The sequence below is a fragment of the Anabrus simplex genome, chromosome 4 (genome assembly GCF_040414725.1).
Source record: "Anabrus simplex isolate iqAnaSimp1 chromosome 4, ASM4041472v1, whole genome shotgun sequence".
Lineage (NCBI taxonomy): Eukaryota > Metazoa > Arthropoda > Insecta > Orthoptera > Tettigoniidae > Anabrus > Anabrus simplex.
The window spans coordinates 183,049,293-183,121,381 of NC_090268.1; the positions used below are offsets into that span (position 1 = coordinate 183,049,293).

Genomic DNA, 72,089 nt, shown 5'->3' on the forward strand with positions numbered 1-72,089 from the left:
CTGTTAGATGTTATTTCATCTTCAATCAAAATAATAAATGAGATGCTCTCATGGTCGAACAATTCTACCCAGCACCGGACTACCTTCGCCAGCGCTCGGCCCCCTAGGACATACTCGACGATGATGCGGCCTCCTCCAGTGACTCAGGCTCTACCTCGGTCCTTATCCGAGATCCAGAATCCCCTCGGGATGACGATGCCCGTAGCATCTCTGGATATGACTCTGAACAGAACGAAGAAGAAGACGATTTGGCGTATGACGCCAGTTTTGTTCGACCACTCCCACGAGTGGTCGACACAACGGACCCTTTGCACCCAGTGGTGCTCGACCCCTGGCCGCGACCCGAGTTTTACAACTCGGTAGCGGTGCCCTTGGCTCACCCCGTACCTTACAACGATACGCCACTGGGGAGGTATGCGACGGAGATCCTGCAGCATGGAGTGAACCTGCCACGTCCCAGGGGTAGCCCAGCAGTGATTCGAGCCACTAGAGCATCACCACTAATGGATCAGGTGGTTAATGACTTGGTACAGCATCGCCTATTAGTTCCAGACCAGCCATCAGCAGCTTTTCCGCTATTTCTAGTGCCTAAAGAGAACGGGAGTGCTCGTATGATATTCGATCTCAGTCAGTGGACACCGTACATCACGAAACCTCGTTTTAGTCTACGAGCTCCGGCTGAAGCCCATGCACGCCATCCCGCCGACAGCAGAGGCATTGAAAATTGATTTACGAAGTGGCTTCTACCAATTACCTATCCGACCGTCCACTAGACATAATTACGGCGTCAGGTACCGCGGCAAGTCGTACGTGTGGACCCGCCTCCCGATGGGGCATGCCCTGGCCCCATCGGTGATGCAGCGGTGGGGAGAAGCAGTAGCACAAGTGTTATACACCGAATTCGCTGTAAACATGATCGTTTACTTGGATGACTGGCTGATCTGGTCCCTGCATTGGACTCCGGACTTAGTGGAGCAAGTGCTACTATACTTACGTGTGATATTAGGTATCACAATCAATGAGGAGAAATCCGTGTTGACCCCGGTGACCATTCTTACCTACTTGGGTGTAACCATCTCTATTCCGGACCAGGAAGTCAGTTTGCATCATGCCACCCAGAAGCGGATCCAGGATTTGATTCCTCGCATACAAGCTACAGATGAGTATGGCCGCCAACAAAATTGCCGGCTACTTGGCGTGGCTCTGCCACGTCATGCATTGGCCCTTTTTCCTATGTAAACACGCTTTGTCGGGTAAGCCCTTTTGGATACGGACTCTTTTGACACCAGACTTCGTCGCAACACCCCGATCTACTGCAGTACATCCGCCTGACATCATTGTGTACTCCGACGCCACCCCGCAATCCACTGCGGCGGTGGCGCCGGCCTTCCAGCAAGGCTGGGCGCAGGCGTTCCAGACACCGGTACCCATCCACGTCTCCGTGACGGCCGCAGCGGTGATGGCAGCTACCTGGGCGATGCAGGACCTTCAGGTGGATGCCAAGCACCTCTTCCTCTTGACATGAAACATATGCACATAATCCCTGCCGCTATTTCCAGCGATATTCCTGACACTGTTTCTCACTACACTTGTGCGTACTACGACGGCTATATCATTCGCATCTACGACAGTCTGAATACAAGGACTTTATCTCCGGCAGAGGCTCAGTACATAAGAAACCTTTTCCCCAGCATAGAAGTTGTATTTGAAGATGTACAGCTGATAATGATGCTTATTGTTTGAAGGGTCCTAACATATAGGTCATCGGCCCCTCTTGGTACGAAATGATACGAAATGATATGACAAACTAAAAGCCCCAAAACATCCTCTGACCACAATTCAAAACGTCAGAACGAAGAATGAATGAATGGATGACTATTAATTTAAAACGATCAGTGGTACCGACCCACAGTGCCTCACATGCACAGAAGCTGGAGTAGAACAACAGTATTCTATTACTGACCGACGGACTGCTTCTATAGCACAATACTGAATCGGTAAGATGTTCAGCAACAGCGCAATAATACTGATTGTGGATTCTTTGCAATAGCTTTCGCTGCGTCACTTGCACATGAAAGGAATCCGTGTGAAGAACGATACAACTGTTTAAGGTTCGCCGACCATCTCCGGTACATATTGAACACTCAGCACATATCCCCTCTCCCTGTGGTTTCACAGTATGTTGCTTCGGCCTGTCAATGTCTAACTAAGGAATTCCCTACAACCAATAACAATGAGATCTAAGTGTATTAAAAAAGTGCGGCTGCCCAAAATCCAGAAAAAGAGGTCCACCAAAGGAGTAACACTCAACTTCTCAAGAGCAGCAGGCGTTATAGTCAGAGAAACCCTGAAGTTCATACGGAGGCTGTCCCCCCATATTCCCAACTACATTCTGAAGTCAAGATGCAGTGAAACGTTTCGAACGAAGTCAACCTGAGAAGAAGCGTTCCCGTCACCTTCTTGCTAATTTAAGAAAACATGGTTTGATCGCCGTCCTCAATGGAGAAGAGTTAAGTGCAATTCCACCCTGCCGTCTGAAAACAAGTTCACTTTTACGGCCTATTTGTTTCAAATGCCCAAGTTGCCGGTCTCCACTCTTTGAACAAGAGAGTATGTAGTGGACAAGGTGCCTATAATATTTTTGACCTTCCTCCTATCGATCTGAAACATATCAACACCACGACTTAAGATCTCGGCCTCGTGTGTATAACGAAGCATTTGCTTTCAGTGCTCTCGTTATTCCAGGTGGATGGCAACATCCTAAACATGGAATAAGATTTGTAGACGTATTAGGCAAGCTATACCATTGTGTGTATGACCTTTTACATAGTGGCCCTTACAATAATCCGTCCTCCTTTTACACTGACGACAAAGAAGCTCCAAACAACCGGGCTGAACAACAAAACCTTAACCCTATAATAGTGAACATATCATTAGATTTCTTGCGCACAAACAATTCTTACATTCATCTCATCGAACAGCTGCACGACGAATCATCCGAAAACGCTCATTTAGTATTTGATGATGCTAGTTGTTTAAAGGGGCCTAACATAGGTCATCGGCCCCTAATGGAACGAGATAAAGGACATGAGGGATGATGTTAAAATTCTGAAAACATATCCACTGACTAAGAGTTTAAAAAATGGTGGAGAAAAATGAGGGTGAGATTAAAACAATCAGTGGATCTAATACGCAATGCCTTATTTTCTCATAAAATAAGAGAATATCCAGGTAAACTAAAGAATAAGACAATTCGTGGTAGTACATAATTTACGTGAGACGTTAAAATAACACATTAAAATACGCAACACAACCTAAATTAAGTCAATGGGATAAAAGCGCAAGTGACACAAAACACTAGGACAAAGGACACCATCATACACGATAAAACAGTCCACTATCTCTCATAAAGCGGACGACGAAGTCTGCTGAATGCTCGGCATCACGCAAGATAAGGGAGATAGTAATCGGAAGGTTAAGACTACGGCGCAGATCGACCAGATCCACACACTCCGTAAGGATGTGCACCACGGTAAGATGGTCGCCGCAGGTATACACCGGAGGGGGTTCTCTTTTCAAAAGATGCGAGTGAGTCAAGATACCGTGGCCGATCCGAAGACGACATAATATCACGGTTTCCCTCCGCGAAGCCCGAAGGGAAGTCCTCCATACCTTCGTTGTTCCTTTTATCGCTCTCAGCTTATAGGGAAGTGGAATGGCTTGCCACTCCATCTCCCAATGAGACATAACCAGATGTCTCAGCTGAGAGCGAATATCACTTGCTGGAATCTTGAAAGGCAACGGGGGCAGTGTAACTGCCTCCTTGGCAGCCCGATCTGCTAACTCGTTTCCCTCTATGCCCATGTGGCTGGGGAGCCACACAAACGTAATTCTGGTGCCGGCATCCGAACACCCGGCCAGCAGGTCTTGGATCCGCTGTACCAGAGGGTGCCGAGTGAAACGGGTATCTATAGACTGGAGTGAACTCAAGGAGTCAGTACACAGAAGAAAGTGTCTGCGCTCATTGTACAGTGCGTACCGCAGAGCTCTACAGATAGCATAGAGCTCTGCTGTGTACACACTACTGATGGAGGAGAAAGGTACATGAAAGTTCAATATCTGAAAGCAATGGCGTTGGTAAACCGATGGGCAGTCCGACTTACGTAGGTCAGGTAAGGGGAGTCTGGACCACCTAAGCCTCTGCGCCAGCTCCAGCGCGCACCTCCTGCGAGGGCCACTAACTGGCCGGGTATAGGGATGTGGGGGAAGTGGGGGGGGGGGAGAGGGCGAGGCGCGTGTGGAATGTTAACTACACATACCCGGAGGTCTTTATGTAAGAGGCAATTATTTCTTGAAAGGTTACTGGTGTGGGCCAGGTGCAGTGACTATGTGGCAACTGGATTTGCTTTAAAAGGTAATTTGCCCGTCGTCCTGGTGCTGCATCACCGTTGCGTTTTGGTCTGGCTCGGATTCCTCTTAGTATGTCTGGATCCGTTCGAGTTGCTGTTAGAAGTTTGCTTGTTGGAGAGAGAGGTTGTTGACAAGTGTCTTGAGCTCTTGAATTGCTTGCAATGTTGTCAAGTCCGTGCTTGCCGTGGCCATTCGGGGTGTGTGGCCCGCCTCCAAGGGTTCTCTGTCTGCTGAGGTGTCTCGACTCCTGGCACGAGTCTTGGGTGCTGGTGTCCGTTGCTGAGGAAAAGAATCGGTGATCTGAGGTTGCCTGGACATACCAGTCTTGGAGGTCTGTTGAGTCGCCGGCGGGGCGTCCTCGCGGATCAGTCGGTGAATACGTCTTTTAGTTGCCTCTTCCCTCCCTGGCTGCTGACTGTCCCGTTAACCAATGAATTGGCCTCCAGTTTGAGGGAACGATTAGCTCCGCAGTAAACGTGCATCGATCGGAGGTGATGGAGTTTACGCGGTCACAGCTAAGCTCCCCCTGGGTCACTAATGTGCACCTTAGAGCCCAGAAACTTCCACTAAACCCGGCTTCCCAGTAGCAGGATTACAGGAGTGCGCCACCACTCCAGGATGTTAGTTTACGTAACAGAAGCAACTTGTTCAATACTGAAGCCCCCCTCCTCCTCCGCTAGTGTTGGTGAGGGGTAAAAATAAGGAGGGGTCAGTGCAGCTGTTACTAGGCAAGATATGTTTTGCAGCTTGTTTAAGGTTATTTCCATCACGAAAGGTGAACAGGATGTTTATGGCAGGTTGTAATTTTGAGTAAATGAACCAGGGACGACTCCAGCCAACTGGTGAGGAGTGAAGGTGGTGGCAGGGAGTATTTAAGGTGCAGAGCACGATATGCTACCTATCATCTAGTTCGAGGAGAACTTCTCTTCTATTATTACTACTACTACTACTACTATTCTTTCCTCTTCAGTAAGTGAGTAAGTTTATTTAGTTTGTTAACTGTAAAAGAAATACCAATTTCAACATAATGGATATGGTAATGAAATTAAATACGATAGGGAAGCCACCACAGTTTCATAACAGAAAACTAAGCGAGTTGCAAATTAACCATCCATTTAAGGTTGAAGAGCTGAGAGCAGTGGAAACACGTTTCGGAAGGAAAATAATAGCCGATATTGAGGGAGAAGGTGAGGAGACCGGGAGTGTTTTCCTACCAGCGCGATTTGCGAAAGTTTCTGCTGAAGAATTAGAAATAAATTTATTTAAAAATAACCTGATAATGAAGTATACAGGCACGGAGACGGGCAGGTCATCAAGTGTGCTACCTACAGTACAATGCCGATAGTTACGCACTTATTTTAACTAAGTATGCACGTCTTATCGTTCTTATATGCAACTTTTTACTTTATTTGTATAATTGCTTTGTTAATTGAAAATAGTATGTGCTGCTTCATTTCAGGTCCGTGTTGCTATGATGAAGTGGATGACAGTGGAGATTAAGGCTCGATCCGAAAATCAAGCATATCCAATCGTACAGAACCAACGATTCAAACTACACCGAGAGGAGGAAGTCGTCGCAAGTGCACAGCCTAATCAAGATGAAGCGGGACAACTGAGCGCAGAACAACAAGAACTGTCTGGTAATTGTATTGAACTATGGAACAGAGGGTGTGCACTCTTTAATTTTACAGTATATGTGACGAACATGAGTAAAGCATATGAAAGCCAGCAGGAGGCGACAGCTACTGCAGTGCGATTTCTCCCGACCGAATTTTCAAGCAATTAATATTTTTTACTATTTGTTGGGTATAACACATTCGAAGAAATTTATAAGATTGAATTTTCGTTTTCTTCACAAGAATCGAACAAAATTTCCTATTACCGGAATACATTGTTAGGGAAGCTTCAGGACGAGTTTCCAAGCGGAGCTGTTCACTCTTCACTAGATGTAGTAGGGAGTGAGCTAGCTCGATGGTTATACTGTGTAATGACGGATTGTACATTCTTGATAAGTCGTTGCTACAGCAACTGTTGGACTTGTCTTGAGAACGCAGAACAATTTAGCACCAGAACGTAATTTGTGGCCACATTTTTTAGTCATAGTGTTTCCTTCGAGCAAACGTAGAAAATTAGACATTAATTTACGGACGGATGAAGATGGGGGAAGAATGCAAGCTCATTTTGATACAGCGTTTGAACGCATTCGTGAGTTTATGAGGGAGGCAAACGGACCAATAGTAATTTCATGTAAGTTCGATCCTAGCGAGGAGCGAGAAGCAGCAGCTCAGACCGAGCCGATGGAAAAACTTAATGAGCTAGAGGAATTGCGTAATCGGATGTTAGAAATGTATTTACACGCTCGCACTGTTAATGGGCTAACTTTTCCAGATAGAAGATCTGTCGGCTTTCCAGTGTAAGCAAATTGAGGAACCTTTTCGTCGCGGAGTGTACACACTAGCGGTGGTAAATGTTAAAAATGATTTCTTCCTTCGGAAGAGTTCCTAGATAAATCGTACGTCTGATTTAATAAATATGTGAAGAAAGCACTTAACACACAAGCATTACAAGTCAATACCGTTTTCTGCACACATGTTCTTCACGAAAAAATCACTAACAATTATTTTCATTCAAGGAATGCCGAAATTACTGAAATTACTAATTTAAGAGATTGGTACAATGAGCATGTAACTAAACCGATTCTGAAAAAAATTGACAGAGTTCGAGGCTACTGATTCGAGCTGGTCTCCGCTACGAATTCGTGAATTGCGGATAAACATTATTACAAATGTTGGTTTTCACGTGGGCAAGTCCCCGCGTAGTCTAACGTAGCCTTCAGCATTAGATTATGATGATGCTTGTTGTTTAAAGGGGCCTAACATCGAGCTCATCGGCCCCTACTGATACGGAATGAAATGACAACAAAAAGTTTAAAAAATCCACTGTACAAAATAAAAAGAATTCATGAAAACAGAATGGATGGACATAAACTCAAAAAAACAAAAACAAATAAGAAACAACCAAACAAAAAAAAGTGGATCCGACTCAAAAAAAAGTCATAAATAACACTATTACTAACCAAGGGACCACGAATAAAGCACAGCCCTGAATCGAGGGTGCTTGATGTCTAAAGGGGTACAAAAACCAGGTCTACGGCCCCCCAGAATGGTACATGTCGCGAGTAAAGTAGAACCATGGTATTTGCCATGTTGAGGTACTAATCAAAAGTAGCGAAGACTCACGGTGTTCCACACAAGATGGTAGTACTCAAAAGTATTGTACTTCGTATAGGTAACGCAACCTAGGGTGTTTCTCACACAACGGCGCCACTCATAGCCACCGTAAACCAATGAGTTTCCTCAGCTACGTATACTAAACACAGGGACTCGCACTATCCCGTGGTGTTCCTCACAGAGTGGGTACTAATCACAGGTAACGCAAACCCACGGTGTCGCTCATAGTGGTACAACTCACAGGCTACGCCCAGACCCGCGGTATTGCTCACATGGTTACGACGCACGGGTACTGGAAACCACCAGGCCAGGCTTTTTCCTGCAACTAATCACAAACCTATTTCGTACCAATTTAGTGATACTACTCGCAAGTACATGCAACCCATGTTGTTCCCCGCATGATGGTACGAATCAAGAGTAGTTTCACGCTCATAATTCAATCATTCCTTGGTCGCCCCTTTTAGTCGCCTCTTAGGACAGGCATGGGATACTGCAGGTGTATTCTACATATGTGCAGGGGGTAGTGTGTTTGGTCCGCGAGAGGTATTTTATTTCCCTGAAGTCCGCCGGCAAGCCGGTTAGGACCCCCCTATCCGCCACCTGGGACGCGCCACGTGGGAGTATCATCTCACCCCCTGCTACGCCAGCGTAGTAGGTTCGTGGTCAGCAATTAGAGACAAGAAATCATTTATTAATCTGCAGAACACACGGGATGCTTGCTTTGCATGGAGTGTAGTTGCGGGCGTAGTTCCAGCTAAACATCATGTGGATCGTTTTTCTTCTTATCCAGATTATAATTTAATTCTAAATTTAAAATACATACCAATCCCGATGGAAATAAGATATGAGAATATTCGTAAGATTAAAACGAAATCTCCGTGAATGTATTCGGAGCGCAGTACGATGAGAACAACTGAGTGTGCACAGGATAGAAAGAAGCCAATAAAGACTTTACTCTTATACCATTGTACGTTTCACATAAAACGTGTGACAAGAAAGTAGATCTACTACTGCATCAGATTGGCGACATTGAGAAGTATCACTTCTGTTTAATTAAGTATCTTGCACGTCTTGCACGACAGCGTAGTAGGTTCGTGGTCGCGCAAGTAAAACCGGCCCATGATGCTCTCCGCGTGGTGGTACTAATCACAAGTAGTTTCATCGTTCCAAGACAATCATCCCTTGGTCGCCCCTTTCGACAGGCAGGGGATACCGCGGGTGTATTCTACATGTGCCTCCCCCACCCACAGGGGGTGTGTATTGATGATGATGATGCTTGTTGTTTTAAGGGACCTAACATGGAAGGTCATCGGCCCCTAATGGAACGAAATGAATGACATGAGACATGAAGTTAAAATTTAAAACGTATCCACTGACTAGAGTTAAAAAAGTGGTGATGAAGAAAAATGAGGGTGAGATTAAAACAATCAGTGGATCTAATACGCAATGCCTTATGTTCTCTTAAAAGAAGAGGAAGTACAGGAAATCGAAGGAATAAGGCATTGCCCAGTAGTACAGATATTAACACATAATTTACGTTAGAGGTTAAAATAACACATTAAAATGCGCAACACAAACTAAAATGAAGTCAATGAGATAAAAGCGCAACTGACATAAACAACACTAGGACAAAGGACATCATCACACACGATAAAACAGACCGCTATCCCTCATAAAGCGGATGACGAGGTCTGCTGACTGCTCGTCATCGCGCAAGATAAGGGAGATTGTACTCGGAAGGTTAAGACTACGGCGCAGATCGACCAGGTCCACACACTCCGTAAGGATGTGTACCACGGTAAGATGGTTGCCGCAGGTATACACCAGAGGGGGTTCTCCTTTCAGTAGATGGGAGTGCGTCAAGATACCGTGGCCGATCCGAAGACGACATAATACCACGGCTTCCCTCCGCGAAGCCCGAAGGGAAGTCCTCCATACCTTCGTTGTTCCTTTTATCGCTCTCAGCTTATTGGGAAGTGGGATGACCTGCCACTCCATCTCCCAATGAGACATAACCAGATGCCTCAGCTGAGAGCGAATATCACTTGCTGGAACCTTGAAAGGCAACGGGGGCAGTGTAACTGCCTCCTTGGCAGACTGATCTGCTAACTCGTTTCCCTCTATGCCCATGTGGCTGGGGAGCCACACAAACGTAATTCTGGTGCCGGCATCCGAACAACCGGCCAGCAGGTCCTGGATCCGCTGCACCAGAGGGTGCCGAGGGAAACAGGTATCAATAGACTGGAGCGAGCTCAAGGAGTCAGTACACACGAGAAAGTGTCGGCGTTCATTGTACAGTGCGTACCGCAGAGCTCCACAGATAGCATAAAGCTCCGCTGTGTACACACTACAGGTTTCCGGGAGAGCAAAAAGAAACCGATCATTTCCGACAACGAACGCACAGCCCACTTTCGTATCTGTCCTTGAACCATCCGTGTAAACGACGACTGAACCTGGATAGCGGCCAACAACGGACAGGTAGAACCTCCGATAAATCGAAGGGTCCGTGTCTCCTTTCGGACCAGTGTGTAAATCCAGGATGATTTCAGGTCGTCGTACAACCCACGGAGGTACCCCACTTGGTTGTCTGACAAGGCAAGGAATCGAAGGTACGTCAAACAATTCATAACTGCTATCCAAGCGTATCCCAACCGGCCGCGTCGCACGAGGATGAGCAGCGTACAACAAACGGTTGCCATTGTTGAACACGCAGGGATAGCTCGGATGAAGTGGCATCTGTCGCAAATTTGCAGCATACAAAACAAACATTTGCTGGCGCCTCAGGTCTAAAGGCGGCACACCAGACTCAGCGAGCAGGCTAGCGATGGGGCTAGTACGAAAAGCTCCCGTCGCCAACCTAACCCCGCTGTGGTGGATACTGTTCAGCTTCGCAAGAACGCTTGGTCTTGCGGAGCCACATGCTGCACTGCCGTAGTCTAACCGGGATAAAATGTGTGCCCGATAGAATCGCAGGAGCACCACGCGGTCAGCTCCCCAATTAGTGCTGCTAAGAAACTTCAAGAGGTTAAGCCTCTTGGTGCATTGCACTTTTAGCTCCCGCACGTGACATGAAGCATAAAAGCAACGAAAAACGAGCAAAAAAAATAGTGGATTCAACTCAAATAAAGGATCATACATAATTTATTACTGTTCAAGGGACCACTCATTAAGCAGAATCCTGAATCGAGGATGCTTGATGTCTAAAGGGGTGCAAAATCCACGTCTAAGGCCCCACAGAATGATACATGTCGCGAGTAAAGTATCATAGTATTTGTCATGTTGGGGTACTAATCAAAAGTAGCGAAGTCTCACAATGTTCCACACAAGATGGTACTAATCACAAGTATTGTACTTCGTACAGGTAACGCAGACCTATGGTGTTTCTCACAAAATGGCGCCACTCATAGCCAACGCAAACCGACGAGTTTCCTCACCTAGGTGTACTAGTCACGGGTACCGGTCCCACGGGCCCCATGGTGTTCCTCGCATTGTGGGTACTAATCACAGGCAACGTGGGTACTAATCACAGGCAACGCAGATCCACGGTGTCGCTCATATAGTGGTACAACTCACTGGCAACGCCCATACCCGTGGTGTTTCTCACAATGGTACTAATCACGGGTACTGGAAACCCACATGGGAACCACTCTCTGCTGCTACTAATCACAAACCTATTGTGGACCAAATATAGTGGTACTGCTCGTAAGTAAAGGCGACCCATGGTGTTCCCCGCGTGATGGTACTAATCAATAGTAGTTTCATGGTTCTAATATCAGCATCCCTTGGTCGCCCCTTTTAGTCGCCTCTTACGACAGGCAGGGGATACCGCGGGTGTATTCTACATGTGCGTCCCCCACCCGCAAGGGGTAGTGTGTGTGGTCCGCGAGAAGTGTTTTATTTCCCTCAAATCCGCCGGCAAGCCGGTTAGGACCTCCCTATCCGCCACCTGGGACGCGCCACGTGGGAGTATCACCGCTCCCCCTGCTACGCCTGCGTAGTAGGTTCGTGGAAAATTTCGAAATGGGCTATAGTTTTTAACCACTCACGACTGGGATGTGAGAGGCCCCCTTTTGAAATAACCGAGATCCAGCAACAGGTCTCTTCTCGCACGACATTTTTGTCTCTTTCCTCGTATTTACTGTATATCGGATCACGTATACTGTATTATTTCACGAGCTTCGAAATATATTCAGAAATATAAGTTATTAGCACATAATAATGTTATTGGATTTTACGTCCCACTAACTATGTTTTTGAGCACCTTCACCACCGGATTGAGACAGGATCGAACCTGCCAAGTTGGGCTAAGAAGGCCAGCGATCTACCATTTGAGTTGCTACTCAGCCCGGCTATTAGCACATAACAATAATTATAGAAAATATGATTTTCATTCAGTCATTTATATCTGCCACCTTTTTACCGTACGAGCTGTACTAATGGAGATATTCAAGAGTTTATTATAAAGTGTTTCAATAACCAAGCAATGCTGACGAGGAAGTATTGTTATGCCATCACAGAAGCAAACTAACTGGCTATGATGGTTGTTGTCGTTATTGTCTTTATAATATTCGAAATAATAGTAATATTATTTGTGTTACGTCTCACTAACAACATTTACGGTTTTCTGAGATTCGAGGTGCCGTAATTTTGTCCCACGGGAGTTCTTTTACGTGCCGACAATTTACAGTCCCCGGCCTAATTTACAGAATCAGTAAGATTTTCTTTGATGATGATGATGCTTGTTGTTTTAAGGGGCCTAACATCGAGGTCATCGGCCCCTGATGGTACGAAATGAGACGAAATGCAATGACAAAATAAAAATACAAAATCCTCCACTGACCAGAATTCAAAACGTGAGGACGAACAATGAACGGATGGATATGAAGTTAAAACAATCAGTGGAGCCGACCCGCAATGTTTCAGTCTCAGGAACTGACGGAGAACAATGGTACTACTGACGAAGGGACTACTTCTAGAGGTCAATACTGAATTGATGATGCTTGCAAGCTAAAGGGGTCATCGGCCTCTCATAATGGTACTTATCGCTTGGAAAGAAGAACCATGGTAGTTGACATGGTGCGGTACTAAGCAACAGTATCGTAGACTCGCGGTATTCCACACATTATGGTACTACTCACAGGTAATACAGACCTATGGTGTTTCACACATAGCGGCGCCATTTATGGGCAACGCAAACCTATGGTTTTCATCACATACGTGTACTGACCACAGGGACCCGTACTATCCCGTGGTGTTCCTTATGTAGTGGGTAGTAATCATAGGCAAGCCAGAACCCTTGTGTCGCTCATATAGTGCTACTAATCACAGGTACCGTAAAAGCCTGACCGCGTGGTACTCCTGATTGCTACCAATCACAAACCTATTTGGTACCTAACATAGTGGTACTACGCGCAAGTAATAACGACCCGTGGTGTTCCCCGCGTGGTGGTACTAATCACAAGTAGTTTCATGGTTCGAATCCAATCATCCCTTGGGCGCCCCTTTTAGTCGCCTCTCACGACAGGCAGGGGATACCGTGGGTGTATTATTCGTCTGCCTCCCCCACCCACAGGGGGTGTGTGTTTGGTCCGCGAGAGGTATTTTATTTCCCTCAAGTCCGCCGGCAAGCCGGTTAGGACCCCCCTATCCGCCACCTGGGACGCGCCACGTGGGAGTATCACCTCTTCCCCTACTACGCCTGCGTAGCAGGTTCTTGGAAGATTTTCTTTAAGTCATGGAATCTGAAGCGATTTAAAAGTGGTTTGAAGGCTTGGTGCATGCAAGAAAAGAAGCTACATTCAATAGTTAGATATTTACAGTTGGTACAATTGCATTAGCGTTACTCAATTGTTACTACAGCGTTGGATGTGCAACTGTCCACTGCTGGGTAGCATTTGGCGCCAAACTGGTTTATTGCAACTAGCGGTTTTTCATTGTTTGTTTGACACTATAATTCAAAGGTAAGCCATAATACTATTTGTATTTCATTAATTCACTTAGAAATGAAGTATTGTTTGGAAATGAAGGAGTTCTTTTAATTTTTTGCAGGTTAGGATGTCTGGTGACATAACACCTCGGCAAAGGGCACAGATAAAGGTCCTAACTGAGACAGGAATGTATTTTCAGCGTGAAATTAGCAATAAGGTAGATGTGTCTCAGCCTACAGTGAACCGTATCAATAAAAAACTAGCTTTTGGTGAAGATCTGAGTGTAAAAAGGAAAGGCCATTGTGGCAGAAAACCTCTTTTTTATAGAGTGGTGAACGATGCCTTACTAAAATTTGTAAACAAAACCGTTATTCAACAGTAAAAATGTTAAAAACTGAACTGGAAGCAAATGGAGTCCAACACGCCGAAAGCTGAAAGATTTAGACCTCAAAGCGCACAGACCTTGCAAAAAACTAAGGCTCACGCCTGTTATGATGGCTAAGCGATTAAAGTGGGCCAAGGAACACAAATATCATATTAACTATTGGAAGTCGGTAAGTGCTCATCTACAATGTTTATGGTGGTTATTAGAGAGATTTTGGAGGTTATGTAAGGAACTGATGTTATCCTATATTAAATTTCAGGTTTGCTTCAGTGATAAGTCAACCTTTGAAATTCTTGCGCAGAAGTCCCAGTTTGTTCGTCGTAGATCAGGCGAAAAATATCACCGAGATTGTGTTTCCCGGACGGTGAAGCATCCTGATAAAGTAATGGTCTGGTCAGTAATAAGTGGTGAAGGAAAAGGACGTTTCCATATAGTGGAAGGTACCATGCGTCAGGACCAGTACAAGGAAATTCTGCGTACAGAACTACTGCCTCAGATACAGGAATGGTTTCCCAATGGGAAAAAGATGACTTACGCAAGATGGAGCACCCTGCCACACAGCTAAGTCGGTCATAGACTTTCTGCGCCATCACAGCATACCGTTATTGCCATGGCCGGGAAATTCCCCCGACATGAACCCAATTGAAAATGTGTGGGAGTTGGTAAAGCGAGAGATGGCAAAAGAAACTATAAATACAAAAAGGAGACTCATAGGATAGCTCAATGAGGGTGGTAGCACAAAATTTTGAAATCGCACAGGCATAAGGAGATTTGCTATAATTTCTAAGGAATTTCCTAACTAGTCATGCAAATTTGTTTTAAAGGGTTAATAAACAAATGTTCACTCATTTACTAGAATAAATGTAATAATAATCTATTGCAATTAGCAATTAAATAAAATTTTGTGAAAAAATTGTGTTGATTCTATTAATTTGACCGGGGACTGTATAGCACCACACACGTTTCCATAACATGTTGACTGCATTTTAATCAGTACAGTGGTTCTACTTCAGATACAACACGACACTGTTCACGTAGTGAACCACTATAAAATTGTGTATCCCTGATCCAATATACAGTAAATACGTAGAAAGAGACAAAAATGTCAGTCGGTCACTTGGTTTCTTGGCTTACGCTGCGTGAACCACCAACGATAGACGCCAGGTGTAAGCGTACGAAATGTAGAGCATAGAATCCTTTACAAAAAAAGCCCGGGATGGCACATACCTATTTCCAACCGGCTGCCCTCTAGAAGCGACATTATGCTACAGACCGCGGTAAAAAATGTAACTCCTTAAAATTAAATATATATTTCGATATTATCCTCGAGTTCCTCATCAAAATAAATTGTTTGGCCTCCTCAATTATTTTATAAGGATTACAATAACCTTGTAAGGACATTATTTGAATGAATGGTTCAGAAGTTATGACCATTTTAGACTGTAGTGGTAATACGTGTCAGCAGGACGGGCGACCGCTGTCTCATATCACATGACGCACGCAGAAGGCGGAAACGGAAACAAGTGAGCGCGATGCGGGAAGAGACCCCTCTGGCTGAAAATAGTCCGGGGTCTAACTCTGTCGGAGCGAGTTCTAGGTGCCAAGTCGCCGGATAGTGGAGCCCTTTTAGGTGCCGTTGATGCTGCGGCTGTGTCACTGTGGAGAGTGTTCTCAGGGCTGATGGAATGATCCTGGGTGACATTTTGTCCAGGTAATGGTGTGTTATCAGCCAGGAGGAAGGCAGGTTTTATGCGATTAATGCTGACGTGGACAGGCTTGCCTCTTATCTGCACACTCAGGGTCCTATCACTCCGATCGAACACTCAACGTGGACCAGTGTATGGCGGCTGTAGCGTACCGCTTAGGTACACATGAATACAAGTGTTCTAGTCCCTGAAGATGAACGTGGAATGTTGATCATGCCGTGACGCTGGCAAAGGATGTAGTCGACTCATCTGTTGGCGGAGTCTGACTACGAAACTTGAAGTGTCCTCAAGGCGGTTGTCTGTCGTGGCACAAAGCATTTCTCTTAGAAGTCTAAATGGTTCTCCGTAGACTAGCTCTGCCGAGGAAGCGCCACGATCTTCTTTATGCACACTTCGGATACCAAGTGTACCGGGCGGTACACCCCTACGCCGCACCTTTAAATCACGCGCCAATAAATCCTCCTCTACAGGAGAAACTCTGAACTTAAAACTGGACCTAATTAAACCTTTCCTCTGAAGATGTCACTGTGCGAATTTCGACGTGTTTTTGTTTACTATTTAAAGAAGTTTGGACATTCTCTCATAGATGCCTCTGCAAAAAACTATGATCATGCACCCTGGTGCGAAGTGAAGGAACTTTATATGAAGAAATTTTGTATTCGCAAGTTTGTTCTTTTCTAAATTTAATGCATTCATTTTTGGGTTGGCAATATTTATCCTGTCTTTCCGCCTGTTTTGATTTTAACCAGTCAAGAATTTCTGTAATTAATTTTCTACCAATCACAGGGGTCTTCTTCGATTTTGGTGTGCAACTCTAAGCGACCCAATAAAATCAAGTGGGTGTGGTTGTTTTATTCATGAAAGGTCTCGAACTTTCCCCGAGGGTATAAAAACTGCTGATTTACACGTCTCCTGGCCACTTCATCAACATCTAACTTATGCCCGGTTTCTGGAACGTGAGATATCGAACCTATAGCGGTATCGAATGGTTAACTTGTGTTTTGGCGTTGCACGAACGTAAGATACATCTATCGGTTCGACAAATCGCTTGCTAACTTAGAGGGCCCTGAGCAGGAGATATCTATTTGTTAACTTGTTGGGCGCGTGCGCAGTACTTCAGTATAAGCAGTTAACATTGCGTTTGTTAAAATTTTCTATGGCTTTCTCATCTTCTTCCGTCGGCCTAATGTTCTAATGAACTATACAGTAGTGAAAATGAATTCAAAGAAAGACTGAGGCTAAACAAATATACTGTCGTAGGTATGGTAGAGGTTACAGGCGACAATTTGCGTCCTGTGACAAATAATTTTCCATTGTCCCCTGTTGATCAATTATTAATTACGATAACCTTTAAGATTCAGTAATACTGCGTCTTGTCATATTTGTATCTGTGACTGCATTCGTGTCCATAAAAGCACTGGTACCAGTAACTGAGTATAACAGATAATTACACATTTATCGTAGTAGGCCTACTGCAGGCTTTCTTGCATTGGCAGTGAGCATATACTTTTATCGTGGGATTGTTTTTAATTAACGATATTACATGACAAGGAACTAACAGGTTATATAATTATGATAATTACGCGATGTATGTCGTTATACTTTGATCAAACAATGTTCATATTTTGTAATAACAGGGAAGAGATACGGTATACTTATAAGGCTCAGTGCAAACTGCATTGTGCGTGATATGTGCCATTCGTGTGCATATTTCATTAGAAATCCTCAAACAATATAAAATTCTTCTGACAGCCCTTAAACACCACGAAACTGACACCCACTTCTGCAAGAACTAGTCGAATATCAATTTCTTCCTGCATGGCAAAGAGGGGATAATAGGAGCTGCACAGAAAGCTCAAATGCGATGCATTACTTGTGCGCATGCGCCTGACAATCTAGGGAACACACCTAATGCACAAAAACAAAGCAGTACGAGGGGTGGCATCTAGTGTGTATTTATGAAACTTGATCAACCAGCCAATAGTTGACAAGTCGATAAGTTAGCTGGTGTTCCGCTGTGCAACGCAGCGAAGATGTATCGAGTCGACAGCTGTAACAAAGCCATAGTTATCGGAAAGATATCTCATCTTTCCAGAAACCGGGCATTAGTGTATCGACGTGTAGCAGGAGGCGGGAAGCGCCTCTTTCATCAGGCAGCAGCTCTTCCGCAAGGTAATGGCCCTTTAACATCTATTTTCTTGCTAGCTCAGCAGTTTAACCCGCTGGAAAGGTCCGAAACTTTTACCACGTAACCTACTTTTCTGTCACGTAATTTTTGCCGGCTTATGTAAATATCTTTAACTATAAATCGGGGATAGAGAGTGCCTTACCCTCTCGAGCTCCCATTCATTTTGATTTGAGGTGACTACGTTTTGGTAACTGATTTTCTTCTCTTCCTTAGTGTTCAAATTTCTTCCTTATACGGGACACCTCCATAGTTTGGGAACAGCCCCTGTTTCATCGGCCTAGAAGTTTCATGTAGGAGTGCAAGTACACGCCTCCATTCAACTTGGTGTTGCGGGCCAATTATTTAACCTGTTATTTTCTGCTATGGCCCAGTAGGTTGGGTACGAGATAACCCTGTTTCATTTGTTGTAAGTTGTGCCTTGACGGCGATTTATTGTAAAGTCTGAGATTGCCTTAAATAGGTTTGAGAAACTGAGAGCGCGTCTGCTCTTTTTTGGTGTTGTAAGAAGTCCTCTGGGAGGCTTGAGGTTGAAAGTTGGGAGCAAGTGCTCCATGTGGTAGGGGTTTTCTGCCCCTTTGATCAAATTGTGCTGTTGTAAAACTAGAGGCGTGTAGCCCGAGAGAGTGTAAGTTCTGGGATCTTGGATCTTTCTAGTCTTGTTTATAAATTGTTATTACCAAAGTAAATGTTGTTAAGATTTTGTCTTGATTGTTAAAATTCAAAAATATGATCTTTATTTGAAATTTTAAAGTTAACTTTGATTCTGTAGTTAGACCCATTCATCCCGGCACCTTCTTGCACCTCTGGTATTCCACCAAACCACGCCAACACCAAGTAAGAAAATTGGTAAAGCTTGCAGCCAAGATATATACCATGAAAGCACATGATGGGTGCCTTGAATTGACGGTGGAAACTTTCAACCATTCCACTGCCCCAAGGATACCAGCTGGTTGTTCGGTAGCGTGAGGTTTCGGTGAGAATCCCCAGGTTTCGGAACAACAGATTCAAACTGTCTGCCTTGGTCAGCCGTGATACGGTGTGGTGATCCAAAGCGATGTGATGCATTCCAGTGGTCAGACTTCTGGCCAGTGGGTGAATCGATCCACTGCTGTCAGACAGTATCGGTAATTTCCAGCAGGAGGGAGTGGGCCGATGATATCCAGATGGACGTGCTGGAAGCGAGCAGACGCTGGGGTAAAGTTGCCAACTGGAGCGTTGTTATGGCGCGTGACCTTCGAGCGTTGACATGGCTGGCAAGCTCGTGCCCATGTACGGCTGTCTTTGCGTGTGGGGCCATACAAAGCGTTCTGATGCTAAACGGGCAGTTGCTTTGGCACCAGGATGACTTAGACCGTGAAGAGAGCCAAACCTTTGTCTGCGAAAAGGTGCAGTGATAAATGGTCTGCGTCGACGCGTTGAAGTGTCACAGAACTAAGTGGTGCTGGTTCCCGGTCTCCGGACTTGCTGATTCGCGATTCAACAGATAAAGGAGTTCTACATCCCTTTCCTGTGATCGTGCCAAAGCGCTGAATTCCAAGGTGTTACTGGCAATTCCGTTGATGGGAGTTAGTGCATCTGAGACAGCGTTGGAGGAGCCTTCAATGTGCTGAATGTCCCTTGTGAACTGAGCGATGAACGATTAACTGATTCAGCTACACGGGTGGGAGTTTGTCGCGACGTTGCTGGAAGGCGTAAGTCAGGGACTTGGGGTCTGTATAGATTGTGAACTGCTGGGCTTCCAAAATGTGTCTGAAGTGCTGCACTGCTTCATAAACTGCAAGCAACTCTCGTTAGTAGGCTGGCCATTCGGTTTGCTTCGGAGACAGTTTCTTAGAGAAGGCTAGAGGCTGCCAGGCATCGTCCACGTATTGCTGGAGGCAAGCTCCAATAGCGCTGTTGGATGCATCTGTGAACAATCCCAATGGTGCTTGCAGATCGCGATGCTCTACGAGGGTAGCTTGACCGAGGCTTTCCTTACAGGCGGCATAGATGCGTTCCATTTCTGCTGTCCAGGGTACCCGTTGAGATGGTGGTGGTGATTGTTTTAAGAGGAAGTACAACTAGGCAACCATCCTCTATATAACACTTGTCAGAGGGAAAAATAGAAGGGATCCGACATTTCGAAAAATGAAGATATCGGTCTAAGAAAAACAAGGGCCACGAAGGGCGTGAAAATGAAGGACTCCCTAGCCCTCTCAAACCTAATAGCGTCGGGGTCGGAAAAGAACAAGAGTTGACCCAGGGAGGTCGGATAGGATAGATGAAAGTGAGGAGCCTGGCACAAGTAATTGGAAGCAATGCCAGGACTCAGCTAAGGGCCCCGTGGTCGCCAACCCAGCTCCGAAGTTCAGAGCCCCTGGGGCTACCAGTTGAGAGCCGTGTAAACTGGATACAGCTACGCGGAGTGGAGACCGGTACTGCGATGCTGAGGGAAGGAATCGACGATAGAAATTGGATCATTCCCAGGAAACGTCTGAGATCACGTGCAGTTTTCGGGAGAGGAAAATTCTGCAGCGGTGTGATGCGTTCCGGCAGTGGTCGTGTCCCTGCAGAGGAGACTTCGTATCAGGTGACTTTCGGAGATGCTACGACACTCTGGGTAGCATTGATGAGGATGCCATACTCAGAGAGGTGGTGGAAGAGAGTTCGCAAGTGGCGCCCGTGTTCTTCAGGACTGTTAAAGAAGACCGAGATGTCGCCGACGTACACAAACGTGAAATCCAAACGTGATAGTACTTCGTCTATGAATCTTTGAAAGGTTTGGCCAGCACTGCGTAGTCCGAAGGTTATGAAAGGAAACTCAAACAGTCCGAAGAGCGTTATAATTGCGGTCCTTGGAATGTCACTTGGGTTCACGGAAATCTGGGTGTAGGCTTTCACTAGGTCGATCACGGAGAAAATTGTGCATCCGCGGAGCTGATGGCTGAACTCATGCAGATGCCGAGGTGGATACTTGTCAGGGACGGTCCGTGAGTTTAAGACACGATAATCTCCGCCGCCAGCCTTCGTTCCTCTTCGGTACCAAATAGATCGGTGACGACCAAGGACCCTCAGAGCGTCCTGCTGTACCTTCCAGAAGCATGGCATCAAACTCCTTAGCAATCCGGGGCGAGACGACGAGCTCGGTAGGAAACAGGTGGTCCTGGTGTAGTGCGGATGAAATGTACCGTAGAATGGCGTATTTCTCGCGAGGCTCCAGATGGACGAGTGATATCAGGAAATTCCTTTAAAATTTCATGAAACGTAGTCGGTACATTGAGAGATTCACATTGGGTTGTAGAGACTTAGCAGATGGGAAGTTTACTGATAAGCCTGTGATGCCATCCACCAACCGTTTGTTACGACAGTCTGGCAGAAGATAATAGGCGAGGAAGTCTGATCCTAAGATGGGAAGGGCGACGTCGGCAAAAACAAATAGTCCCGTATGTGTGGATTGTGGAATTATTGGCAGCTGGGAGTTCATAACTGATCTGATGGCCACGCCCCTTCAGGAATTTATGCGGAAAACAACACAAATCCGACCCAGTATCGATCAAAAATTGATGTTTACTGCTCTTGTCTGTGATAAAGAGGCGGTTTCCATCTGTTGGGCAACCATTTACCGCCGTCGCTGGTGCCGTTGGAGTTTGACGGGAAGCTACAAGGTAATTCTTCCTTTTCGCGGAAGCGGCGATGGTACCAGCAGATATCTTGTGCACCGGCTGTCGGAGAAGACCTGCGGCTCTTGCTAAGACAGCTTGGGCGATTCCGGGAACGAGAGCGTGCGCAGAAGGAAGTTTGCAGTGCTGCCATCTGGTGTGAAAGTTCATCTATCCTCTTCGCGAGCTGGCTCACCTCACTAACTGGCGGTGTACTCACGGCGTGAACAGTGGCGGGAAGTAACACGCGTGAAACTTCAAGAATTTTGTCGGCCAAGACGGCAACCTTATCTAGCGGCATCTCACTCTGTTTGTAAAATGGCCTCTACTTGTGACGGCAGGCGCTATATCCATAACTGTCCTACGAGGTTATCTTGTACTTGTGTGCTGCCCGCGAGAGACCTAAGGTGTCGTAAGAATTGGGATGGCTTTCGGTTACCGAGCTCCTCCTCTATGAGCAGTTGACGAACGCGTTGCTCTTCCGATAGGGAAAGACGCCGAATGAGTTCGGTACGCAGATACGCGTATGCATTTTGCGCCGGAGGGTTGGTAATAAAATATTCAACTTCCGCGCCATAGCGACTACCCAGCTGTGGACAGTGTCTAGTGGCCATAAAAAGAGATTCTCCTCTTGCGTATGGTGTCCGTTATATTCTCCATGTGTAGATACAGTTCGTTGTGTTGTCTTCTGTACTCTCCTTGTTCTCTGACCAGGCCCAAGATCTTTCATAAAAACTACCTCTCTTTAGCTTCCAGGCAGTTTGATGCATATAGCGCCTCCGGTCGAATAACGGTACAGTACTGCCCGAGTCCAGCCTTGAAGGACACTGATCATTTATTGTAGATGTCTGGTTAGATAGCAAATAACTTCCGTTTAGTTTATCTTTGACATTAAAGCTTTCTTTTCACGAATGTTGGACTCGAACCACTCACCCAAGTATTTAAATTTCTTTGCCTTCTTTATTTTTCCTTCGTTCACCTTAAGTTCTCTGGGTGATGACTCACTGTTCGTTATGAACTGTGTTTTCTCAAACAAAATCGGAAAGCCTCCCTTTGCTGCTTGCATCTGTAATGGACTTATTTGTGTGGCCGCATAAGGAGAATTAAAGAGAACTGCAAGGTCATCTCGAAAGGCTAAACAGTTGATTGCCAGGTCCTTGTTCTTACAACCTCGTCTCACCCCATTCTTTAACACCGTCCTTACACATTTCTTTACGCCACTCGCAAATCATTTTCTAGAGAACACAGCTGAATAGCAGAGGTGACAGCCCATCTCCCTGCAATACCCCTGTCCGTATTTCAAAGGACTCGGAAAACTATACCCTGAAATTCACTTTGGAAAATGTGTCCAACCGGGTTTTCTGAATGATTGTTCTTGTCTTATCAATTTAGAACATAGATCAGGGTACTTCAATCCAGAGAGTCGTGTGTCTTCTTGGAGTCAACAAAGGTCACTCCGAAATTCTTACTTCTCAGTTTCATGCACGAATTGATTTTAGATTCATGATTTACTCAACACAATTTTTCGCTTTCCTAAAACTTCCTTATGCTTTTGCTGGCAGGACCTAGTGTTTACAATGCACTATGCCTTGGCTAGAGCAATTTTGTTACTTTCATAGATCTGTCTCCGTCTTATCCTTGGCTATGACAATTTAAAAATGACTCAGGTATGAGCGATGGTAGTAATGCCAATCCTTATGCAGCTACTCCCTGCTATGAATGGTGTGAAAATGATGCTGATAGGGTCGGTTGGTGTATGCATTTCAGCGGGCTTGGCAGACTGATATGTAATAGCAACACTGGCTCGGTGAGGAAAGCAACGAGAAACTACCTCACTCCTCATTTCCCAAGGTGGTGGTGGTGATTGTTTTAACAGGAAGTACAACTAGGCAACCATCCTCTATATAACACTAATCAGAGAGAAAAATGGGAGGGGGCCGATACTTCGAAAAATGAAGCTATCGGCCAAAGGAAGACAAGGGCCTCGAAGGGCGTGAAAATGAAAGACTCCCTAGCCCTCGCAAACCTAATAGCGTCGGGGTCGGAAAAGAACAAGAGCTGACCAAGGGATGTCGGATAGAATAGATAAAAGTGAGGAGCATGGCACAAGTAAGTGGAAGAATGCCAGGACTCAGCTAAGGGCCCCGTGGTCGCCAACCCACGCTTCAAACTTCAGAGCCCCTGGGCCCCTTTCAGTCGCCTCTTACGACAGGCAGGGGATACGTGGGTGTTATTTTACCGCCCCCACCGACAGGGGGATCATTTCCCTAGTATGCCTCTTCAGTGATGCCTAGGCCATCTGTGACAGCTGATGGCAGAGCTGTTCAGGATCCCAACAGCGGAATCGCTGACGGACTGAACACACATACATACAAACCCTCCTTGGTATTCTCTCAGTCGCTATTCCACCTGTGCTTCAGCTCTCGTTTAAGAGCTTTCTCGAGAATCTTGTATGTTTTCGAGAGGAGAGATATGCAACGATAGTTGTTTAAGTTCGCTTTGAATCAGGGCCGACGTTCAGTCACTTGGCAGTTTCTCTCTTTCCAACTCCCCTGGATAATATCCATAAGCTTCTCAACTGCTTGATCACCTGCATACTTCCAAAGCTCAACTATTGAAACCTCACCTGGTGCTTTATTATTCTGAAATGATTGAATGATCCGCCTAATATTTTCTCTGGTTGGAAGACTTGAGTCTAGATTAACGGACATATTTTCGTGAAAGGAAAATTTTGATGTTGAGAGCCTCACAGTTACAAAGGAACTCAAAAGTATATTGCCAGGACCTTATAGTTGTCTGTCACTATAAGCAACTTTCCAATGGGAATTCCTAAAGTGATGACTGGGTGGTGTGTATTTACCGAGATTTTGCAGAAGTCGGCGAGTGTTGTTCTTTGTGAAATCTAGGTCTATCTGTGCCAAATTTTTTGTGGAAAATGCTCGTTTTACCCTGCATCAAGTTTAGTCAGCCTGCTTTCTTGCGACCAGGAACACTTCTGTTTCCTTTGTTCCTCCGCTTGCTCCATCGCAGCCAAGCAAGTCACCTTTCGTTTATGGTATCATTGCATTCACTAGTCCAACAAACGATGCTTCCACGAGTTCGTCAGCAGGGTGGTTTCTTTTGACGTTTCAACTACGGCTTCTTTGAGTTGTTCCCAATTCTGTGGCTCAAGTGATTCAAGTTTCTGACTGAATTCTCTTCGAGTCCTTAATTCTTCCACATCAAACCTGTTCTGTCTTCCCCAAAATCTCTTGGTGGATTTTGGAATAAGCTTTATTTTTATCTTTTGAGATAAAGTGGTCAGTCAAGATTCGGGCTTCTAAACATCTGGGGTGTGGGCGCCGTACTATTACATTGCAAGGTAACTTTTTAAAACCAACATCATTTCTTCGCTCCAGCAAGCTGGGTGCGGTTGTGAATGAGCCTTCTCCAGTTTGTTCTATCCATCCACAGATGCTGCTCATATATGCGGGTCCAGTTCACATCTCTAATTTCAAGGTCCTTCATTATCGGTTTTTCCCGAACATCACGAGGTCTTCCCCTTGATCTTTTCCCGGAACATTGAGGACAAAGTATGTTCCAGGGGTCCTGTGAGGCTTCATCCTTTTCATGTGACCATACCATTCAGTTCTAGTCTCCAGGAAGCTTCTTTTCAATCAAAGCTGTTGTCGGATGTCCACATTCCTTATTTCATCCATTTTGGTTTTTTGTAGACAAGAACGGAGGAACTTCATTTCCGTTGCCTGAAAACTACTCTTTGTTGGTCCAGTAAGTGTTGCTGCTTCCGGACCATACGTCAATATAGGTAGTAGACATATTTTGTACAAGCTGATCTTGGAAACTAACGGACGTACAGCGTGATAGAATTTGGAAGCTTTCTGTATTCTGTTACTAATCCCTTGATGTATGACACTGTCTGATGGCGGAACACTGCATAATACAGGAAGATGTCTACAATATCCATCGCCTCATCTTCAATTACTAGATGAACAGTTGGAGAGTTTGTACTCATCACAAAGCCAAATGTCTTCATTTTGCTGATTATGAGGCCAAAGGTTGTAAAAGCTTCATGCCAGAGATCTAGTCTAGTTTGTACTTCCCCTTCTGTCTCATCCCATACCATTAATTCATCAGCAAAATCCAGGGTATTAGTTAATGGATCCTTTCTCTTACCCACTTTTAAAACTTCATCCATTATGATTATGAAGAGAAGTGGTGAAAGACAACTTCCTTGCTGGACTCCACTCTTCGTTTCAAACCAACCTGACCTACCATCCTGGACCTGGAAACAACACTTGGTTTAATCATATAATCGTACTTGTGCAATGTCATTGAGCACTTTCTTATGTCTGAAACTTTCCAATATATGCCAGCATGGTACATGGTCATGTTTTCTCGATGTCCAGAAAAAAAGTTTTAAGTGTTTTACCTTTCTCCCAATACTTCTCACAGATCATTCTGGTGGCAAAAATGAGGCCTATGGTTGATCTATGAAGTCTAAATCCATGCTGTCCCTCCTGAAGTGTAGGTTCAACATATTTTCTAATCCTGCTCTCAAGATTTTGAGGCCATGTGACAGCAAGCAGTTATACCTGTGTACTTGGTACATTTCTTACTATCACCTTTTTTCAACAATGGGATGACAACACCTTGCTTCTAGTCACTGGGTATTACATTCTCTTTCCAGATTCTATTTAGTAATCTGTACATCCACTATTGCCCTACCTCTCCTAGTGCTTTGATCATCTCAACACTCAATTCATCTGATTCAGTTGATGTGTTCTCAGCTTAGATAATGCCGTCTCTACTTCCCACCATGTCAGACTAGTGGTATTTGTGCTGCCAAAATCATAAGGTTCGTCATCTAATGGAGTGACATGTTCATAACAGTTCAGCAAAGTTTCAAAGTGCCTTTGGAACTCCTGTAATATTTTGGTCTTATTCCTAGTCACCTCACCATTAGGAAGTTCTTCACATTTGATAATTCATTTTGAGTTGTTCTATTCTTAATAATACTGTATAACAGTTTCTTATTTCCACGCTGCATTATTGTGGTAGCCAGATCTTCCTTGCATTTCTGCTTTTCAGCTACAACCAACTGTTTGACCAGTAATTTTTTCTTTCTGTAAAGTGACAGCTTCTCTATTTCATGTTGATCTCCCCCACGTTCTTGCCTGATATGAGTAATCTTCTTGCACGGTTTATCATTGATAGCCTCCTTTTTAATATTATCATTCCACCAGGCAGTTTCTTTAGGTTTTCTTATTTGACTCTGTCGTCCACACTTTTTCTGCTGTACCAACCACAACCTTCTTTAGAGTATCCCATTCTTTAACTACCAATTTCAGTTCTTCTCTCGGCAGCAACATGCAGACACCTTCCCTGAATTCTTCCTTTACACTTGGCTCGGTTAGTCGAAAAGTTTTTATTTTTGGGACTCTTTTGTTAGAGATTATAAGAGGTCTTCTATCTGCAACAACTGCAACCAACAGTCTATGGTCTCCGCCAAGGTCTTCACTTGGAATGACCATAACATCATTGACATTTTTCAATACATTTTGATCTATCAAAATATAATTATTACTGTACCTATTTTATCATCCCAGCAATATCAGGTTGTTTCACAAGCATAGATCTAGCATATATATATATGTTTCCCATTCCATGAGGGAAAAGTATGGATTCATATCCTGTTCGTTGTGAGCCATCTCGTGAATTAAAATCACCCGTTACAATTAGATTGTCATACTCAGTGTGTTCCACCAAATTTTTAAGGTGGCCTTTTCCTCTTGAGCACTCTACCTGTGGAGCAAAGACTTGGATCACATTTTACGTTTCCCTCCTAAGTTCACAGATAACTTAATTATCCTTTCACTAACAAACTGAACTTCACTACAAGCATCTATGCAACTATGCATTAAAAAACCACCTCCATTCTTAGACTCTACTTCATTTCCAGACCAGTAGAGACTATAGTCCAATCTGATATTCATTTTCCCAGTTTTCTTCCACTTTGTTTCACTCAGGCCCATGATCAGAAGTTTCCTCCTTTCCATGAGGTCGACCAGCTCTTAAGTTTTGTTTGTCAATGTCAGGATATTTAATGTTCCCACTCTCATACTTTGTCTTCGTTTGGTTTGGGTAGCTGGTGTAACATCAAGCTGTGTACCATCATTCGCACCAAACTGATGTTGTCGTAAATCCTACATACGAGGCTCGTATCATTCTTGCAAGAGACTTCTTCAGTAATCCCTCTATTGACCTGCTGAGCCTAACACAGACGGAGATTTTCTTTCAGTGTTTTCTCCCTTAGCCTTTGGTGTCCAGTCACCTCAATCTACAAGGCAGCAGGTTGTACTCATATAAATCTCTGAATACAGGGCTGCCTCTTCCACCATCTCCACCGCAACAAAGTCCACCTTCTCCGCTGTAGAAGTCGTTGAAGTCTTCACTCGTAACCCTGAGCTGGGACCCTTACCAGATGTTACACACCGGGTCAATGTGCTCTGGGACTCACATAGGCAGGGGCGCCACTCCCTGGGTAGGACTGCCTCCGAAAAGGGTCCCTACCTGCTACCTAATTTTAAAACTGTAGCGAGCGTAATATTATGTTGTTCGATTTCTTGCACTTTGTGTTGGAGATGAACATAATATATTACAGCTCTATCATGACTGTGTGGATGCCATTTAACATGAAGTTGCATATACTAAGGCTAGATAGTACTAAGTCACTGATTAGCGGAAGAATGAATATCCACTGTTTAGTGCAAGAATATCATCTGTTAAAAGGCATGAGAACTCGTGAAAGGATCTTCCGTCATAAAGTTGATTTTTATTGTTTGTTCTGCACGTGGCTTGAACCTGACTGTGAAGGCAACAGTGAATGGTTGTACTTTTCAAGACAATCAGATAGCAAAGAAACTCAACATGTCTCAGTTTCTCTAGCATGTAGGCACAAGATTAGTTCCGTCTGCAGGCAATGAATTTGAAGCTAGCACTTGAGTTCAAACATAGCTTAGATCACTTGAAAACATTTTCCGAACCAAGTTACTTTCTGACGGTTAAAACAAGGCACAGAGAAGATGTATTGTTTGTAGAGACATAGAAAAATCCCGCACGACAAGGCCAGGAGGAAAGACACTTCACACGAGTGTAGTGGCCGTAATGTTGAACTTCGTCCCAAAATTTTCTTTGAAAATTTACCATACTGTAGTGCATTACGAGAAGTGACATGTTTAGTTTTAACTTCAAAGTGGTGTATTATATCAAATAAATGATTGAGATTTATTTCAACAGTGTAGTGCAAGCTTAATTGATTTTACAATTTTTAATGTTTCTTCCTTCTTGAGAAAAATATGTAATTTTTTCTCTTTTTTTTTTTACAAAATACCTTGTTTTATCATACCTGAAATATATTAAACTTGTACTGTAAGGATTCGGAAAACGAACAGACTTTTCAATTTATTTGTAAGTCAAATCATATTCATTTTGTGCCATTCTGAACGTAGCCATAAATTCTGCAAATCAGCCTGCTCATGGCTGAGGAGCAACGTTTAAGGCATCAGCAGGGACTTTTATACTCTGGATTTCTCTCGGAAATATACGAGAAATTTCAACGGGGTCAATATGGAATTCGCCGAGATGGGGATGTCAATGTTTTCTGTTTCTTAGGAAGGTGTTTGAAAGCAGTTGACTTCATAACTAGGTTGAATGCCTTGCACAGCACTTCCAGCCTTTCTTCACTGTGATTCGTCATCCTGCGGGCTGGGTAGTCTCCAACAATACTCCTGAACACCTTTTCTTTCCCGAGCGTAGCATTGAAGTCTCCGAGAAGGATGTTTATGTGTTCTTTGAGGATCTTGGATGGAGTATCTTCAAGCTCTTCCCAGAAAATTTATATTCCTTGTGGGTCCGTCCTGTTAACTTCATTAATTGATGCATGGACGTTCACCATGGTGTAGATTTTATTTGTGCTTCGAAAAGAAAGGATCGAGATCCGACTGTTGGGGGATGTGAAGTTGGTGACAGACTCTAAAAACTTCTTACTAACCACAAATCCTGTACCTAGGTGGGGGATAGACTTTATAATGTTTCCCGACTTTACCATTGACGATCCTATACCCTTGGGATTCAAGGGCTTCTTCATCTACAAACCTTGTTTCTTGAATTTCTGTGATCAGTATTTGATGATCTTGCAGGGTGTCAATCAACCTCCAAGCATGCCTGTGCAGGTTCCCCAAAATCCGATGACCTGCAAGAGATGCGCGTGACGACGGTGGATTGGTTACCATCTGGGGTAGTTGCTTCTGCTGATTTTTCCTCCATGCTTTTCACAGATGAAAAACTGTAGATGGGAGCCAGCTATATTTCAACCGATCAAGGTAATGCCAAGGTTGTAAGCCTTGGAACACCCAGCAATGATAGGCTCGCCGACCCAATTTCCTGCTGGGATTGGTTACCCAACATTCCACTGGGTTGCTTGGCTTAACAGGGGCACCATTTGTAGGTTACATGTCAGAGTTGGAGTACAGTTAGTAATGGTAACTGTTTAGGAGGAATTACATCTTGCGGACCATCCTCTTAACATTAATCACAAACTAGAAAGGTTTGATGCATTGAAGAGTGATATCAGCAAAAGAAAGGGCCCCAAATGCCAAGATAATGACACACTATGTATCACAAACGTAATGTCTTCATGGTCAGAAGAAAATAAGGGTTTAAAACAAAGAGCACCAGGCAGGAAAAATGAAAAGTGAGAAGCCATGCAATTGGCAGTAACGTCACTCAAGTAGTGGCCTGTGGTCACTGATGCTCCATCATTAAAGTCCCTCAGCATGCCCTTTCAGTCTGATACTGTGGAGGTATTCCACCACCCCCAAACCACAGTTGGGAGTATTAAAGTTATACAGTAACAACCATGAATGTAACAACAGAAAGTGTTCTTCAGTGGGATTAATGTGAAACAAATGTCCTGTTTTGCACATCATTCAGCCTTTACGTTAGTCACTGCCACCTTACTCCAACTCAACCGCACAATTAAAACAGTGTCATTGACAATCTGTTCAAAATAAACCAATTGTTTATGCACTAATTTCACCTTTTCTGGAGAAATACCAAACGCCTGCATAAAAATAACACAGCAAGCCTCAACAACAGTAATTGTATACACATGAGACTTTCCTCCATTTTGAACATATGTCTTTTGTTAGTAGAATACTATTTCACTATAGACGTAGTAAACCAAGTATTAGCATCATGGAGTAGTTCAAATTATTTGTCTAATTTCTTCAACACAGTAGCTGGGCGATTTTTGTGGACAGCTTTAAAACATCCTTAGCACTGAAGTAATCTTCATTCCTGTTTCTCCTGAACTTAATGATATCCATAATTTCTCTTGGATGCTTTCTTCTATGTACCTTCCTTGATGATTGTGGTTTTGAAATGGGCAGATCTTCAACTGATGACGTCTCACAATCCTGCAACAAAAGGCAAACAATTTCAAATTATTGCAAATAAACCATATTAGTGCCACAAAGGTTGGAGTTATAAAGACTAGATTAACTAAAGTTGGACTGATTAGGTTAGGCTGGAATATAAATTAACAAGAGCCTGTAGTAACATACTCATGTAAATCTGGTGCAAGTTAGGAATGTCACATAAATACAAATGAAGTTTCATTTGTAATATATGTATGTCTATGCTAGACTAATGAGCCATCCATTAATACAACTCAAACCAAAGAAGATTTAGCACACCTGGAGAGGTGGTAGCGATTACTGTAATAAGAGAGACAATAAGGCAACCATCGTCCTATCAGAAGGAATCTATGAAGTCTGACACTTTGAGGAATAAAGGTATTGGCAAAAGAAACAGAAGGGTCACAAACGGTATGAAAATTAAGACTCCCTAGGCCTGGCAAATTCAATACCGGAGTTAAAAAACCAAAAGATCCGTCCAAGGAAATTTAGATGGGAATGGTAAAATACCGAGCCTGGCACAAATGGAATTAATGCCATACCAGGAACTTCAAATGCAGTTTAATAACATGGAGATATAGAACTACAATAGGTGTTCATGAACCTTATTAAGGGATCTAGAGGCATGACAATCGTATTTTACTGCTTTAACCAGTTTTCAATGTTATATACTTGTTCCGGGGTTTATCATGGATCGCAGAGGTGAAAGACGGTGCCAGGGTGAATGGGTCTAACTACAATGTCAAGAATGAATATAAAACTAAACTCAAGGTTATATTATCCAGAATTCAAATCTTAATTTTTACAGGTACAAACGTTAAACAAGACTGGTAAAAAAATCCAAGATTAAGAACCTTAACATCTTGGGCTTTCAGCCCGTAACGTTACATTACCTGAACTACAAGCTCAAATTTACAAAGATCACAAATTTACTCAACGACAGAAATCCCACTAATTCATGGAGCACTTGCTCCCAAAATTACAACATTTAGTCTTCAAGAGGCATTCAGAAATCTTACTTTGAAAAAGAGCTAACAGTCTCTGTTTCATCTGGCCTATTCAAGGCAATATCAGAAAATTACAATCATTCGCCATCAAGGCACAACTTACAAATGTGAAACAGGGGTATCTTGTACCCAACCTATTGGTCCTTTGCGGAGAAGAACAGGTTAAGCAAATGGCCCGAAACACAAATTGAAAGGAGGCGTGTACTTGCACTCCTAGGTATGAGCTCTTAAAACATAAAGGGCACTAGGCCGATGAAACAGGGGCTATTCCCAAACTACTGAGGTGACTCATATAGGGACTGATTGATGTCTTAGGGAAAGGAAGAAAAACAGTTACAAAACGTCGTCACCTCAAACCAAAATAAATGGGAACTCGAGGGGGTCCTTTACTACCTATAGCCGATTTACAGTTAAAGTTTTTATGAAGTTGTTATATTAGCCAGCAGAAAGTTACATTTTTAGAAAAGGTTACATGGTTAACGATTTCGGACCTTTCCCTCAGGTAAAACTGCGGAGCTAGCAAGAAATAAAGATGTTATGTGGCCATTACCTTGTCGATGTACTGCTGCCTGATGAAAGGGGCAGCCCGCCTCCTGCTTTGACACACACACACTTAGTAAGCTGACGATCAATTGGCCAAGAGAGGTGAAAATCCGTAGTCTATACACCCTCGGGATAGTTCGAGACCATTCAAGATTAAACTTGCCACACCCTCATTTTTACTGGTTAATTTAAAAGATACACTCAAAATTGAAGAAGAAGAAGAAGACTGTGATTGGTAGAAAATTAATTACAGAAATTATTGATTGGTTGGATTCAAAACTGGCAGAAAAGATAAACATTGCCAACCCAAAAATAAATGAACATCAATTAGAAAAAACTTATGAATACAAAACTTGAGGGGTTCTTTTAGGCACTAGATTTAAATGCATGGCGTTGGGGTGTAGCTCCCGGTACAATATGCTTTTTTAATTACATTCTTAGATTAAGCAATGTTCAATGATTTGTACATGTTATTTTATCTCATGTTCTCAAGCAGCTCAGGATGATCTATTTTTAGACTGAAACCGGCCCTGCAGATGGTGTATTTTTAAATGTAAATACATTGTACTGTTAACAAGTAGTATTGATTAGGTGTAATTATTCCCATTTTTTTTGCTCACAGAACAGATGTCACTCTCTTTGCCTCACGGTATTGTGCCCCACTCTGCATGAAAATCCACTCATTTGAGCCGTACCTCTCCTCCGTTTGAGGGAGCAGTCTTCCATATAGCACCCTTAAATACGGGTCATACCGGGCGAGTTGGCCGTGCGCTTCACAGCGCACAGCTGTGAACTCGTATCCGGGAGATAGTGGGTTCCAATCCCACTGTCGGCAGCCCTGAAGTTGGTTTCCTGTGGTTTCCCATTTTGACACCAGGCAAATGCTGGGACAGTACCTTCATTTGGCCACGGCCGCTTCCTTCCCATTCCAAGGCCTTTCCTGTCCCATCGTTGCCATTAGACCTATGTGTGTTGGTGTGATGTAAATCAAATAAAAATATTAACAAATACTGGTCATGCCTCACTGTATCCTCCACCAAGTACAACTTTCCAATTGCATGCAATTTAATGCACTCTAAGCCATGATAGAAGCAGGATGTTTCATCATTTGATGGTTTTTCCTTGTTTTTTATCCTCCAGCTCAGAAAATTGGCAGGTTTGATCCTGGTTCAGTCCAGTGGTATCTGAAGGTGCTCGGATACTTCGGCCTCATATCTGTAGATATACTGGCACACAAAAGAACTCCTGCAGGACGGAATGCTGGCACCTCAGCGTCTCCGAAAACCATAGAAATAGTTAGAGGGACATAATTCCAATATTATTATTCTTATTATTATAATTATTACTGCTACTGGATTCCGTGGTTTACAGGGCTGTAAGAAGGTGCTGAGGTGAATGAGTGGAGAGTGAAAGGATCAGAGCAAAGTTAAAACACTGAATTTTAAAATTTTATTCCTTTCCCTTTCTTATTTTCAAATTTGGTATTCAGAATATTTGGATGAACAACAATATAAGATGAGCTCATCAGCTCCCACAATAACAATGACAGATTCAAAAATTTACAAGCTATAAGCAAAATAGCTCTGAAGGTACACTATTTTACAAGAGCATATTAGCTCCACTCACATTATATAGTAGTTTGAGCGTCACACTTTAATACAATCCAGTCTCTTAGAGGCACCAGTTTCTTACACAACCATACTTGACAAACTTCAAATAACATGTTTACTGCCATTTCTGCTTGACAGTCCGTTATACACTCATCTATAAATAATAAGAAGTTAAACAGGGGCAATTAGCTTCCATTTTCAATGGCCTTAGTTTATAAAATAAAGGGTTTGAGATGGTCGGCCATGAACAAAAGCGAAACACGTGCACTACTTTTAAAATACACTTAACACGTTGAGTGCCAAGTGACCCCATTTGAGTACGTGAGAGTAGTCAAGTTTTTGAACTTCCCGTCCCCATATGAGATCGTACGTTCGTTCAAAATCAAGAACTGTGTGCAGTAAGTGTGCGTTTCCAAGCTGTATAAAGTCTCTTCCTAGCATCTGTTGGCCGTCTATTTACGTACATGCATAGTCCACCTTCAATTCATCAATTCCTGTTTTGGCACGACCCCATATCGGTACGTCAACAGTGCATTGTAGGGTAACAAAGTTATTGTCTACCTAGTGCATATATTATATAATTGTTCTTTGTTCTTCATAACATCGAAGAGAACCCGTTGAAAATTTGCCGGAAATACCCATTCCACGCGTCTCTACAATACAACGATCCATCAGGAAAATATTCTTGCTTACTATAAAACAGTTACTTCCAATCAGCGTCGGGTATAACTGGCTGCCGCTATATGCACGTCTCGCCTGCTGGGTTCAGCCGACTCCAGTGGCTAGCGATGTATAGGCATAATCATAGACTTTGAAGGTCAACAAACGAGTTTATTGCGCCGCGGTATGGCAATTCCACCCTAACATTTTCTGTGCAAAACCTCAATTTCATCTTCAACTTCTTTAAAGCATCCTTGTTGCGTGCCACTGAATGCATTTTTTTGTACAATACAAATTTTTAAGCTACCTTTGTCTTCATAACGCCAAATATTGGCTTTAGTTAGGCCTGTGCCATATTTTCTTGCAGCGGCACAATTATACATTTCCCAGTGTTTAATGCCAATTAACTTAAAATTAGCATCATAATATTGACGAGAACCTGTTGAAAATTTGCCGGCAATACCTATTCCATTTATCGTTACAATACGACGGTCCAACACGAAAATATTCCTGCTGTCTATAAAACTTAATTTTACTAAGCGTGAGGTACAGTAGACGCGTTATAACTCGGCTACTGAATAGCCGTGGCCTCTCTAAGAATTTGAAGGCCGCCATGTTTTGATGCCATTCGGCAGATTTGAGAAACCTTTCGCAGAGGGTAAAAAAATGTCATTTACAGAAAGCCCTCCGCTGCTCCTTAGACAACAAAGAATGAGTCGTTACACCCTCAATCTCATAAACAAGCAACTTTCTACAGTTTAGTTATTCGAGCATTAAATATTCCACTATCCCCTTCTAACCGAAAAAAAGAGTTTGAATATATAAAAGAACTTGCAAAACTTAACGGCTATAAACCTAACCTGATAGATAAGATCATTGGTAAAACAAAATCAAAAAATACTACAAATTTAATTCCAGATAAGCCCAAAATAATAAACACTGCCACTTTCACCTTCACTAACCCTGCCATACACAGCATTACTAACCCATTTAAGAAGCATAACATCAGAATTGCCTACCGAACTCGCAACACTAATCGGAATATATTCTTTAATTCCAAATTGGTAAATACTTCTCAAGACAAATTTTCAAACTCTGGTATTTACAGACTCAAATGCCCCCAGTGTGAATTTTCTTATATCGGACAAACTGGCCGCAGTTTTAGAACTAGATACTTGGAACATTATAATGGCTTAAAGCATAAAAAGTACTCTGCCATGAGCAACCACATGAGGGATTCCGGCCACAATTATTCTACAATTGAACAGGACCTCCACGTTATAAAATATGTAAATAAAAGCAGCTTAATGACTGAATTGGAAAATACATACATTTTCTTGGATCAACATTTTAATAATAATAAATTGAATGATGTCCCTGAGAACAACAGCCCATTAATTGAACAAGTCCCCAATTTTCTCACTAATCTTAATATAAATCATAACAATTTCACAAAAATCTTCAATTATAAACCTTTAAATACCCCTCCAGTCATCATAACAGATTCCACCTTACCCCCTACCCATAATACAGCTCCGCCGCCAGCTTCCAGCACTCTCATTGTTGCGCCTACCCCTCCCGTCCCAACTTACTCTTTACCTAGGCAAGCACACAGATACAACACACGCAGCAACGGGCATAAATTTAACAGAACCCCTTGAACGGCTAATGTCTCCGCTCAACGCTCATCCAACACAAGAGGTAAGCGATCTTAGTCGCCCATTCTGAACACCCTATTTTCAAGGCCCCAGTACATCCTTTTCCTTTTTCCATTTTCAGATTTCAGTTCACGCACTTGGCATCTTATTTTTTCCGTTTTGGTCTTGAACTCCCAGCAAAAATGAAGCGGCTTCAGGCGTGATCAATCCTGTTTGAAGTGTTACTACTCCATGTCTGCTACAACATATGATTTCTCTCGCCCGTTCTCACGTATCTATACAAGAGTGGGATTTAATTATTTCTTCACTTAAAAGAATATAACCATTATGTTTTGTTATATATGAACATTCTTATTAACTGACTGGCAGCCATGAATTTCATACTACACTGCCAACTCTATGTTGCACCTTATGTTTTTACCTCTGGCAACACGATTACGTGGTTTTTTTTTGTTTTCTTTTTTTCTAACTCAGCCATGATGAACAACATTCTGATTGACTGACTGGTAACAATGATATCCTAATGATTTTAATTATTTCACTACCATCTCTGTATTATAGCCTACTTTCTGTTCTTATCCTCTGTCTCAACTCGATTGTGTTTTTTTCTCTTAGCCTTGTTGTAACATTCCATGTTTTTTCACACTTGTTTTAAGCCTATTTTCATTTTATAAATATAAATGTCGATTCTTAGGGTGCCATATATGTTAAGGACACTAGGTTCAGGGCCCTGACCTAACTTTAGGCTCAGATTTATTTTCAGCTGATGATGCTTACTACAGTTAAGCGAAACATGTCCCACCTTACAACGCCTGTTGTAATGTTTATTTCCTAAATATAGGAAAGATAAGTATTGGAAAGGTGGTGTTAACTATTATTCTTGTTTTAATGTTCATACCCTGTGGGACACCATTTTCTTGAACGTGGTACTGCGAATATGTCCTCCCCACTCGGACACGGAATAGACGGAGGGACAAAAAATCCTCAATAAATACCGGGAAGTTACCTCGGAATCTCCATTGATGCAGGACTGAAAGGATGCCATATCGCCAGGTGGTGTCGTAGGCCTTCTCCAAGTCAAAGAAGACAGCTACCAAGTGCTGTTTGCGGAGAAACGCATCCTGGATAGAGCTCTCCAGGCGTACCAAGTGGTCTGTTGTGGATCGAGCGGCTCGAAAACCACATTGGTACTCTGACAAGAGTCCTTGTTTCTCCAGACACCACACGAGTCTGCGATTTACCATCCTCTCAAATAGCTTACACAGGCAGTTTGTAAGACAAATCGGTCTGTAACTTCCTGCATACTTAGGATCTTTTGACAGGCTTGAGGACAGGGATGACTATGCCCTCTCGCAAGTGAGACGGAAAATCATCCTCTATCCAGATTCGGTTGAACACACGAAGGAGATATAGTAAACTATCATCACTAAGGTGTTTCAACATCTGGTTATGGATGTTGTCCGGCCCAGGAGACGTGTCCTTGCAAAGCGCTAAGGCGCTGCGGAGTTCCCACTCCGTAAAGGGCACGTTGTAGTCCTCTGAAGCTTGGCTGGCAAAACTAAGGTGATGACGTTCTGCCTCGCGCTTCAGAGGGAGGAAATCAGGATAGTAATTCCCGGAGCCAGAGACATCCGCGAAATGACTGGCTAGATGGTTAGCAATCGCGAGAGGGTGAGTGGCGACACTGCCTGCAATGCAAATTCCCAGTACAGCAGATGATCCTTGAATACCCGAAATTCGTCGAAGTTTCGTCCACACTTGAGATGATGGAGTATGTGACGTCATGGACGACACATATCTCTCCCATGAAACCTTACTTTGTCGAATAAGAACTCGCGCCTTAGAGTGGAGTTTCTTAAATGCTACCAAGTTGGCCACAGTAGGTTGTCGACGGTACCATTTATGAGCACGGCGGCGTTCCTTGATGGCTGCTGCTATTCCATCGTTTCACCAAGGAACGAGTTTTCGACGAGGAGTCCCCGAGAAGAACGGAATGGACTCCTCAGCAGCAGCAAGAATAACTTGGGTGACGTAAGTTATTTCCTCGCCGACGCTCCGCCTGATATCGTCATTAAAGACAGCTAGTGATGTGTACTTTGGCCAATCAGCATGTTTAAGTATCCATCGAGGGGGAGCCTCGACGGATTTATGTTTCAACAAAGTAAGGATGATGGGAAAATGGTCACTGTCACAGAGATCATCGTGTGTATGCCACCGAAACAGTGGAACCAACGTTCGGCTGCATAGACTTACGTCTATGCGAGAATAGGTGTCGTAACGAACACTAAAGTGAGTTGGTTCCCCCGTGTTCAAAATACATAAATAGAGCTCTGTTACTAATGTTTCCAGCTCTCTCCCCCTGGGGCAAGGCGCCTCACAACCCCATATGGGGTTATGGGCGTCAAAATAGCCCAATAAGAGGAAGGGAGTTGGAAGCTGATCTATAAGATCAGTGACATCAGTTATGTTAAGAGCTTGACCTGCTGAAAAATAAACATTACACACTGTTATGACAGGCAGTAGAACGCGAGCAGCTACAGCCTCGAGGGGAGTTCTTAATGGAACCTCTTTGCTGTAGGTATCAGAACATACAAAAATGCCAACACCACCAGAAGCCCGGTGAGCATGGTACCGTTCTGTCGAGTATAGTCGGAAATTTCTCAAGACCGTATGATGATTCAGGTCTGAAGTTGGTCTCCTGAATACAGACTATACTCGCTCCGTACTCACTAATGAGCTGACGTAACTCAGCAAGATGCCTATCATAACCGTTACAATTCCACTGTAACAGTGCCATACTGTGGACTATAAAAAGAGTGTTAGGTTATGTGCGACAAAATGCTAGTAAGCCTACACACTATCTACTTCTACATCCGTAGATGTAGAGGACAGCGCGACATCCATCCCGTCATCAAAAGATGGCAGGGGTGCTGCCCAGAACTTCAACGCTTGTCGGGGCGAGTGGTTCCCCTACGAGGAGAGCGCGCACGTTTGGGAGCAGGAGTGCCTCCTGGCGCAGACTCATACCCCCCTGATGGGGGGCATGACTTTTCCTTCGCAGGGGAAGGCCGAGAGCGCTCAGAACGGGCGCTCTTCTTCCCAACTTTTTTTCGAGTTTAGACGGGTTGGGAGATGGTTTCCCAGCCCTGGTCGACGAAGCCGCTTCCGCCGGCTGGGGCACGACTTTCGTCAACCTCCTAGGGGGGGGACTTAGTCTTCCCCACTTGCTGTGCCAGCTGGCAACTGCCATCCTGCACAGACTTCTGGTCGGTCGAAGGTGGTGTGGTCCCCTCCTTCGAGCTTTGACTAGCTGCGACATTGCTGGGAGCAGCAACAGTCGCCTTGGGCGCAGCAGTCTGGACAGGTGTCGAGGTTGTAAATGACGAACCTGGAAGACTCTTGAGCTATCAAGCTATAGTCAATTGTACGGGCAGGTACTTTCGTAGAATTAAACTGACGGCCCGCTTCCTGGTAGGAAAGACCATCCAGGGTCTTGATCTCCTGGATCTTCTTCTCACTCAGGTATGTCGGACAATTCCGATTCCGAGGAGAATGAAAACCGGAGCAGTTAGTGCACTTGTATGGAGTTGTGCACTCCTCCGCGCCGTGAACTACTCGTCCACATGTACCACATACAGCCTGATTCGAACAGCGAGATACCATATGTCCGAATCGCTGGCATTGATGGCATCGCATAGGAGGGGGGATGTACGGCCTCACATCGCAACGATAATTTGTTACCTTGACTTTCTCTCGTAACACTGACAACTTGAAAAAATGAAGGCACCAGTGGCAACGTCTTCACCGTTGACCTTGCGCGTAATGCGCCGGACGTGTGTCACGCCACGGTTCTTCATGTCGTCCATCAACTCGTCGTCAGTGTTCAAAATACGGTCGCGGTGAAAGATGACTCCGCGAACCAGGTTCAAGGACTTATGCTCCTCCACTTTGACGGGGATTTCGCCAAAGTGCTCGCACTTAAGCAACTGATCAGCTTGCAGTGCTGTACGAGTCTTTAGAAGCCAACTACGCGTCGCATTTTTCTAAGTTCATCCAGATCGCCGTAGACGCCTTCGATGTGCCTACTAAAAAGGATCGACTTCACCAGCTTAAAATCGTGCCCATCGGTTCTGGTAGCGACCAGAAACCTAGCGAAGCTGGATCCCATTCCTTCACACTGCGCATGTTCCCAGGGAGCTGAACCTCTCAGACTTAGGTGGGGGACCACATTGAGAGAGCCGACTTCGTTTTAAAGTCATGCCCGATAGCTTCCTCCCCGAATGCCACCCACTCCGATCAGGGGTCTCAGTAGCCGAACCAAGCAGCCAAGGCAACACCCACCTGGTAGTAGCAGGTACTGCCCGGGGTCCGATGTTTGACGATGCCTAATACGGGATGACTGAGGCAATGAGCACTTGGACTCCCTTCCTGCAGTCACCCACAATAGCATGTACCCCATAGCGTGTACAGAGCACTAAATATAGAGAAAAAAATAAAAAATAATTAATAATATGTCTTTCTGGCATTCGGCTGTGCGGGGACCTGTGTTGTCAGGCGGATACTACTGCCAAGGTACATGGCGCTCCCACCACGCAATGGTCCTGGGTGGACATTTGCGGGCTTTTGGGCGTAATCGCACACGTAAGAGGCCCATCTCCGGGCAGCAAAACATCAAAATTTGGAAATGGTCTACATGTGACCCTCGGAAAAATAATTAAAAAAGAAAGGGACCATGGCCACATGACCCTTTAAGTCGCCTTCTACGACAGGCAGGGATTACCTGTGAATGTACTCAACCCCTGTCATCCACAGGAGGTCCAACACATTATACCAAACCGCAATCCATGTCCGCGCCTAGGTCGCCCCTTTTAGTCGACTCACACGACAGGCAGGGGGTACCGCGGGTGTATTCTACATGTGCGTCCCCCACCCGCAGGGGGTGGTGTGTTTGGTCCGCGAGAGGTATTTTATTTCCCTCAAGTCCGCCGGCAAGCCGGTTAGGACCCCCCTATCCGCCACCTGGGACGGGCCACGTGGGAGTATCACCTCTCCCCCTGCTACGCCTTCGTAACAGGTTCGTGGATAGGAATTTTAAAAGGGGCGGATGAAAATTGTCGTTATAACGGGGTTCTCGTTATACACTGTACTCGCTATAGTGGAATTCTACTGTATTCGTTAACCAAATTCTGTCACACAAAGATTTATACAAGACTAATCAAATGTCATGCTTCATGCTGTGGGTTACTGTAGTCACGTCCTAGTTCGTGGACCATGGCCAACGGCTGAGTGGCCTAGTAAGTGGTCCTGAGGGTCCGGATACCAGTTGCTATGGAATGGGAGTGGGCATCTCGGACATATTCTGAATCATGGCCCTGCTTGTGCTCAGGCGGATAGGACTATACAATCCACCAGTGGTCCATAACCCGTTAGAGGAGAGATTCTCACTTGGACTATGTGCATCCTGCTTCATGAATTTACCAAGCTCAGAAAATTTTAAGCAAGCCTCAGACCTATGGGAGTAACGGAGTCCCACTCCCATTTAACAGGCTAGGGACTCCTTGGAAACAACTTGGCGAACGAAATGGAATTCGATGGGGAGCTATCAATATTAATGGGGCTTGTGGAGGAAAGAAAGTAGAACTGGCTGAGTCAGAAAAGAGGATGCATCTGGATGTGCTAGGAGTAAGTGATATTCGGGTAAGGGGAGATAATGAGGAAGAGATATTAGATTATAAAGTGTACTTGACGGGTGTTAGAAAGGGAATGGCAGAGTATAGGGTAGGGTTGTTTATCAGGAATACCACTGCACGCAACATAGTTTCTGTTAGGCATGTACACGAGCGAATGATGTGGGTAGATTTGGCAGTTGGAGGAATTAGGATGAGAACTGTCTCAGTGTATTCACCATGTGAGGGTGCAGATGAGGACGAGGTTGACAAGTTTTATGAAGCATTGAGCGACATCGTGGTAAGGGTCAACAGTAAGGACAGAACAATTCTAATGGGCGATTTCAATGCGAGTGTTGGAAATAGAACCGAAGGATACGGAATGGGTGATTGTTAAATGTAGGGAAGATATGGAAGCTAATGGGAATGGGAAGTGTTTGCTGGACTTCTGTGCTAGTATGGGTTTAGCAGTTACGAATACATTCTTCAGGCATAAGGCTTGAAACATGCTCATTTAGCATGTTCATAACATGTAAGTTTTCCTGTGATTGCTAAGAGTTTTAATCAACTCTTGTTTGACTTCACTTAACTATTTTCCAAACTGTAACACAGAGGGCAGCACCCCTGCTTTGAAAACGGATGGTCCTTCTTTCCGCGATTCTTCGACTTCATCTCCTTGGCTTGATGTGTTTGTTGTGGCTGTGACCAGAGGAAAAAAGAAAGATGGAGTCGACTGTGATTGGTGTAGCTTTCCTTACTTACAGCTGGGCATTTATGAGGTTTAAACTCTACCTGTACTCATATTCCTTTTTTGTAATTTATCAACTTTAACTGCAGGTAGTGTGAGCTGTGTTTTCGTTCTTATTTTATGCTTATCTTGTGGCTATTTCAAGTGCCTTGTAACCGCGACTTATTGGTATACATCTTTGCCCCAAGAAATGAATGGGATGTGTGCTTGAGGTAATTATTGTGGTGATGGTGATGAGGTAACTGGGTCACTGAAAAAATTCTGACTATACGATTATTATTATTATTAACCCATTTAACCACCACATTGTTTTTAATTCATTTTAATTCAATTTATATTTATGTAGTATTTAAGAAGAACAAGGTACCTGATTATAATGTACTTAAAAAATAAACACTTACTGAATCACCTAAGCTATAATAATAATAATAATAATAATAATAATAATAATAATCGTATTGCCTCATCTACCGTGTGCAGACATTTCGATTTGACGCCATCTGGCTGTCTGCTCGTCAATTTCGACGTTCCGTTTTACTCTAGGTCCGCCAGATGGCAGACAGAGTAAACCAGATCTCTCTTGGGCATCTATGGCTGAGATTTAATTTTGTCGGGTAAATACCAAATGTATCACATGCTGACATCGTACGACATGGAGTGTCGAATTGTCATTTTTCCGCCCTTCAAAAATCCGACTACCTCTGCCGGGTTTGAACCCGCTATCTTGGGATCCGGAGGCCGAAACACTACCACGGATCCACAGAGGCAGCTACCTAAGCTATGTAAACAGCTGAAGATGTTCTAAAAAAGAACGAAACATGTACTGTGTGTAATTAATTTGCTAAAATGCAAATGTAAGTATCAAAAAGGTGGAAAATTTTTATTGTTATAAGTCTTTGTAGCTTTTAAAATACTGAGTGTTTTAAAAAGAACATTAATAATACGCAACTCAAAAAAGGTTGTGTACCACATGCATTTTTTGTATTCGTGAAGGATGTTCACTCTTAAGTGTTGTTGCACGACAGGCATACATCCAAATGACATGTTAGTGGATGTGGAGATAATACACAGTCTCAGAACAGTCCAGAAGTGTGTGCTGGTACAGTCACCTGTGGACGCAACATGACAAGCAGATTTGTGGCCTGTGCAGTATATATTCTCGAAGAGTCATTATTGCTTTTGACCATACGCACACAGTCACATTGCATCAGCAAGGGTTCCCTGTGAGGGCAATTGCCCACCTGGTTGGTGTACACTACAGTGGCGTTGTCAGGACATACAGCTGCTATCGTGTGAGAGAAAATGTTGAAGATCGTCCTTGCAGTGGTCGTCCGCGGTCAACAACAGCAGCTGACGACCGTTACGTACGAATGCTGACATGCAGGAACCCAGCAGACACAGCAACAGAACTGCGTAATGCCTTACAGCAAGCAACTGGAAGGGCTGTGTCTTCGCTGACAGTCAGAAATAGTCGCCATAGGGACCACCTACACTCAAGTTCCTAGGCGAGAACACCTGCACGTACACCCGTATACTGAAGTGCCAGGTACAAATGGGCAAGAGAGCACTTGGACTGGACTCTGGAAGAATGGCAGCGGTTCCCCTTCACGGATGAGTGCCAAATGTGTCTAAGGTCAGATTATCATTGGAGGAGGATTGGGAGAGAGCAAGGTATCGCCAGACTATCCTGTACGCCATCCCACGTGCCCATCAGGGAGACAGATCCATTAAGTTTTCGGGCGGAATTATGTATGAACATCTCATGTCACTAATCGTCGTAGAGGCTGTACTGGTACACAATACCGGAACAGAATCTCCGTGCCCACTGTGCAACTATCCTGACAACATTTTGGCGACAGATTTGTTCTGCAAGATGACGTGTGCCTGCACTGCCGCAATCTTGTGAACCTCTTCCACAAGGAGGCCCACACCCATCAGATGGCCTGCGGTGTCTCCGGACCCGAATCCAATTGAATGTGCCTGGAATATGCTGAAAAAGGCAGTGCAATGACTAACAAATCCATCTCTCATCCTGACCGATCTCCAGAGGGCTGCTATCAAAGAATGAAATGAGGATTGACCAGGATAGCCCAAACCCCTTGTAGACAGCATGCCACAACAGGTCCGATAATGCTTCACTGCACGGGGTGGAATAATAATAATAATAATAATAATAATAATAATAATAATAATAATAATAATAATAATGCCATTGGCTTTACGTCCCAGTAACTACTTTTTCGGTTTTCGGAGACACCGAGGTGCCGGAATTATGCCCTGCAGGTGTTCTCATACATGCCAGTAAATCTACTGACACGAGGCTGACGTATTCGAGCACCTTCAAATACCACCGCCTGAGTCAGGATTGAACCTGCCAAATTGGGGTCAGAAGCCCAGCTCAGGATGGAATAATAATAATAATAATAATAATAATAATAATAATCGTATGGCCTCAGCTACCGTGTGCAGACATTTCAATTTGACGCCATCTGGCTGTCTGCTCGTCAATTTCGACGTTCCGTTTTACTACAGGCCTCCACTAGATCGCAGACCGAGTACACTGAAATTCTCTTGGGCGTCTATGGCTGAGATTTAATGAATTTTGTCGGGTAAACACCAAATGTGTCACCAGAGATCTTTTACATGCCGACATCGTACGACATGGAGTGTCGAATGGACTTTTTTCCGCCCTTCAAAAATCCGACTACCTCTGCCGGGTTTGAACCCGCTATCTTGGGATCCGGAGGCTGACACTCTACCGCTGATCCACAGAGGCAGCTTAGGATGGAGTAACACCATACTTAAGATACAGAATCAGATTTCCATATCTGATAGGCAGATGAATGTTGCTGAAGAATTAGCGTTTGTATTGCACCTGTTGTTGCTTTTTCTTGATATCAATTGTGGTATACTTGACAAAGTGTGTATCTGCATCCCATACATTGCATGAAGTATACTACCCCATTTGTACATGACACATACGCGTGAAGAAAGAACAATACTTTATATGAATTTCACAAAACTTAAATGATTGTCTTATACCTTTTAACTTTTATATATTTAAATGTGCCATTGTCTTCTTTGCATGAAATGTATTTTAAATAGCATATAATTGAAGGAGTCATTCAACACAGATTTCAATTACCTAGCTTACTGTTATTTCAAACGCATTTCACTTTGTTATTGTAATTTCAAATTCGGATTCACATTACTCATTTTGACAAAGTTTAAGCCTAATAAAAAGTATACTGTATAAGCACATGCAGCTGCATTTAAGCATATTTAGTCGACTATAAACAACGCAATATGAAAGTCTTTTTAAAGAACTATTACTAGTAAAACTTGAACGTTAATGCTATATTCAAGGTCAGGTGTAAACAACCAACTTTTTCAGATATTGTAATTCTTTTAATGTGTTAAAGATAGATATCTTTTTAATATTCTTGATCCTCTAAACTTAGACGTAAGAAGCAGAATTTCACTTCTAGACATACTACCTAATGTCTATCAAAATATGACATGTTTATTTGTAAGATACAACTGTTAAAACATGTATTCTAATGTGTATGTAAATGACAGCTGAGGATGACTTGTAAAAAAATTTAGTATTGATAAGGTGGATCTCTTTCTTTCTATGACATACTATAGATACCAATACGGAACATCATGAAATTTATTAATCAAGACTTGTCCATAAAAAAGAATTTTTTTAAGAAGTTGATAGGCAAGTTCAATCTCCACTCTAACGTTACACAATTAGCGTTCTCTTCTGAAAATGTTTGGTCCATGTGCATGCGGTAGAGGTGGACTATCAACTTGCTTAAAATGTGATTCACCAGGCGAGTTGGCCGTGCGCGTAGAGGCGCGCGGCTGTGAGCTTGCATCCGGGAGATAGTAGGTTCGAATCCCACTATCGGCAGCCCTGAAGATGGTTTTCCGTGGTTTCCCATTTTCACACCAGGCAAATGCTGGGGCTGTACCTTAATTAAGGCCACGGCCGCTTCCTTCCAACTCGTAGGCCTTTCCGATCCCATCGATCCCATCGTCGCCGTAAGACCTATCTGTGTCGGTGCGACGTAAAGCCCCTAGCAAAAAAAAAAAATTTGATTCACTGTGCTGTGTGACATGTCCAGGTCTCTAGCTACCAGTGTACTGATGCGTGGGTCTGTGTCTATTATGCCCAGTACAACGCGTCTCTCTGCAAATAACCTTACTCCTTGTGGGTAGGGTTAACTTCCAATAAGTAACCAGGGGATCCTGACCCCTACAGAGTGCGTCCCCAGGTGGCGGATAGGGGGCTCCTACAGTATGTAGGGCTGGTTGAAATAACCAATACAACCCGCGGACCAACAGGTAGCCCAATTCCTGGGGGTTTTAAAATACCGGGACACCCTCTCTCCAGGGGTCATAAATATGGAGGGCCCTTGCCCTGGGTTAAGGGTGAAGACCTCAACGGCGTCTACGGCGGAGAAGATGGACTTTGGTACGGCGGAGATGGCGGAAGAGGCAACCCATCCTTCTGGGGTGTACAGATGGAACCTACTGCCTTGTAGGACGAGGAAGGCATCCTCAAAGGCTAAGGGAGTAAACCCTGAAAGAAAATCCTCTTATGCGTTAGGCCTAGCAAGTCAGCAGGAGAGTATTGAGTATAGTTGCTTTCAATAAGAAAAAGAGCCTCGGAAAAAATATTATAGACCGGACTGACACGTCCTCTCTGACAATTGTAGAGTATGATGACCGTAAGGCTGATGATATACAATGTTCTGAAAGGAAACCCCAAATAAAAAAGAGACCCAAATACCGAATTGGAACTATGAACATTCTATCATTAACTGGAAAGTTAGAAGAACTCCTAGACATGATGGATAGAAGAAAAATATCAATATTGGGATTAAGTGAGACCAAATGGAAAGGGATTGGATGTAAGACACTTCGTGGAGGTTATAAATTATACTGGAGTGGACAGGAGAAGGTAGCGAAAAATGGTGTTGGATTCTTAATTAACGAAAGGACTGATGCTACAGCTGAAGTTATCTGCAAAAGTGATAGAATCATCAAAGACTTTGAGAAAGCCAGGCCACTAGAGAGGACACCACCTACTGCACACCATTAGAACTTCATTGACGGTTTCCACTAGATTACTACAATTTACTATGCATCTGTCTTCCACCTAACACAGCTTCTCATATTTTTATATGCGGCTCTTCCGACCCCTCTATAATAAGGCAAAACACCAGCCAACATTATGAAACAATAATGAAGAAAGGGACCGCTAGATTGAGAAAATATTGAGAATGCTGCTATTTCTAAAGCCTTAAATTTCATGGTGTTTTTTCTCCTTATCACAGGCTTTTCGCCTGCAGGTTAATTCAGGCTTGGTTTCTCTCAAAATGTTTGCTCCCGCTCTCCTCCTGACCAATTTGAGGTGATGGGTTTCCACTAAGATGATTTTGACAGCGATTTCAAACTGTTTTGTGATTTTTATAAACCAATAGTTTGTAAACTATGAGGTCCACAACCTCACCATGTGCTACTATTATTCATTTCCATCTACATTTGTTTTCTCATTCCCTTGTTTCTTAGGTTAACGCAGTTTTTAGTATCTATTATTATTTCAAATTAACACCTGTTTCACTGAATTTTGTCACAATAAATTGTTTTTTGCTCTGCATATTGATGTAAATATTGTATATTTGTGCTAATTTTGTTTCCGTATAGGCTCTCTTTTGTTTGTTTTTTCATTTGCGCTTTCATTATGTTTTTTAGCATTTTTTCAAATCATATTATGTAAATTATTCCAACCCCCCTAATTTTTTTCACTGAAGATGGCTCAAACGAGCCGAAACATGTCTGATCTTGTTTACTCCGTCTAATGACGGAATATATGATGTATTGATTTGGAGGATACTTTCATTTTTCGCAAACATTGTAAAGTGAAAACCGTCAATACGGAATGATTCTAATATCTTGTAACTCAAGATCTATTTCGAAAAGCTGCTGAATGGAGATACAGAAAACATAACGGACAGAGGAGAGCCAAGTCGAGGAACCACAACTGAACCACCAATTACATGGCTTGAGGTTGAAAATGCGCTCAAGAGCATGAAGAAAGGAAAGGCAGTGGGCGTAGATGAACTAAGTGCAGATATGCTGAAAGCAGCGGGAGTTCCAGGAATCCAATGGCTCTATAGACTGCTCAACAAGATATGGGAGGAAAATACTATTCCTGAGGACTAGAAGATGGGCATCATTGTACCTCTGTTCAAGAAAGGAAGCCAACGAAAATGTACTAATTACCGTGGTATCACACTACTGTCTCATGTCCTGAAAATATTGGAAAAAATAATAGAGACCAGAATCAGAGATATTGTTGAACCAATTTTGGAAGAAGAGCAGTATGGTTTCAGACCAGGAAGGTCAACTACAGACCTTATATTTGCAATTAGGATGCTAATGGAAAAATACTGGGAGAAGAACAAGCCTTTATTCCTAATATTTTTGGACATTGAGAAAGCATACGATAGTGTACCAAGGGAAAGAATTTGGCAATGCATGAAAGAACTTCAAGTGCGAGACAGCCTCATAGACAAAGTGAAAATGTATAGTGGGAACAGAAGCTGTATTCAAGTAGGATGTGGTTTGTCGGACTGGTTTGAAACAAACAGAGGAGTGCAGCAGGGCAGCTCATTGTCACCACTTCTATTTATTATTGTAATGGATGTAGTAATGAAATCTATTGAAAGGAAAGAACACGGAGATATCAAAACCTTCACATTTGCAGATGATGTTGCGATCTGGAGTGACTCAGAAGATGAATTGGGAGAGATAATACAAAGCTGGAATGAGGAGTTTAAGAAATATGGTTTAAACATCAGCAAGACCAAGACGGTGGTGATGAAAGTGTATGGAGAAGGAGCAGAACCAATAGTCATGTTAAATGAAGCTCAACTGGACAGCGTTCCAGTTTTCAAATACTTGGGTAGCGTTATATCAAATGACAACCTAGCAAAACATGAGGTGAACAATCGAATCAATAAGGCAGCACAATTTTACCACCAGGTAAGACACCTGCTGTGTGATGAGCAAATACCCATGAAAACAAAAATGACATTGTACAAGTCCTATTATACACCAATTCTTACATACAGTCTCGAAACCACAACACTGACCAATAGAGATAAATCCTAACTTCAGGCAGCTGAAATAAAATTCCTACGCACTATGATCCAGAAAACCAGGAAAGACAAGATTAGGAATGAGAAAATTAGAGAAGTAGGAATAGACAATTCTCTCCTAAATAAGATTCAGATATCAAGACTGAAGTGGTTTGGTCACATGAAGAGGATGCCAGTAAACAGAACTGCAAGGAAGGAATTTGACAGAAAGGTAGAAGGAAGACGACCCGTGGGAAGGCCACGAAGGAAATGGATAGATTTAGTTAAGAGCGATGTAATGCTGAGAGGTCATGATTGGGACAAGTTGGTGGAGGAAGAATGGTACAAGGACAGGATGAGATGGAGGAGGCTCATATACCACACCCGGGAAACTGGAGATGGTTTAGGATGATGATGATGATAACGCGTCTATCACAATTTCACACAAGCCTGTTTCACTGGCTTTACATTGGACGCAAATAGCTCAACTTGAGTCCGTTTTACTACAGCCCGAAAAGTGTATGCACAAGGGTGCCTCCCGTCTCATTCTAGATACCTTTCAGCCTACACTCTAGCTGCCTTCCAACTCCAAATTGTAAAAACTACAAAATCTTCACAGAAAAATTTACAACAACTGAACAGTGCAACTCTGCATGTCTGGCTGCCACATGATAACAGTAGTAACAGCCATAATCAAAGGTATGTCTGCTAGTATACGTTTGGCCCTGAAACAAGGTATAAGGGGGAGAACCTAACTGGTACCGTGTTTAGGTGGAGTGAGGTTTGTCCCAAACTCACCTTTGTATCGTCCTTTTTTTGTTAACTTTTTGCTGCGAAGTCAAACTCAGTTGTGTCGACTGGTCCAGCTACACCTGGACTGGTAGAGCTCATTTCAGCAGCCATAGCCATTCTGGTACTTGTCATACTGGTACATATCCTACATGACATTCTCGTCTGACAACCCTGTAAAAGAATATTGTAATTAGTCCACCTCAATACAATAAATGTTAAGTAATAACACATTAAGGCCTGGTTTCATCAATACATGTTAGTACTTAACAACCTGATAAATCATTTAAACACACAATTTACAGTATTAAAATTTGCACTTCATCAACAACTGTTAATGTTTGAAAAGTGCCTCCAGGAGGCTTGATACTGTAAATTAGGGAGCAAGTGCTCCAGGTATTACGGGATTTCTGCCCTTTGTAAATTTATGCTCCTCTGTCAAGTTTAATCTGGAAGCTCAGAAATTGTAAAACTAAGGGCTTGTAGCCGAAGTGTGTTAAAGATTTGAAATCTTGGATTTTTTTCTAAGTCTTGTTTTTTAAATTGCTATATTATTATTCTCTCATAAGTGAGAAATTGTTGCTTTTTTGAAAATATAACCTTCCATTTCAGTTTAAATTCTTTCTTGACAAAGTAGTTAGACCCATTCCCCCCAGCACCTTCTTTCACCTCTGCTGATCTACCAAACCACGGTAACAATATCATTGACAATTTACGTGGAAAGTCTGTTGCTGATGTATTTGAAAAATGTTTCTTTGATGCGTTTGGGTGTTTACAAACAAGAATTCTCTCCAAAAAGTGGTGGTGGCCACGTTTTACCCATATGTTGGATGTTGCAGTCATAAATACTAGGAGAGCATACCAAACGGCCAATGAAGAAGATAATGAATCTCAGCTAGATGTACGAAGGAAGATAGCGCTAGCGTATCTTTCTAAAACATCAGGTTCAACACCCAAACACAGACGCCCTCAAAGCAGCTAACTCCTAAAAGGCAGAGTAAGCACTGTAGTCAGGTTCCATTCAGGAAATCATTTCATTACACCGATTGCAACTCAGAGAAGATGCGGGCATTGCAAGAAGAAGACAAGGGTTTGTGTACACTGCGATGTGCCACTGCATGATAAATGCTTTGTTCCATTCCACACACGATGAACGTTAGCTGACATAAATTTGAGTGCCTTACTCCTGTTGCACATTTCATTGGAGCTGAAGGTTTATTTCTTGTGGCAGAATTCTGCTTTGTGACCAATTTTCTGCGATACTGTGAAAATCCTATCTCAACTTTTTTTTTTTTTTTTTTACATCTTATGGTTATAAAATTTGTCGGTGAATAGATGTAGAGTCATAAAATTTGTAAATATGTTGTGAAGCAATAAATGAGTGCCTATGAATGCACAGTATCTGTTTGTTTGTCCAACCCTTGTCCCGTTTCCCTACGGGGTCGGGTATGAGGTGAGATGAATTTGTCGTGGCGGTTTTTTATGACCGGATGCCCTTCCTGACGTCAACCTCATCAGAGGAGTTAATGAAAGATGAAATGAATGACGTGATATATGATAGTAGGGAGAGGGTGAAACCCGGTGCCGGCACATAGCCTACTCCTGTCGAATAGCACCAAGGGGTCTGCTCAAGGCTTAACGTCCCCATCCGACGGACGAATCACCATCAACAGCGTCATATGCCCTCACTCCATATGAGCACTGCGGAGAGGTTTGGAATTTAATCCAGGCTTTTGGCACGCAATCTAGTGATTAGAAATTGTATACCACCACCTCCCCTACCCTGCCGGCCAACATTCTGATGGTGAAAATTTTTTCGACCAACGGGACTCGAACCGGCTAACCTCGGTGTTAGACCGTTTTTAGACTTCAGCGCCTTAACGATCATGGCCACCAGGCGGGCTTAATGCACAGTATCTGTTATTTTTCATAAATAAAATAGTGTAACCTTCTGCTACCGTAAGTTGCCAATGTCCCAATTTCAATGTCCCAAAATTGGTTGTTTTACGTCGCACCGACACAGATAGGTCTTTAGGCGACGATGGGATAGGAAAGGCCTAGGAAGTGGAAGGAAGCGGCCGTGGCCTTAATTAAGGTACAGCCCCGGCATTTACCTGGTGTGAAAATGGGAAACCACGGAAAACCATCTTCAGGGCTGCCGACAGTGGGGCTCGAACCCACTATCTCCCGATTACTGGATACTGCCCGCACTTAAGCGACTGCAGCTATCGAGCTCGGTCCCCTTAGTTTTAGGATCCTGCATCGAAATATAATAAAATCCCATTTTCTCGCTTATTCTTGCCCCAAACATTTAAATAAGTCAAAAATAGAGTAAAATTCAGTTTGAATTAATTTTGGTAGGTAATGGGTAAAAGGGGCCTAAAATCTAGGTCATCGGCCCCTAATGGTACGAAATATTACAAATTAAAAATTCAAAATCATCCACTGACCAAATTAAAAAATGTCATGAAGAATGAATGGATGGATATGAATTTAGAACAATCAGTGGATCCGACCAAAAAACTATCATAAAATAGTATTACCGACCAAGGGACCCCTTCTAAAGCACAATCCCGAATCAAGGATATTTGTTGTCCAAAGGGGTCCAAAATCCAGGTCAACGGCCCCTCATAATGGCACTTATCGCTAGTAAAGTAGAACCATGGTATTTGTCATGTTGGGGTACTAAGGGCTGATCTGATGTGAGTCTTACTTCATAATAAATAGGATTGATAGGTGGAACATCTTTCTTGACCTATGGTGTTTCTCACATAATGGCGCCACTCATAGGCAATGCAAACCTATGATGTTCCTCACCTAATCACGGACGCCGGTATTCCCATGGTGTTCCTCATATGGCGGGTCCCCACTGTCACTGCTGTGTTTACTTTTGTTACCAACATGGCGTCCACTTGCCGCGACATGGAGCCTAATGATATTTATGAACTTTTATGAGACAGTGGCGATACTGACAATGATTTGTTGATTCTGATGGTGACATTAGTATTCCCGAATCCAAGAATGATATTTCGATGAGGAGGAAATTGAGGTGGAAGATAGTGGAGAAAGCGATGATGTACGGGATGATGAACGGAAAGTTTATGAAGAAGGCGACTGTGTTTTTTCCAAGTATTCTCACAACAGTGCTATGGGATACATGCCTCCTACTACAGGAAAGAAGCTGGTAACTCCTTTGTATTTCTTTTTTGTTGCTGTTCCCGGTTTCACCGTTCTCCGAAATATGTAAGGAAATTAACAGATATGTAACACACTGTATTACAAAATGTATGCCGTTGCAACAACATTCCATATGGTGGGACTGGGTAGATGTTACCGTTGCTGAAATGATGGCATTTCATGGTGTTGTTCTGAATATGGCATGTACAAAAAGCTAAAAGAACATTTTTCAGATCTGTGGCATCGACCTTCTGTAAGGACAATTTTTTCTTGGAAACTATTTCTTTAGATATTCTGGGGCTTTCATGTTTCACCCCCTCCAATATCAAGTGCACCAACAATGGTTACAACAGTCTTACAACATGTAGGGAAGTCATTCTTGGAATTTTATAGGCCAAGTCAGTATCTGACAGTTGACGAATCGTCTGTAAGCTTCAAGGGGCGTGTCCTTTTCAAAATGTACAATCAACAAAAACCAACAAAGTGGGGGATCAGGACATATGTTATTGCTCACGCATTGAATGGTACGCTTTGTCCACGACTCCTTACTTTGGCTCCTTTACTATGCTAAATTTACTTTTCCCTGGTTTGACATTTGGCAGTAGCATAGTTTTACAGGTGGTTACAGATGTACTTTAAGTCACTCAAGCTGTAGGTTTATCATTTGTTTTCTGATCGATTTTATACTAGTATGAAAATGGCAAGAGAACTGTTGAAAAGGAAAATTCGTGCCTACCTGGGACTGTGGTATTGAATCGAGACTACCACCTCAGCTGAAGGATAGGAAACTAAATCTGAAGAAGCATGAAATCCATACTCTGCGGAAGGAAGAAAAGTTCATGGTATTTTCGTGGAAAGACAAGCGCACTGTCAGTTCTTAGAACATGGCACAACAAAGCAATGGTGGAGGTAGTCAGACACTACCAGAATGGGCAAGGAGAAGAAAGAATTTACAAGCCTGTTGCCATTGTAGATTACACAGCCAAAATGGGAGGGATTGATCATGCTGGTCACTACTGCTCATCTTACGGTTTCGTAGTAAAAAGTCAAGTCTGTGTTGGAGGTAGCTATGGTGAACAGTTTTCACCTATATAAGTTGCAACAAAAGGCAGAAAATAAGCCTGAGGTGAATCACAAAACTTTCAGGGACAGAGTTATTATGGGGATTGTTGGGGACGTTAGGAAAACAAAAATGCCCGTAAGCATGGCCGACGGAGCAGCTGTGATGAAGAATTTCGACTGAACGGGAAGCTACACATCATAGATGCTCGTGAAGACAAAAAACCAAGGATTGTGCTATGCGTCCCGACAGGAAAATGAAAGGAGGCAGAAAGGAGACTTTTTTTTGAGAGACCTGTCCAGGGAACCCAGGACTACACCCGAACAAAACCTTCCGGAAGTACCATACTTTGAAAAAATATCGCTGATAATGTGGTTAACTTCACTGATAAATTTGCAGTTCATATTATTAATGTAAAAATTCAGCTTTTTACTTTTGTGAGTCATTCCTTCCCATATTTGCCCAATGTCAAATTGGACCTGTGCAGGATCCAGGCAGAATATCAACTGAACTCCAAAGGGTTAAATCTAAATAAAAAATACCTCACTTACCGCACCTCAAATTTTTGCTATTACAGCTTAGTACGATCACATTTTTGCTAGCCCTGAAAATGTTTGTCATCCCTTGTGAAAAAAAAACAACAAAAACATTATTTCCAACTCATTAAGAGCCCTCATCACAGTTGTGTTGTTGTGAGATAAAGGAAAAAGGCCTTGAATTCCGAAACTTCACAGGATAAGATGCACCTTTGGGGAGCAAGCTGTCAAACTGAGGAATGGTCCAGTCTGCTTGCTGGTTAGCAGTGACATTGCTGAGTAACACAGTGAACCTGTTTGTGCTTATATTTTGTATTCCATTCAGAATTTTTTAGAAATATTTTTTGTGTTGAGTGGTAGAGTGAATGGTAGCAAATATTTGTCGCATGATCTGGATTAGAAACAATAGTGTGAAGTTGACAAGCATGGTGCTTTATTTGTCTTGAGAGAGCCTAGTTATAAATAGAGAAAAATTCTTGGAATTTCTTACTAATGAAGGCAAAATTAAAATCTTTCAGAAAGTCGATTGGCATCCGTATCTAAGGTCACAGAGGTGGCGTGGCGCAAATGTTAAAAATCACACGAGTCTTGACTCGACGACTCGAGTTGGTCGAAGATTTATCTAATTCAAAATGGCAGGCAGTCATTCAAAGGCTTGCAGTCACACATGGTCGAGTATACCCTATAACTCTTACAATAATATATGTATTTATGACTCTCCTGTTCAATACATTATTTCATCTTTCAACTACTTATCAGTCATCTTCAGCGACCTATATTAAAACATTACCAAATTATAATATATGTGTACATTGTAAAGTCCTTATTATTTGGGATATTTAAAGTCCAGTAAAAGACCGTATCAGTGTCCATCATACATAACATTGCAAGCTATGCCTTTTGTCTGTTGAAATAAATAGCTTTTTGTTGTATTTTAATTTATAAGGACTATTAACTCTTTCAGCTCGCATGTCGATAACAGGTTGAAACTGCCGTTCAGCGCTAAAACTCGTGTCGAGCTCTGGTGATGAACTTTCCGAGGCAAGTGATGAAAGTCATCTGAGTGATAAGGGAGGTGATAATGTGTTGCCGCGACATGCACGTCACCAGCACGTACAAAATTCTAATACTGCTTGGAGATTGTGGACTACAGACGATTTAGGCCTGCCTAAATACCCTTTTAGGTCAGTAACTGGACTTGCAAGCCATGACATTAGGCCTGTTACAGAATTACAGTACCGGCCAATATTTTTTACATACCGGCTACTAACCTCCATTACGAATGAGACTAACGAATATGTGAAACTTCAGATAAACTAAGATATTCAAATGAGTATTTGTCCTTGTTTTTTACATCTGATACTCCTAATACACTTCTCTTTTTTTCCTTACCTAAATTAGGGCAATGAAGATTACGGGTGTTCTAACCCTACTCTTTGAGCTAGTTATAAAGTTGATCTACGTTTAGCAAGGACTGGGAAGCAGTTTATGGATACGCCACTAACAATAAGCACTTTGTTGGACATAGAGGAGACAATGAATCGTACATCAGCTCCAGCATTTAGCAAAATATGACAACAACTCAGCAAATTAGCAACATTGCCAGGAATTTGCATGAACAATTGCCAGCAGAAATTGCAAACTTCTCAGCATACTCCATCACACTTGAGTCGAGGGATATTAGCAACATTGCTCGGTTAGGCATTTTGTTTTTATTTTTTTTGCACGGAATAGACGATAACCTACATATAATGGAAAAGCTTCTGGGTAGGATTTTAATGAAGGACACTACTATACGGACAGTTATTTTACAAGCAGTCGAAACGGCAGCCGAAGGAACAGGACTCGCTTCGGAAAAGCTTAATATTACATGTTATAAATCTCATTGTTGGTCCGCATTGAAAATTTACAGTTCAACAACAATAAAGGTGTTTTAATTCAATCCACCTATTCAATACTTTTATTTCCACTTATAGTGGTTATGTAAATAGACTCACAGTTAAATGGGATATGTTTCGCCCTCAATTAAGGGCATCTTCAGCCTAAAAACAATCAAGAGTACAACTAATATTAAAAGTGGAAGCTAAAAGTTTAGCCAGTTATTAAAATTCGGGACATAAAAATGTGAAAAATGATACAATATATAAAGATGCTAATGTAAACACTGTCAATGATTAAACTAAAATCTTGTCCGGACACTAAAACTTCTATTAAAATTCCAATTAAAACAATTCCACTAACATTTTTAATGAATTGTATACAGAGAGACCTTCCTGTCTAAACATGTTTACCTACACGATATACTGGCAATGAAGTATTCACTTTTACTTGTGATCTGTGGGATATTTTAGTGCCCTGTGCGCCCGTCAGACACAACCCATGCAGTCATGCAAGATTTCTCATCATGTTATTCTGTCACATTTACAAACTGCAGTCATACAGAGCGTTTTATGTTAGTTCCTATACCAAATCTGCAGCAAAGGAAGAAGAGCATGAAATATTGGGATTAAAAGAATGGTGTGCATATTGCAAAGACACAAAGATTCGTTACAATATAAATTTATTAAGGATGAGGTGTGTGTTTAATAGAAAAATTGTTGATGTAAATTGTATAATATTGTATTCTAGGAAAATGTTCTTTTCTCTTGTTAATTTAAAATTTAGTGCTTGAAAATAATGAATTTTAGTGTACCATTTGCCACCGAGGTAGACAACTCATTTGCAAATAAAGAGATTTTGATTTGATTTGATACTCGTGCTGCCAATGGAAAAAGTACCAGTGTTTGGAGCCCGCTGTATTTCTGAGGAATGTTCTTGAATATGACATGTAAATGTTCCAGTGAATTGAACTAACTGTTAGGACGAAATTGTCCAATTTTCATACATTTTGAGTTGTGTTAAATAGAACATTGTGTAAAAATTCAGCAGTAACGAAAAATGCATTTCAAACTAGTATCAATATGATTAAATATTTTGATTTTGTGAACAAAATTGGATAATGCTGCATTTATAACGGAATAAGATTAACGAGATTAAACTAACTTCAAGGATTAAAACGTATTTCAGTCACCCGTTCACTGGCGAGTTAACGAGCAAAGGCAGCATTTCTTCCTCAAAAAATGTTGAGTAGTTTACAATTACATTCAGCATACCATAAAATACATTACAAAACCTACTCCCGGATAACTTGCTTCTCGGCGCCACAAAAGAAAAATAAATAATATGAATGTTTACCTCGTATTATTTCCTGGAGACTGATGTGGTCAAGACTAAGGCTGGGCACCAACAAACCCGCTCCTAGCCCCCTAATATTTATAATTAACGAATGATGAACAGATAACGAAACATACATCATCCACACTACTCGCAATTACTATACAGCAAGTAAGCAGATGATACACCAGCGAGGCCACGGCCATTTACCAGAACTTTCACCTGAATATGGCGTGGCCTGACGTGGCATCATTTGAATTCATTCAAGGCAGGGTCGCCACCGAAAAAAATATTTTCGTACTAAATCATCCCCTAAAAAGGTACTAGATTATGGTAAAAGGAACTAAAGGAACTAAATATTCACAAAGGCAGTAAGTCATAGAAATTAAAGTATACTTATCAAAAATACACATTTATTAAATGAGAACAGAACATACCGGTTTTCATCTTCATATTTCACTCTTCTCTTAATCCTTGGAAAACAATGCCGAAGCAATAAACTGTTTTGAAATGTGAATATTACGTATGTTTTAGTTTCTCATTTGTCAGAAGGAGCCCATTCATCATACAGGATTGGAGTTTGTTTCTAGAATTGGTCTTATTGGTAGTAACAGCAGAAAAAAAAAAAAACCGGTCTGTTGGAGCAGAAGAATGTAGTAAACAGAACACTGCCTTCACAAAATTCGTTAAATTTGGAAAGGTGTAGTCGCCTACAGGATTTTTAATTTCAAAAACACCGGGCGAGTTGGCTGTGAGGTTAGAGGTGCGCACTTGTGAGCTTGCATCCGGATGGTAGTGGGTTCGAACCCCATTGTGGGCAGCCCTGAAGATGGTTTTCCGTGGTTTCCCATTTTCACACCAGGCTGAAAACCTTTTAAGTTTATGTGGACTTCGCTTACCACTATTTCCCATCTAATTTTATTAACACTTTCTGTAATTACAGCCGGGAAATATATAGCTAATGGGATTATACTGATGAAACTGCCACCTCATTAGTAATTTTCCAGGTTCGCCATGGACAGATTTCTTAAAATAGGATCACGAAAATCCACCGTCCAAAAAATCTGTTTACAAATTTCAACATGGCTCTGAAGCTTCTTATCAATTTCTTTCTTGTTCTTTTGCTGCACTAGAAGAGTTTATACTCTACCCCGTAAAAGGTACAAGATTTCCATAAAAAGAACTAACGTCCTAAAAATGATCATGAAGTACTAGATCTAGTACTAAAGTACCAGGGGTGGTAACCCTGCAGGCCTGACCACGGCCACCTAGATCAATGCTGCGAAACCGTTGCAATGGTTAGTCAAGCCATCGCCCTCTACTATGACTGCGCTAATACGCCTTCTCATTCGTCCAGTTCGTTGCCTACGTGATTAGTAATAAGGCCTCCGCGTGGCAGCTTATGCAGCGTGCAATACGTTCTAGTTCCAGACTCGCCGCTAGACTGCGTGTTACTCCTCCACTGTTTAAAATAGACTTATACGGAAATAGTGAACAAAAAGTTAAGTTAGTGAGTTTTTAGGTGATATAGGCCTTAAAATTAATTATATAAAGCGTTGATTTGTGTATTCAGCTTGTGGTGAGTACATAGTTTCTATTTAAACATAAAATTAAGATATTTTTTTATGAATATTCATGAATATACAAGGTTCTGTATTTGGCGCCGAGAGAGTTATTTACTGTAAACATTCTATTCACAGGATGTTTATTGCACGTGATAAACAATGGTTTATTGCTGTGTTCCATTCTGCAAAAGTAAACTGCAGAAAGGTCGTGGGATTTCCTTCCACGAGTTCCCAGTAAATGCAGAATTACGAGAAAAATGGGTCAAAGTTATATCTCGTCGGGGTGACGAGAAAAATAGCATGTGGCAACCTTCCTCAAAATCTGTAGTATGTAGCGAACATTTTGAAAGTACGTGCTTCAGCATTTCTACTAAAATCAGACGCCTTCTTCCGAATTCAATTCCAACGCTTTTTTCAGGGTACCCATCGTATTTTCATGACAAGAGCAGGCTTAATAAAACGCGTAAGCTACCCAAGAAACGAAGCTATGAAGATGCATTCACGTAGCCAAGTACAAATGTTTCACATGACGTACAAGAAGAGCAAAGAGAAGACGAAAACGCCATCTCACGTTCAGTCCAAGTTGACATGACCCCCCAGTATAAAGTACAGTCAACTTCCACAACTAAGGTAAATGCGAGACAACTGGCATCGCGTACTCTCAAAAGGAAAAACCTTATCATAAAACAATTGAGGTGCAAGAATAGGAAGTTGCTTGCTGAAGTGAAGAAACGAAAGAGAAAATCGTATGCAGATAAACTCTTTGCTACACTTCAGGTTTCTAGTGAAGCGAAGGACTTGAAAGCTACGTTTTTACTTGAACAACTGAAGGCATTTGGCAAGAAAAAGATAGAGTATACAGAAGATATTATAAAAATTTGTGTTCTGTGGCAGAGGAAATCGCCAAAAGGCTACGAATTTGCTAGGCAGATGGAAATATTGCATTTGCCACACAAAAGTTCGCTAATGAAATATATTGGCAGATCATCTGGAGAAACAGGAGTTACACAGGAGATAAAAGATAGGTTGGAAGCAGAATTACAGACACTTTCTACGAAACAGGAAAAGGTTGGCTCTCTTATTATCGACGAAATGGCAATATAGCCTAAACTTATATATGATCGACAATTAGACCAGTTTCATGGGGGTAATGAACTTGCTACGGAAGGAGAATTAGCTAACAGATTGCTTTGCTTTATGTTCAGAGGTCTGGCAACAAGATTTCGAATTCCCGTGGCGTTTTTCTTTTGCTGTAATTTGGACGGAACTGAGCTCCAAAGAAGAACACTGCAAGTAATAGCAGCCGTAGAAGAAATAGAATTTACGGTGTTGAGAATCGTGACCGATAATGCCAAAGTGAACGTGTCTATGTATGAAAAGTTATGTGGTGGGCATGTTAAACCAGAGACGGCCCATCCTTTAGATGAAACTCGCAAACTATTTCTGAGCTATGATCAAAGTCACATAATCAAGAATGTTCGGTCACAGTTTCTAGAAAAGTCATTTCAAGATGACGGAAAAGAAATCTCAGTAAAGCACGTAAAAACTCTGTACAGACTACAGAGGAACTTAATTTTTTCTCCAGTTTGCTACTTGACCAGAAAGATGGTATACCCCTCCAATTTTGAGAAAATGAACGTTAAGTGTGCGAAACTTTTATTTTCAGTCTCAATTACAGCTGCTCTGGAAACCTGTAGTTCTGTTGCAAGTGAACATTTTCCCGATAAGGAGAGTCTTAATGCTACGGTACACTTCATGAATGTAATGAGAAAGTGGTTCGATATCCACGATGTTTGCAATCGAACTCATGCTCTATTCTCACGAAATTCTGATAAGTTGCATTTCTTTTCCGTTAGTGATGAAAGACTTGAATGGCTAACTGATACCTTTTTGCCTTATATTGAGAAACTTCAGGGTGCAGGAAGAAACAAAAATGAGACGTTAAGTACGGAGACTTACCGTGCTCTTGTCATTACTACACAGTCGACGGTTGCGTGTATCAAGTACTTGTTAACTATGGGCTTCCACTATGTGTTAACGCGAAATTTCTCCAGTGACGATGTTGAACTGTTTTTTAGTCACCTCAGGCAATTGGGAGGATTTAATGATATGATGGATGCTCGTGCTTGTACGCATGGAATTGAGACCACGCTGAAAAGTGGAATCATACGTGCATCTATGCATGCAAATGTCGAGATGAATCCTGATAATTTTTCACAAAATTGGCTCGGAACTCAGCATAAAGAGACTCAGATGGAGATGGCAGAAATTCAGCTACCGAATGCTGTGATGGAAATATTAATGCGCCCTTTAAGTAGTAAGTACGAATAATCACATTATATTAATTCCAATGTTAACATGCTTTTTGAAACAAAAATTTTCTTTCCTATTTTTTTTTTCCAGCTTGTCCAACAACGTTGAAAGCAGCATCCGTGACGTTTGTATGTGGTTATCTCGTAAGAGTGGCTGAAGAGAACACAACTTGCGATCACTGCCTGGACATGCTCACAACAATCACCACAAACGCACCACTGAATATGCTGATTCAGAGACAAGATAGGGGCGGACTTAGATACCCTAAGCCATCGTTTATCTCTCTGGTGCTACTTCTTGTGGATTTTTGCTCTAATGCTATTCCACTTTTGCCGAGAAGAAATGTTAGAGCAAAACTGTTTAAGTACTGTAAAACCAGGTTTTTTAATGAACTGAAATGCAGTGAATGTGACAATGATAAACTTTGCTCTCTTTTGCTCATCAAATTGCTGAATCCTCTATTGGACAATGTTGGCAGAAAAGTGACGGACAAACACGGTCGTGCGAAGCAGTACAGTTTTAAGCCACTCAACAGGAAAGTTATGAAGTTGTAGATGTAGCCTACACGACGTGACGCAATTACCACAAGAAACATATCGGTAAGTGAAGTTTTCATAACATTAAATCCTGCTATGTGAATACTGAAGTGGTTTTATGATGATGATGCTTGTTGTTTAAAGGGGCCTAACATCGAAGGTCATCGGCCCCTAATGGAACGAGATGGACGAAATGACATACGATAGTTAAAATTTAAAACGTAGCCACTGATTAGAGTTTTTAAAAAATGCGATGAAAAATGAGTATGAAATTAAAACAATCAGTGGATCTAATTCGCAATGCCTTATTTTGGAACAAAAGAAGAAAAATTACAGGAGATAATGGAATAAGGCATTGCCTGCTAGTACAGATATATATACATACTTTACATTAGACGTTAAAAGAACACATTAAAATACGCAACACAAACTAAAATGAAGTCAATAGGATAAGAGCGTAATTGACACAAAGATACAAGCACAAAGGACATCATTACACAAGATAAAACAGACCGCTATCCCTCATAAAGCGGATGACGAGGTCTGCTGACTGCTCGTCATCGCGCAAGATAAGGGAGATAGTACTCGGAAGGTTAAGACTACGGCGCAGATCGACCAGGTCCACGCACTCCGTAAGGATGTGTACCACGGTAAGATGGTCGCCGCAGGTACACACCGGAGGGGGTTCTCCTTTCAGTAGATGGGAGTGCGTCAAGATACCGTGGCCGATCCGAAGGCGACACAATACCACGGCTTCCCTCCGCGAAGCCCGAAGGGAAGTCCTCCATACCTTCGTTGTTCCTTTTATCGCTCTCAGCTTATTGGGAAGTGGGATGGCCTGCCACTCCATCTCCCAATGAGACATAACCAGATGTCTCAGCTGAGAGCGAATATCACTTGCTGGAACCTTGAAAGGCAACGGGGGCAGTGTAACTGCCTCCTTGGCAGCCTGATCTGCTAACTCGTTTCCCTCTATGCCCATGTGGCTGGGGAGCCACACAAACGTAATTTTGGTGCCGGCATCCGAACACCCGGCCAGCAGGTCCTGGATCCGCTGCACCAGAGGGTGTCGAGGGAAACAGGTATCAATAGCCTGAAGCGAACTCAAGGAGTCAGTACACACGAGAAAGTGTCGGCGCTCATTGTCTAGTGCGTACCGCAGAGCCTCACAGATAGCATAGAGCTCTGCCGTGTACACACTACAGGTGTCCGGGAGAGCAAAAAGAAACCGATCATTGTCGACAACGAACGCACAGCCCACCTTCGTATCTGTCCTTGAACCATCCGTGTAAACGACGACTGAACCTGGATAGCGGCCAAGAACGGACAGATAGATCCTCCGATAAATCGAAGGGTCCGTGTCTCCTTTCGGGCCAGTGTGCAAATCCAGGATGATTTCAGGTCGTCGTACAACCCACGGAGGTACCCCACTTGGTTGTCTGACAAGGCAAGGAATCGAAGGTACGTCAAACAATTCATAACTGCTATCCAAGCGTATCCCAACCGGCCGCGTCGCACGAGGATGGGCAACGTACAACAAACGGTTGCCATTGCTGAATACGCAGGGATAGCTCGGATGAAGTGGCATCTGTCGCAAATTTGCAGCATACGAAAAAAGCATTTGCTGGCGCCTCAGGTGTAAAGGCGGCACACCAGACTCAGCGAGCAGGCTAGCGATGGGGCTAGTACGAAAAGCTCCCGTCGCCAACCTAACCCCGCTGTGGTGGATACTGTTCAGCTTCGCAAGAACGCTTGGTCTTGCGGAGCCATATGCTGCACTGCCGTAGTCTAACCGAGATAAAATGTGTGCCCGATAGAATCGCAGGAGCACCACGCGGTCAGCTCCCCAATTAGTGCTGCTAAGAAACTTCAAGAGGTTAAGCCTCTTGGTGCATTGCACTTTTAGCTCCCGCACGTGTGGCTCCCACGATAATTTACTGTCAAAAAGGAGCCCAAGAAATCGGTAGGTGTCAACAACTGGAAGAACGACATTACCTAGATAAAGCTCAGGATGAGGGTGAAGTGTACGTTGACGACAAAAGTGGACAACGGAGGCCTTTACGGCAGAAAACCGAAAGCCATGTTCTAAGGTCCACTTCTCCACCCTCCTAATAGCTTGCTGTAACTGTCGCTCTGCGACTGCCATACTGCACGAGCTATAGTGCAGAGCAAAATCATCCACATATAGGGACGGTATTACGGCTGGACCAGCAGCAGCGACAATACCGTTTATGGCAATCGCGAACAGAGTGACACTAAGAACCGATCCCTGTGGGACTCCATTTTCTTGAACGTGGTATTGCGAATATGTCCTCCCTACTCGGACACGGAATAGACGGAGGGACAAAAAATTCGCAATAAATACCGGCAAGTTACCTCGGAATCTCCATTGATGCAGGACTGAAAGGATGCCATATCGCCAGGTGGTGTCGTAGGCCTTCTCCAAGTCAAAGAAGACAGCTACCAAGTGCTGTTTGCGGAGAAACGCATCCGGGATAGAGCTCTCCAGGCGTACCAAGTGGTCTGTGGTGGATCGAGCGGCTCGAAATCCACATTGGTACTCGGACAAGAGTCCTTGTTTCTCCAGACACCACACGAGTCTGCGATTTACCATCCTCTCAAATAGCTTACACAGGCAGTTGGTAAGACAAATCGGCCTGTAACTTCCTGCATACTTAGGATCTTTGTCAGGCTTGAGGACAGGAATGACTATGCCCTCTCGCCACTGAGACGGAAAATCACCCTCCATCCAGATACGGTTGAACACACGAAGGACATAGAGTAGACTATCATCACTAAGGTGCTTCAACATCTGGTTGTGGATGTTGTCCGGTCCAGGAGACGTGTCCTTGCAAAGCGCTAGGGCGCTGCGGAGTTCCCACTCCGTAAAGGGCACGTTGTAGTCCTCTGAAGCTTGAGAGGCAAAACTAAGGTGATGACGTTCTGCCTCTCGCTTCACAGCGAGGAAATCAGGATGGTAATTCCCGGAGCCAGATACATCCGCGAAATGACTGGCTAGATGGTCAGCAATCAGGAGGGATTCAGTGACGATATTACCTGCAATGGAAATTCCCGGTACAGAAGATGATCCATGGATACCCGAAATACGTCGAAGCTTAGTCCACACTTGAGATGATGGAGTATGTGACGTCATAGACGACACATATCTCTCCCATGAAGCCTTCTTAGTTTGGCGAATAAGAACTCGCGCCTTAGCGCGGAGTTTCTTGAATGTTATCAAGTTGGCCGCAGTAGGCTGTCGACGGTATCGTTTGTGAGCACGACGGCGTTCTTTGATAGCTGCTGCTATTTCTTCGTTCCACCAAGGGACGAGCTTCCGGCGAGGAGTCCCCGAGTAGAACGGAATGGACTCCGCAGCAGCAGCAAGAATAACTCGGGTTATATAAGTTATTTCCTCGCCGACGGTCTGCCTGATATCATCGTTAAAGACAGCTAACGATGTGTACTTTGGCCAATCAGCATGTTTCAAAATCCATCGAGGGGGAGCCTCGACGGATTTTTGGTTCATCAAAGTAAGAATGGTGGGAAAATGGTCACTGTCACAGAGATCATCGTGTGTATGCCACCGAAACAGTGGAACCAACGTTCGGCTGCATAGACTTACGTCTATGCGAGAATATGTGCCGTAACGCACACTAAAGTGAGTTGGTTCCCCCGTGTTCAAAATACATAAATCCAGCTCTGTTACTAATGTTTCCAGCTCTCTCCCCCTGGGGCAAGGCGTCTCAGAGCCCCAGATGGGGTGATGGGCGTTAAAATCGCCCAATAAGAGGAAGGGAGGTGGAAGCTGATCTATAAGATCAGTGACATCAGTTATGTTAAGAGCGTGACCTGGTGGAAAATAAACATTACACACTGTTGTTATGACAGGCAGCGGAACGCGAACAGCTACAGCCTCGAGGGGAGTTCTTAATGGAACCTCTTCGCTGTAGGTATCAGAACGTACAAGAATGCCAACACCACCGGACGCCCGGTGAGCATAGTACCGTTCTGTCGAGTATAGTCTGAAATTTCTCAAGACCGTATGATGACCAGGTCTGAAGTTGGTCTCCTGAATACAGACTATACCCGCTGCGTACTCACTAATGAGCTGACGTAACTCAGCAAGATGCCTGTCATAACCATTACAATTCCACTGTAACAGTGCCATAGTGTGGACTATAAAAGGAGTGTTAGGTTATGAGCGAAAAAATGCTCGTTACCCTAAACACTATCCAATTCTACATCCGTAGATGTAGAGGACAGCGCGACATCCATCCCGTCATCAAAAGATGGCAGGGGTGCCGCCCAGAACTTCGACACTTTCCGGGCGCGAGGGGGTCCCCTACGAGGAGAGCGCGCAGGTTTAGGAGCAGGAGTGCCTCCTGGCGCAGACTCATACCCCCCAGATGGGGGGCATGACTTCTCCTTCGCAGGGGAAGTCCGAGAGCGCTCAGAACGGGCGCTCTTCTTCCCCTTCTTTTTTTCAGGTTTAGACGGGCTGGGATGTGGTTTCCCAGCCCTGGTCGACGATGCCGCCTCCGCCGGCTGGGGCACGACTTTCGTCGACCTCCTAGGGGGGGGAGACTTGGTCTTCCCCCCTTGCTGTGCCGGCTGGCAACTGCCAGCCTGCACAGACTTCTGGTTGGTCGAAGGGGGGGTGGTCCCCCCCTTCGAGCTTTGACTATTTGCGACGTTGCTGGGAGCAGCAACAGTCGCCTTGGGCGCAGCGGTCTGAACAGGTGTCGAGGTCGTAAATGACGAACCTGGAAGACTCTGAGCTATCAAGCTATAGTCGAGTGTACGGGCAGGTGTATTCGTAGAATTAAACTTACGGCGCGCTTCCTGGTAGGAAAGACCATCCAGGGTCTTGATCTCCTGGATCTTCTTCTCACTCAGGTATGTCGGACAATTCCGATCCCGAGGAGAATGAAAACCGGAGCAGTTAGTGCACTTGTATGGAGTTGTGCACTCCTCCGCGCCGTGAGCTACTCGTCCACATGTACCACATACAGCCTGATTCGAACAGCGAGATACCATATGGCCGAATCGCTGGCATTGATAGCATCGCATAGGAGGCGGGATGTACGGCCTCACATCGCAACGATAAGTTGTTACCTTGACTTTCTCTGGTAACACTGACAACTTGAAAGAGACAATGAAGGCACCAGTGGCAACGTCTTCACCGTTGACCTTGCGCGTAATGCGCCGGACGTGTGTCACGCCACGGTTCTTCATGTCTTCCATCAACTCGTCGTCAGTGTTCAAAATAAGGTCGCGGTGAAAGATGACTCCGCGAACCAGGTTCAAGGACTTATGCTCCTCCACTTTGACGGGGATTTCGCCAAAGTGCTCGCACTTAAGCAACTGATCAGCTTGCAGTGCTGTACGAGTCTTTAGAAGCAAACTACCGTTGCGCATTTTCTTAAGTTCCTCCAGTTCGCCATAGACGCCTTCGATGTGTCTACTAAACAGGATCGACTTCACCAGCTTAAAATCCTGCCCATCGGTTCTGGTAGCGACCAGAAACCTAGGGAAGCTGGATCCCATTCCTTCACGCTGCGCATGTTCCCAGGGAGTTGAACCTCTCAGGGAAGCAAAAGTTAAAGACTTAGGTGGGCGACCACCTTGAGAGAGCCGACTTCGTTTGGAAGCCATGCCCGATAGCATCCTCCCCGAATGCCACCCACTCCGATCAGGGGTCTCTGTAGCCGAACCAAGCAGCCAAGGCAATACCCACCTGGTCGTAGCAGGTATTGCCCGGGGTCCGATGTTGAACGATGCCTAATACGGGATGACTGAGGCAATGAGCACTAGGACTCCCTTCCTCCAGTCACCCGCAATAGCATGTACCCCATAGCGTGTACAGAGCACTAACAATAGGAAAAATAAATAAAAATAATTAATAATAATATGTCCTTCTGGCATTCGGCTGTGCGGGGACCTGCGTTGTCAGGCGGATACCACTGCCCGGGTACATGATACTCCCACCCGCCGCGTCCTGGGTGGTTGCTGGCACGGGCTTTCGAGCGTAGTCGCACACATAGGAGCTCCATCGCCGGGCAGCACGCACATCAAATTTTGAATGGTCTACATCTGACCCTCGGAAAAATAATAAAAAATAAAGAGGGGACCATGGCCACATGACCCTTTAAGTCGCCTTCTACGACAGGCAGGGATTACCTATGGATGTATTCAGCCTCTCCCATCCACAGGAGGTCCATCACATTATACCAAACCGCAATCCATGTCCGCGCCAAGGTCGCCCCTTTTTGTCGCCTCTTACGACAGGCAGGGGATACCGCGGGTGTATTCTGCATGTGTGTCCCCCACCCGCAGGGGGTAGTGTGTTTGGTCCGCGAGAGGTATTTTATTTCCCTCAAGTCCGCCGGCAACCCGGTTAGGACCCCCCTATCCGCCACCTGGGACGCGCCACGTGGGAGTATCACCTCTCCCCCTGCTACGCCATCGTAGTAGGTTCGTGGGAAGTGGTTTTAAATATACAGTGGAGTATTTTCATTTCTACTTGGAAGTGATCTTTCCGGTCACTATTATACGACGTGACTGTATGAGCTCTTCTTGAATTACTGTGTGATACATTTATTTTTATTTATTAAATATCATAGAAATATCGCTTTTCTACTCAAAACTCAATGTTTTACCTCCTTAATGTGCTTTTATGTGCAAATTATTCTCGTAATGCCAATTGGGATTGTGCTAAAGAATGGAGGGCTTGCCTGACATCTAGCGGCGGTATTTGAACTGCTACTGCTCTGCCAATTTAGTGCTTGAAAACACCGCGCATGCAGAGGCCTGTACTTATCTCGTAGGCAACGGTCCAGTTATACATGTAAACGAGCGAACACGGCGTAGTTACCAGTTCAGGCGCATGGGGCGCTGGCAAGCTGGCATTAGTCTGCTTTACGAGACTATTTCAGCGATCATTGCTAAGAGGGCCGGAGTAATTTGCGCCTGTGTTTATGTTACTTTGTGGTTTTCTTTGTTCGTGGACCGTCTTATGCTTATGTTCATAATATGGTTTACTGTTGTGTGCCTTTATGTAAAAGCAAAAGCAGATCGGGAAATGGGATTTCATTTCATGAATTTCCTCTCAAGGAGCAACAACGTCAAGAATGGTTAAATATTATTTCAAGGAAGGATTTCTCGCCGAATTTCACTTCAAGATCATCGGTAGTTTGTAGTGTACACTTTTTGGAAAGTGACTTTTGTCCCGGTTTAAAAGTAAGGCGTCTGAGACCCAATGTTGTTCCTAGCGTTTTTCCCGCCTATCCACCACACAAGCTTCCTGCTGAAAAGCAGATTAGGCGTAGTATTCATAAGTCACCAATTACTCACAGAAGCAAGAAAAGGAAGTGTGATGAAGGCTCTGAATCCACTGGCGGACTGGGCGAGGATTTACGTGAAAATGAAATTCAGCTGACTGTCAGTTATTGTTCAGTGGGGACACAGACAAATTCTGACCTTGAAAGTAGGTTGTATAAGGCGGGAAAAGAGGAAGCAAACCTTCGAATGAAATTGTGGCGGGCTAACATGAAGATAAAAGTGTTAGAGGACAGACTAAAGTTAGCACGTAATAAGCTAGAACAATATCAGAATAAGTATTACGATTCTTTAACCTCCGTAATTGAAGCACAGCAAAATGACGCCAATAAATCTCATCTCAAAGCATGCATTTTGCTAGACATGCTGGAGAATTTTCGCAAAAAACTACCAAGGTGGTCCGAGAATATGATAAAGCAATGCGTGATTTTTCAATCTGTCTCTCCTAAGAGCTATAGATTTGTGAGAAACTATATGCTTGCCATACCGAGTAAATCTACACTTTCGTGCTATGTAGGAGATATAAACTGTGAGACTGGTATAACACCCTTAATAAAGGAGCGCCTCTCAGCTGAGAGCCAGCGCCTAAATGAAGCGGAGAGATTGTGTTCATTGGTAGTCGATGAAATGTCCATCAAGCAACAGATGTTATACGACAAGAAACTCGACTCCTTCTTTGGGCAGAAAGACACTTCATTCCATGTTGAACAAATAAAAACCACTCAAGATGACTGTCATGCATGTGAAAAGAGAAATCCAGTTACCCTGGCCAATAACCTTCTCTGTTTTTTTATTTCTGGTGTGACTACTAAATACAGACTACCAGCAGCATTCTTCTTCTCTAAGAGGCTTTCAGGTACAGAGCTACATACTTTGACACTCACAACAATAAAGGAAGTTGAAGCTTGTGGCTCTTTTTCGTGTTGCGCATTGTGAGTGATAATCATAAGACGAATATCACCATGATGAGAAGAATGTCTTCTTCAAACGAAATCAAACCGAAGATCTGTCATCCTGTTAATAGTGAAAGGCCTCTTTTTCTTGCCTTCGATCAATGCCACATTCTAAAAAACGTAAGAAATTCTTTACTTGAAAAATCTATGTTTGATGGTTCCCAAGACATAAGTGGTGATTTTATAAAGAAACTGTATGAGATTCAATCAAAAGAAACTGTGAAACCAGTTCCTTTTCTTACTCGCAAGCACATTGAGCCGTCTAACTTTGAAAAAATGAATGTGCGGCGCGCGAAAGATATTTTCTCGACTGAAGTAATAACAGCCCTAGAATACTTAAAAGACCATTCATATCATAAAGATGCGCGCGATTTTGTTAATGCAGGTGCCACTATCAAATACATGATATCAATAAAGAAATGGTTTGATATACATGATGCCAGTAGCCCACATGTAGCAACATTGCAGCCGGACAAGATGCATTTCTTCAGCTTGGATGACGAAAGATTGGAGTGGCTGGAAAATGATTTTCCCCAGTACCTCAAAGAACTTAAGACCGCCAGTGAGAAAGCCGGAAAACAATTTCTCAGCAAGGAGACG

General features: G+C 43.3%; 1 long non-coding RNA gene across 1 annotated transcript; it reads right to left on the minus strand.

The window, feature by feature from the left end:
• Positions 1 to 30,135: 30,135 nt before the first annotated feature.
• On the minus strand, positions 30,136 to 59,001 carry LOC137500557 (uncharacterized). Its single transcript, XR_011018089.1, has 3 exons — positions 58,803 to 59,001; positions 50,805 to 50,969; positions 30,136 to 30,960 (listed from the first exon to the last, which is right to left on the minus strand). It is a non-coding gene; the product is annotated as an uncharacterized lncRNA (long non-coding RNA).
• Positions 59,002 to 72,089: the final 13,088 nt, after the last annotated feature.